At 45.7% G+C, this 72089-nt stretch overlaps 1 protein-coding gene across 1 annotated transcript; it reads left to right on the top strand.

The window, feature by feature from the left end:
* The first annotated feature begins 20709 nt into the window (after positions 1-20709).
* Positions 20710-63463, top strand: GYPC (glycophorin C (Gerbich blood group)). The gene is made up of 3 exons (XM_077861333.1): positions 20710-21270; positions 61743-61799; positions 62758-63463. The coding sequence occupies exons 1-3, from the start codon at positions 21234-21236 to the stop codon at positions 62952-62954; spliced, it is 291 nt and encodes a 96-aa protein (XP_077717459.1). The 5' UTR covers positions 20710-21233; the 3' UTR covers positions 62955-63463.
* Positions 63464-72089: the final 8626 nt, after the last annotated feature.

Below are 72089 nucleotides of genomic sequence, written 5' to 3'. Positions count from 1 at the left end.
GTTTAAGGAGAGATGTATATATAGAATTTGCTATACTATCAACTCAATTTTTTGGTTAATCTATAACTGCTTTAAAAAAAATAAAGTTTTTTAATCTTTAAAGTCACTTTTTTCATCTCACATTTTATAATATTTTTGTCTAGTAAGCATTTAAGCTTTTTTTTTTTTCCCCTTTAAAATAGTTGCCTTTGAAGCCTGGCACTTATTCTACTGTTCACATGAGCTGCTGTCAAACTTGACAGGTCTCCTTTCCCTAGAAAGCTCTGACTTGAGAGAGCAGCCAACTGGTTTTCTGAACCAAAACTAACAAATCACATAGGTGATTGAACATATTTTTGTTTGTTTTTAAAGCAAAATAGGCCTGATTAAATCTACAGACAATTTGCAAAGTTGAGATGAGGTGGAAAATAACTTCAAAGGGCCACATCCCTGAAATATAGCTATAACCTCTATATCTGGAGTTTCCCCTAAATGCAAATACCTTCATATTATTTTTCTGCGTATCATTTTAAATATGTACAAAAAGAAAATCTAGTTCAACCGCATTGCCAATAGAAAAGAGTAGTCAGTTTTCAATCTAAGCATTCCTCCTTTGAAGGTAACATGTCCTTTCTCTCTAGCTGCCTTTAGGACTCTCTCTGTCTTGTTTCTCACCACTTTTCCTGTGATGTGTTTAAACATAGGTTTATTTATTGCACTTATTTTGCTTGAAGTTTAAAGCGCTTATTGAAACTGTGACTTGATGTTTTTTGTCATTTGGGGAAAAATATTAACCATGATTTTTTTCAAGTATAGCTTCTACCCCATGTCATTCTCTTCACCTCTCCTGGCACTCCAGTAATTCTGTGTTATATATTTTCACCATGCTCCATCTGTCTCATATTCTTCTACTGTATTTTGCATGTTTTTTTCTCTCCATGCTTCAATCTATTTATTTTCTACTGACCAGATTTCCAATTTACTAATTCTGTTGTAAGTCTATCCAATCTGTTGTGAAACTCATCTATTGAGTTCTTAATTAATATAGGTTATTATTGCATTTTTATTTCTAGAATGTTCATATAGACATTTTTTATAGTTTCCTGATAAAATTCTTCATTTTGTTAGCTCTTTGTACATATTATAGTGTTTATGTGTAATAAATGCGATACCTGAGTTTTCTGTGGGTATGTTTGTATTGTCTCATTTCCTATCTTTAAAAATGTTTCACTGGATTATAACTAACATGCAGTAAAATGCACTAATCTTGAATGTACATTCTAATGGTGCTAACATATGTATATCTTCAGTAACCCCTACCAGATTGAGGTACCATAGTTATTAACAATATATAAAAAGTTCTACCAAATCAATGAGATTAGAGAGAATCCCACAAGGATCAAATGGACAAAAGTCCTAAACAGGCAGTTCACAAAGAGAACACAAATAGGCTATGCAAGAATAAATCTGAAAAAATGTGCAGTCTCACTTTCAATAAAAAATTCAAATTAAAAGAGCAATAAGATGCTATTTTTCAAACATTGCATTAAAAGTAACAAATTAATATATCATTAATCTATGATGGTAAAGCTGAGACTTTCATATCTTAGGGAATTGGAAATGACAATTCTCAGTTGAAAGATAGCTCTCTGTGTTTCAAATTTATTTAGTTTTTGATAAGTCATTCAGAAATTTTCATGGAAGCACAAAAAGATATATTAGCTAATAATAATATCAATAATAATATCAATACATTTTTGAGAGCTCACTATTTGCTAGATACTATTCTTAGTGCTTTATGTGTATTAACTCATATAATTGTCAAGATGACATAGAGGCAATAGATATTTCCCAGTCTGAATGGTAGTTGAAGTAGGACACTAAAGCTAAAAAGGGAATATAGTGCTTGTTTTTGCCTCAAACACTAGGTAGAAGAGACAAACATTTTAAAAGGAATAGCTGAGTGGAGGATATCAGGCATAGATTAGAGTGTTGCCCACATGGGTATTGGGCAAAGACATGGAGCCAGGTGAATAAAGCCACAAGGTTGGGCTAGCCAGATCCCCAAAATTTGGTAACTGTGGGAGAAGAGTCCACTACCTCCGCACCACATAATGTCAACCACCTGCTGTCTCTGTGTGCTCCACTGTGCCAACTGCTGTGGGACTTATGAAAGAATAACAAGACTTGTCTCGAAGAGTCTGGACGTGATGTGGGAACACTGCACTCTGCTGCAGCCTCCCAGAGAAGGAACCCTGCCTGGATATCCAGCAGCATCTACAGCACTCTCTGGGGATTTTCTATCAGGTGTCTTTCTCCAATGCTCTGCAACTGTATGCCTGACTCCTCTCAATATCTTCTACACCTAGCACAGTATCTGGCACACGCTGGGCCATCAGTTCAATAAATGAAAGATTGGGTCCATGGATGGGTAGACAAATAGCTGAGTAGATAGGTGGATGGGAGGGTAAGTGAATACCTCATACCAAGGATCAACCCTTTCCCTCATGACAAATAGATAAAAGGGTTATAAAACCAGACAATGTCTAAAGTCTACTGTTCAGAAAATAGTTCTATATTCTGATATAACTTTTTTCCATGCTTAAATATTCCAGTTTTGTGGAATTTATTTCCACCCTGTAAGTTTCATCAGCACAGAGAAAACTATAATTAAATTGATGCTGTTTCCTTTAGCTGTTTTTTTTCTCTTTTCAAAGCAGAAAGATCTTTGTTTTATTGTTTCGTGTTTCTGAGAAAACAAGCACTAACATCTTCAGGGATGAATATTAGATATCTGTCTACTGTCATATTAATTCCTCTCTGCAAAGAAAAATCTATTTCATGTTTATTATTTTTCATTGTTGCTATACACAATGAAATTCTGATATGTCTCAGACTGTCATCATTGCCAGCAATTCTCAACACAGGCATTCACAGCTGAATCAAGGCATCAAAATGGCATAGTACGAGCCAGTGAGGCTTCCAAAGCCTTACACAGCTGATGAAGCAGCAGCCACCAGGGGCATGCTCTTCCCAGGGTGGAGGGCTAGAGGACAAGAAGTCAGGCTAAACAATGCAAACACATTCCAAGCCTCCCCTGGGATGTGGCTTAGGTCATGTCCACTCAGCTTCCATTGGCCAAAATAAATCTCATGGCCAAGCCCAACATCCATACAGCAGGGCACTATACTGGCTTTTGCTTGGGAAGTGAAGCATAAATATTTATAATAATACAAACTATCACAGGGAGTCACTCAAAAGTTAACTCTCAGAACACCTGGGTGGCTTAGTTGGCTGAGGGGCAGACTCCTGGTTTTAGCTTAGGTCAAGATCTCAGGGCCATGGAATCAAAACCCACATAAGGCTCCATGCTCAGCCCAGAGTCTGCTTGTTCCTCTCCCTCTGTTCTTTCCCTCTGCTCATTCTCTCTCTCTCTCTCTCTTAAATAAATAAATAAATAAATAAATAATTTTTTTTTTTAAGTTGATGCCCAAGGCCCCTGCTGCTTCCTCGCAGTTTCCTGGAGCTCTGTCTGCTTCTTATGCTTTGGTGGCTTTTAATACCCAGTGAATAAAGATAATTAAAAGAGTATTTATGGAGTGCCCATTATGCTTCAGCCACATTATTTGTATCATTTGTAATTCTCACCACAGATCTACAAAGAAAGTTGTTGTTACACATATGTTAGGCATATCACATACAAGAAAGCTACAAATCTAAGAAAGAAAGTATCTTATCCATTGGCACTAAGTGCATGCCAGAGATAGACATGGGGATCATTCTAGCAGCCCACTCACTGCTCATGGTCTCTTTCTAATTTCTTGGAGTGCTCAACCTCACTGATCATCTTATCTGATGTATTTATTTGTGCCAATTAAGACCACAATGAAATACTCCTACACACTAAACTGAGAGCAGGTAAATTTCAAAGACTCAAAATACCAAGTGCTTGGAAGAGGTGGAATATTGACAGCTCCCTCCACTGCCAGTGGCAATGGAAATTGGCAATTTGGGGAACAGTTTGACATTATCTATTAGACTCAAATTCATACTATATTATTAATGCATCTATTCCTCCTAAGTACAGTTGTAATATTTAGATATATCAACACATACATAGATTTGTTGGTAGGAATGTGAGCATTGGAGTGCCTGTAGAAGGGGTTGGAGAGTCAGGGGAATGGGTGATGGGCTCCCACTGAGGATTTAAGAGTTGGGTGGGATGAAGAGCCTGTGAACCTTGAACTTCAGTAGTGACTTGAAATGGTAATGCATGATGGTACTGATCTGGATGGTATACTGGGAGAAAGTGGATTATTGTTTCTGCTTGGAGACTTAGCTGGAATTGATTGGAGTGTGGGGGTGGGGGCTTAGGGCCAGTCTTTTAAGGGTATGGTAGAGACTGAGACACCTCTCTTGCCACACAGACCCTAAATCATGCTGCAAGTGGAGTTGAGACTGGGGACTGAGCTAAGGTAATTAAATGAATTTGTTCCTCAATTTCATCTTGCCAGATCAAGCCCATTTTCTCAGGCAGCTGAAAGGTTTTTGTTGTTGTTGTTGTTTTGTTTTGTTTTGTTTTGTTTTGTTTTGTTTTGGGGGTTTTGTTGGTTGATTTGATATTTTAGGTTTTCCCTGTGGTTTACAAGTGTCCTTCAAAAATTAAAAAAGGGGGCAATTCGAATATCATAGGGGGCCTTTGTTTTAAAAGTAACCCTCTTCCACCCTATCCTCCCATCTACAGTCTGCTCTCCAAATGCCCTTTATACCATCGTGAACAGTAGATCTCCAGTTAGTTACATAATTTTTCTAGATAATGCTTTTTATCTAGTTTTTGACTTGCCAACTGCAAGCAATATGCCCTGACTTCTGTACTGGTGACTCTCCATTTGCCTGCCTCCCAGTCCCATTCTCCCCTACTTCTCCCTGGGGGAAGGACTTAGGGGGAAATGAATGATCTTTTCTCATACTCCATCAATGGTCCAAAATAATGCCATATTTTAGTAAGCCTCGAATTTGTCTTATTTTTACAGCTTTTTGTTTGTTTTTCTGGGTTTTTAGTCAGCATTTTTTCCTCTGTGGGGAAGCAATGTATGGATTCTTACCACATTTTCAGTTATATCCAGCTGCTCAATCATCTTGTCTCCTGTAGTATTATCCCTCCTGAAGTTCACCATCCTCCAGAACGCAATGAAAGCACTGGAACCTCTCTGTCCTGCCCTCCACACCCACTGTCGCCTGCATCTGGGGCTCCTCTGCCTAGCCATTTTCCTATGTTCTGACAGATTTTATTCTCCAACAGCTTTCTGCTGCATAAGAACTAAAACTGTTGAGTCCTTACATATCCAAAGATGTGTTTATTCTTCTCTCAAGACAACTGATCTTCGGCCAGGTATAAGAAGAAAAGGTGAAAGTCATGTTTACCCCTGAGCTTGACAGCATTGCTCTGTTGTCTTCTACATTCTGTATTATTGATATGAGTCCTGATGCCAGTCTGACTTGAGTCTTCCATAGAAAGCACCTGTTACCCTCACTAAACCACTTGTCTCTGAAAGCTTTTAAATTTCTTCTCCTTATTACTTTTGTTCTAAAATTAAATAACATGCATTTATATGTATTTTTTGATTCAATCCTTTCATGGCACCTGGGTGGCTCCATCAGTTAAGCATCTGCCTTCAATTCAAGTTATGACCCCAGGGTCCTGGGATCAAGCCCTGCATCTAGCTCCCTGCTCAGTAGAGAGCCTGCTTCTCCCTTTCTCTCTGCTGGTCCCCCTACTTGTGTGAGTGCTCTCTCTCTCTGTCAAATTAAATAAATAAAATCTTTAAAATAAATAAATCTGTTTCAAAATTTAGCTCTTAATAAATCCCTCCTCCTTGTCCACTTGTTCTTCTTGTCTTCCTCATATATATTTACGTGTAAATTCCTCTCATCCATTTTCTCTGCTCTTCTTTGAGAAATGTGTATTAATTGGGCTTCCTATCTCATCACTCATTTTTTTCTCTTATTTTCTCATTTTGCTTTTAGCCTGGGATTACAATTGCACCAAAAAGAATACAATATCCAGGAATAAATTTAAGCAAGGAGGTGGAAGACTTGTACTGTCAAAACTATAAAACACTGATGAAAGAAATTGAAGAGGACACAAATAACTAGAAAGATTCCATGTTCATGGATTGGAAGAACAAATATTGCTAAAATGTCCATACTACCCAAAGCAGTATACAGAGTCAATGTAATCCCTATCAAAATGCCAACAGTGCTTTCACAGAACAAGAATGATACAAAAATGTGTGTGTAATGAGAAAATAGCCAAAGCTATCTTGAAAAGGAAAAACAAACCTGGAGATAACACAATTTCAGATTCCAAACTATACTACAAAACTGTAGCAATTAAAACAGTCTGGTATCTGCACAAAAATAGATATATAGGTGAATGGAACAGAATAAAGAGCCCAGAAAAAAAAAAAAACATACTTACATGGCCAATTAATCTACAAAAGGAGGCAAGAATATAAAATCGGAAAAAAGACAGTATCTTCAACAAATGGTGTTGGGAAAACAGGATGGCTTCATGCAAAAGAATGAAACAGGACCACTTTATTACATCCTACAAAAAACTAAACTCAAAATGGATTAAAGACCTAAATGTGAGAACAGAAACCATAAAAAAAAAAAGCTCAGAAGAGAGCATAAGCAGTAATTTCTCTGACATAGGATATAGCAACATCTTTCTAGATACGTCTCCTGAGTCAAGGGAAATAAAAGCAAAAACAAATTATCATTCATTCCTTCAGCTTTGACTTTCACCTCTTTAACTGGATTTTCATTTTAACCAATACAGATGGTCTCAATTTAGGACTGCTCAATTTAGGATTTTTAGACTTTACAGTGGTATGAAAGCAATACATATTCAGTAGAAATTGTACTTGGAATTTTGAATTTTGATCTTTTCCATGGCTAGCAATATGTGGGATTCATCCTTTTTCATGATTCTGAGCAGTAGCACTTCCTGGTCCACATGATCACGGGGGCAAACAACCCACACAAATACAACCATTCTGTCCTCATACAACTATTCTATTTCTCGCATTCTGTACAGCATTGACAAATTCTATGAGATAATCAAAACTTTACGATAAAAATAGGCTTTGTGTTAGATGATTTTGCCTAGCTGTAGGCTAATATAAATGGTCTCAGCATACACTAAGTTATGATCTTTGGAAGGTTCGGTGGATTAAATGCATTGATGATGTATATTTTCATCTTACAATGGGTTTGTTAAATTGGGGAAGATCTATATACTGTTAATTGTCTGTATAATTCATTTGTATGTTGTTATTGTCATTGTCAAAAATAATTTTCTTGATATCCGGGGCAGGGAAAGATGGCAGAGGAGTAGGGTCCTCACCTCACCTGGTGGAGTAGGGTCCTCACCTCACCTGGTCCCACCAACTTACCTAGATAATATTCAAACCATCCTGAAAAACCTACGAATTCGACCTGAGATTTAAAGAGAGAACAGCTGGAACGCTACAAAGAGAAGGGGTTTCCTTCTAACAAGGTAGGAAGGCGGGAAAAATAAAAAATAAAAAAGAATCAAGTGGGGGAGGGGCCCCGCGAAGAGCCAGGCTGAGGCCGGGCAGCAAAACCCTCTGGGACAAGAAAGCCCAGCCCCAGAGAGGCAGGAGCTTTAAAAAATCCTGGGTTCTTCCGGGACAGAAACGCGCTTAGCAGGGAACTCGGGCAGGATCCCAGGAGGGGCGGTGGAGCCTCCAGTCTCCCGGGGTCACTAGCAGAGAAGTGAGCCCCGGGGCTGCGCCGCGCACCGCGGGCCAATCTCGGAACAGGCCTGGGGCGCCCGCGGGGCCTCGGGGAGGAGCCGGGGGTCAGGCGGCGGCTCCGGAGGAGGGGGCTGCACCTGCTGCCTTCGAGGCCGCCCCCCGGGAGCAGATTCCGGCAGCGCAGGCCCCGGAGCCCAGGGCGCCCAGCGGACGCAGCCAGGATCCTGCGCTGCCCCGGGACAGGCGGAGGCGGGAGGGCACAGGAGAGTGAGGATGCTCCTGCCCCGGGCGCCCCCGAGCTGTGCAGATCAGCGCCCCCGTCCCGGGAGCACCCAGGCCCCTGCGGACTGGGAGTCTGCGATGGTTACTATGGGAGCTGACTCCAGGGCCAGAGATCTGGCCACCGCCAGTGTCGCTCCTCCTGGTGTCACCGGGTGCCTGGGAGAGGCGGGGCCACCAGGGGACAGAGGCCTCATGGGGTCAACAGCACCTGGCAGGAGTCAGGGCAGCTCCCCCAGGTGCACACACTGAGAATCAGCACAGCAGGCCCCTCCCCCAGAAGACCAGCTGGAAGGACAGGGGAAGAGCAAGTTCTTGACCCACCAGCGCTGGAAGTCGAGGGATTACAGTATATAAAACCAGAAGGTAACCCTCCTATTTGTTTTTCTTCCTTTTTCCAGTACAACTCATTTATATATCAGACTGTAAATTTCCATTTTTTTTCTTTTCCCACCTTAACTAAAATATTTTACCACTTCTAAATTTTTAAGATTCTTCCTTTTTGACTTTCATATTTCTACAATTACAAGTCCTAGATATATTTTCCACTTCTAAATTCCCTTCAACATACTCAACGTAATTTTGGGAGATATACAGGATATGTTTTTTGTTTGTTTGTTTCTTTTGTGTTTTTTGTTTTATCTGCCTCATTTTGTTCTACAATGGCAGAAGTTAATACCTTATAAAACATGACCCGCATTCACCCAGAACCAAGTGCTATACTGTGCTGGTTCATTCTATGAGATTTCTCATTCCCATTCTGCCCCAGTCTTTTATCTCATTTCAGTTTTTGTGGTCAATGATGAGGCTCTCTACAAGTATTTCTGGTTTATATAAATTTGAGACTGAGCATCTTCTAAAATACAGAACTTAATAATCAGAAACAAGAGGGTAACCCTCTAAAACCCTTCAAGTAGACTACATTCTCCCTCCACTACAACGTCATCACACCACAAAATCCCAGTACCCCCCTTTTTTTTCTTCTCCTTTTCGTTCTTTTTTTTTTTTTCTCTTCTTTGGGATTCCTGGCCTTTTATTTTTTACTACTTTGTTTTTAAATTTGTTTTTCACTGTAGTAGTCCTTTTGTTTTATTTCATTCTGATATATGTTTTCAATTTCTGGTCTCTGACCGTGGCAGAATCATCTAAGGTGAAATTTACTTAGGTTGCAGTTGATATTCTTGATTCAGCCTGCCCATACAGCCACTATGCACTGAGCAAAATGACTAGAACGAAGAAATCACCACAAAAGAATCAGAAACAATACCCTCTGCCACAGAGTTACAGAATTTGGATTACAATATGATGTCAGAAAGCCCATTCAGAAGCACAATTATAAAGCTACTAGTGGCTCTGGAAAAAAGCATAAAGGATTCAAGAGACTTCATAACTGCATACTTTGCATCTAATCATACTGAAATTAAAAATCAATTAAATGAGATAGAATCCAAACTACAAGTCCTAAGGAAGAGTTAGTGAGGTAGAAGAATGAGTGAGTGACATAGAAGACAAGTTGATGGCAAGGAAGGATGCTGAGAAAAAAAGAGAAAAACAATTAAAAGACCCTGAGGAAAGGTTAAGGGAAATAAATTACAGCCTCAGAAGGAAAAATCTACGTATAATTGGGGTTCCAGAGGGTGCCGAGATGGCCAGAGGGCAGGAAAGGACATTTGAACAAATCATAGCTGAGAACTTCCTTAATTTGGGGAGGGAAACAGGCATTCAGATTCAGAAGATAGAGAGGTCCCCCCTAAAATCAATAAGAACCATTCTTCAACACCCCAAAATTTAATAGTGAAACTTGCAAATTCCAAAGATAAAGAGAAAATCCTTAAAGCAACAAAGAGACAAGAGATCCCTAACTTATTTGGGGAGAAATATGAGATTAACAGCAGACCTCTCCACAGAGGCATGGCAGGCCAGACAGCGCTGGCAGGATCTATTCAGGGTCCTAAATGAGAAGAACATGCAGCCAAGAATACTTTATCCAGCAAGGCTTTCATTCAGAATAGAAGGAGAGATAATGAGCTTCCAAAATAGGCAGAAACTGAAAGAATATGTGACCAACAAACCAGCTCTGCAAGAAATGTTAAGGGGGACTCTGTAAAAGAAAGAGGAAGTCCAAAGAAACAATCCACAAAAACAGGGACTGAATAGGTATTATGATGACACTAAATTCATATCTTTCAATAGTAACTCTGAACGTGAATGGGTTTAATGATCCCATCAAAAGGCGCAGGGTTTCAGACTGGATAAAAAAGCAAGACCCATATATTTGCTGTCTAGAAGAGACTCATTTTAGACCAAAGGACACCTACAGCCTGAAAATAGAAGGTTGAAGAACAATTTACCATTCAAATGGTCCTCAAAAGAAAGCAGGGGTAGCAATCCTCATATCAGATAAATTAAAGTTTATCCCAAAGACTGTAGTAAGAGATGAAGAGGGACACTATATCATACTTAAAGGGTCTATCCAACAAGAGGACCTAACAATCATGAATATTTATGCCCCTACTGTAGGAGCTGCCAAATATATCAATCAATTAAAAACCAAAGTAAAGACATACTTAGATAATAATACACTAATAGTAGGAGACTTTTACACAGCACTTTCTGCAAATGACAGATCTTCTAAGCACAACATCTCCAAAGAAACACAAGAGCTTTAAATGACACACTGGACCAGGTGGATTTCACAGATATTTACAGAACTTTGCATCCACATGCAACTGAATACACATTCTTCTCAAGTGCACATGGTACTTTCTCCAGGATAGACCAAATACTGGGTTACAAATCAGGTCTCAACTGCTACCAAATGACTGGGATTATCTTCTGCATATTTTCAGATCATACAATGCTTTGAAACTAGAACTCAGTCACAAGAAGAACTTTGGAAGAAACTCAAATACGTGGAGGTTAAAGGGCATCCTGCTAAAAGATGAGTGGGTCAACCAGGAAATTAGAGAAGAATTAAAAAGACCCATGGAAACTAATGAAAATCAAGATACAACTGTTCAAAATTTTTGGGATGCAGCATAAGCAGTCCTAATGGGGAAATACATAGCAATACAAGCATCCCTCAAAAAACGGAGGATATACACTCAAATATACAAGCTAACCTCACACCTAAAGGAACTGGAGAAAGAACAGCAAATAAAACCTATATCCAGAAGGAGAAAAGAAATAATAAAGATTCAGGCAGAACTCAATGAAATAGAGAAAGAACTGTAGAACATATCAACAAAATCAGTATCTGGCTCCTTGAAAAAATTAATAAGATAGATAAACCAATAGCCAGCCTTATTAAAAAGAAAAGAGAAAAGACTCAATAAAATCACAAATGAAAGAAAGGAGAGATCACAACCAATGCCGAGGAAATACAAACGATTTTATTATGAGCAGCTATACACCAATATATTAGGCAACTGGGAAGAAATGGATGCATTTCTGGAAAACCACAAAGTACCAAACTGGAACAGGAAGAAATAGAAAACCTGAACAGGTCAATTACCATGGAGAAAATTGAGGCAGTCATCAAAAACTTCCCAAGACACAAAAGTCCAGGGCCAGATGGCTTCCCAGGGGAATTCTATCAAATGTTTAAAGAAGAAACAATACCTATTCTACTAAAGCTGTTCCAAAAGATAGAAAGGGATGGAATACTTCCAAATCATTTTATGAGGCCAGGATCACCTTAATTCCAAAACCAGACAAAGACCCCACCAAAAAAGAGAATTATAGACCAATATCCCTGATGAACACAGATGCAAAAATTCTCAACAAGATACTAGCCAATAGGATCCAACAGTACATTAAGAAGATTATTCACCATGACCAAGTGGGATTTATCCCGGGGATGCAAGGCTGGTTCAACACTCATAAAACAATCAATGTGATTAATCATATCAGCAAGAGAAAAAAATAAGAACCATATGATCCTCTCAATAGATGCAGAGAAAGCATTTGACAAAATACAGCATCCATTCCTGATCAAAAGCCTCCAGAGTGTAGGGATAGAGGGAACATTCCTCAGCATCTTAAAAGCCATCTACGAAAAACCCACAGCAAATATGGGGAAGCACTGGGAGCCTTTCCCCTAAGATCAGGACCACGACAGGGATGTCCACTCTCACCACTGCTATTCAACATAGTACTGGAAGTCCTAGCCTCGGCAATCAGGCAACAAAAGAAATCAAAGCCATTCAAATTGGCAAAGAAGAAGTCAAACTCTCCCTCTTTGCAGATGACATGATACTGTACATAGAAAACCCAAAGACCTCCACCCCAAGATTGCTAGAACTCATACAGCAATTCAGCAATGTGGTAGGATACAAAATCAATGCCCAGAAATCAATGGCATTTCTATACACTAACAATGAGACTGAAGAAAGAGAAATTAAGGAGTCAATCCCATTTACAATTGCACCCAAAGGCAGAAGATACCTAGGAATAAACCTAACCAAAGAGGTAAAGGATCTATACCCTAAAAACTACAGAACACTTCTGAAAGAAGATGAGGAAGACACAAAGAGATGGAAATCCATGCTCATGGATTGGCAGAATTAATATTGTGAAAATGTCAATGTTACCCAGGGCAATGTACACGTTTAATGCAATCCCTATCAAAATACCATGGACTTTCTTCAGAGAGTTGGAGCACATCATCTTAAGTTTTGTGTGGAATCGGAAAAAACCCTGAATAGCCAGGGGAATATCAAAAAAGAAAACCAGAACCTGGGGCATCACAATGCCAAATTTCAAGCTGTACTACAAAGTTGTGATCATCAAGACAGTGTGGTACTGGCACAAAACCAGACACATAGATCAATGGAACAGAATAGAGAACCCAGAAATGGGCCCTCAATGGTCAACTAATATTCGACAAAGTAGGAAAAGCTATCCACTGGAAAAGACAGTCTCTTCAATAAATGGTGCTGGGAAATTGGACATCCACATGCAGAAGAATGAAACTAGACCACTCTCTTACACCAAACACAAAGATAAACTTAAAATGGATGAAATATCTAAATGTGAGACAAGAATCCATCAAAATCCTAGAGGAGATCACAGGCAACACTCTTTTTGAACTTGGCCACAGCGACTTCTTGCAAGATACATCCATGAAGGCAAGGGAAACAAAAGCAAAAATGAACTATTGGGACTTAATCAAGATAAAAAGCTTCTGCATGGCAAAGGATATAGTCAACAAAACTAAAAGACAACCTACAGAATGGGAGAAGATATTTGCAAATGACGTATCAGATAAAGGGCCAGTATCCAAAATCTATAAAGAACTTCTTAAACTCAACAGCAAAGAAACAAACAATCCAATCATGAAACGGGCAAAAGACATGAAGAGAAATCTCACAGAGGAAGACATAGACATGGCCAACACGCACATGAGGAAATGCTCCGCATCACTTGCCATCAGGGATATACAAATCAAAACCACAATGAGATAATACCTGACACCAGTGAGAATGGGGAAAATTTTTTTTTTTAATTTTTATTTATTTATGATAGTCAGAGAGAGAGAGAGAGAGAGAGGCAGAGACACAGGCAGAGGGAGAAGCAGGCTCCATGCACTGGGAGCCCGACGTGGGACTCGATCCCGGGTCTCCAGGATCGCGCCCTGGGCCAAAGGCAGGCGCCAAACCGCTGCGCCACCCAGGGATCCGAGAATGGGGAAAATTAATAAGACAGGAAACAACAAATGTTGGAGAGGATGTGGAGAAAGGGGAACCCTCCTGCACTGTTGGTGGGAATGTGAACTGGTGCAGCCACTCTGGAAAACTGTGTGGAGGGTCCTCAAAGAGTTAAAAATAGACCTGCCCTACGACCCAGTAATTGCACTACTGGTTATTTGCCCCAAAGATTCAGATGCAATGAAAGGCCGGGACACCTGCACCCCGATGTTTCTAGCAACAATATCCACAATAGCCAAACTGTGGAAGGAGCCTCGGTGTCCATCGAAAGATGAATGGATAAAGATGTGGTCTATGTATACAATGGAATATTCCTCAGCCATTAGAAACGACAAATACCCACCATTTGCTGTGACGTGGTTGGAACTGGATGGTATTATGCTGAGTGAATTAAATCAATCAGAGAATGACAAATATTAAATGGTTTCATTCATTTGGGGAATATAAAAAATAGTGAAAGGGAATAAAGGGAAAAGGAGAGAAAATGAGTGGGTAATATCAGTGAGGGAGACAGAACATGAGAGACTCCTAACTGGGAAATAAACAAGGGGTAGTGGAAAGGGAGGTGGGGGGTTTGGGGTGACTGGGTGATGGGAACTGAGGGGGGCACTTGATGGGATGAGCACTGGGTGTTATGTTGGCAAATCGAACTCCAATAAAAAAAATAACCAAAAACAAAAAAATAATTTTCTTATTATTTGCTTTTCCTTTTACATAGCACACCACTCTTATTTTATATTTTTATTATTTTCCCAAATTTATGTGCATATTAAAGTACTGCCTTGTCCCTTTGCTTTCTTGAAGTCAAGTGGAGGGTTTCACCAAAGAGGCTCCTTCTCATACCAGTAGCCTTGACCCACACAATTAATTTCCTTAGAAGACCTTCACACATTTTCATCTACAGGGGCAAACTTCTCTGACAGGCCTGACATTTTATAACCAAAGGTGAGGAACTGGGGAGAAGTTGCTTCTGCTCCAAATACAGCTTTAACCAATCTCCTTGTCTTCATTATTTCCAACCCCCGCATTCCAACCTGCCACCTACAAGCCAAGCCCCTGTAGCTCTGACAGGCTTCATCTAACTCCCATGCCCTCCCCACCCCCCCCCACCCCACCCCCCCACACACACACACTCCAGTCACCCTGCAGGCTCCCTGGACTGGAGTCTCCATCTCTCTATTTCCTCATCCAACACATTCCACACCTACCTATCTTCCTGGAATTCTTAAAATCTTACACAAGCTGAAGGATCCCCTTGAACCTCTTTACTTTGTGAGCTTATTTATTTTATTATTCCTTTAATGTAATTGTAATGAGCTGTCAAAATAGTACAAAATACACTATTTCTTGAGCCATGCACTTGAAGGAACTTATGAGATAAATAGATCTGCAATCACCCGTGTCCCTGTGGCCTTGGCATGACCGTTCCCATCTGTGGGTGGGCATAGTTATATCTATGTCTCTCTCTGTATTACACAAGATATTTTAACTTTGTAGTGCTATGAAATCTTTGTGTTTACCATCTTGTTAAATATGTAAGCCTTCAGAAGGAACCTATACCAACTCCTTCAGAGCACATAAGATGTAGGTGTCTTTTATTTTTATTTACTTATTCACAGAGAGAGAGAATTACACACAGAGAGAGAGAGAGAGGCAGAGACAAAGGCAGAGGGAGAAGCAGTCTCCATGCAGGAAGCCCGATGCAGGACTCCATCCTGGGTCTCCAGGATCACGCCCAGAGCTGAAGGAGGCACTGAGCCACCCGGGCTGCCCCAGATGTAGATGTTTTTAACCCTATTTGGCACATGAGAAAATTTGGAGGCAAAGTCACTTAGCAAAGTTGCAATTGGTGAGGCAGGAATGAGAAGCCATGTCTGCCACATTCCAAATCCTGTTGTTTCTTTGCTTCATGAGATTGTTCTGAAGATTAAATGAAATAAAATATGTAGAACTCAGCAAAAGTTTGGCAAATGTAATTAGCATTCTGTTCCCCCTTCTTAGTCACAGCTACATATTCCAAATCCCTCCCTCCTCTTGGGCAAAGACAACAAGGGGTCTAAGGAAGAAACTTAGAGGGCCCCAGACATCAACTGGGAGCAGCTGGAGTTGCAATTTTTTAGTTCAGGTTCACATCAACAACTTACACATGAAGGGAAAGGGCTGTGACCCAAACAGGGCTCTCTGAACATTAGTAATTCACTCTCCTCTTGCTGGGGGATACTAATCTCCTTATGTTCTGATGGGAACTATTGGAAACATGTTCAACAACTCCCTGCTTCCTTTTCTTGTGCCTCCGGGCCTCCAGCAAAAAGAGCCTCATCAAGTTGAGCAGTAACACTAAAGAGTCCACCAGAGACACTGGGATCCTCCAGGGACAATAGGCTGCAAAGGAGGGGTGCAAAGGAGACTGAACTGATAGCATTTCCCCCACAGCAGAGCTTTAGGGTTGGATAGTCCTCATTCCAATTTAGCTGTCACTGAGTAGCTATGTGAACATGAGGAGTTATCTCACCTCTCTGGTCCTCAGTTTCCATTTCTGTAAAATGAAGAAAAGGGAAAAGGGAAAAGAAGATAAAATCAAAGTACCACTTACCCTGTAAGGATGCTGTGACATAGCAGTAATCTCACATAGGAAAGCCCAACACAGTACCAGGCCTGGCACATTCTAGGTGTTCAGAATATGGTTACTATCTGTATATTCCTACGTCTGCTGGGATATGTTTCTCTGGAAAATCACTAAATCTACTAAAGTGTCAGAACCACCCAGGTTGATTTATGTGCTGTGTCTTTATCACCGACTCTTCTCTGCCTGAGATTCAAGCAGACCCCATCCTGACATCTCTGTAGGTTTTCTTTTTTTTCTTTTCTTTTCTTTTCTTTTTTCTTTTCTTTTCTTTCTTTCTTTTCTTTTCTTTTCTCTTTTCTTTTTTTTCTTTCTTTTCTTCTCTTTCTTTTCTTTTTCTCCTTCCTTCCTTCCTTCCTTCCTTCCTTCCTTCCTTCCTTCCTTCCTTCCTTCCTTCCTTTCTTCCCTCCTTCCTTTCTTCTCCCCCTCAATACCAATCTGAAGCTTTCTCACTTTTCTTAACTTTGGTCCATATAGGTGGAATTTCAGAGTTGTTACAAACACATGAGATTTTGCTTATGGTCACTTCAAACTATCCCAGACCACTTGGTGTTCCTGCTGGGGTTCTGTGTTGTCACATCTTCTCTTAAAGATACTTTTGGAAAGCTTCCAGAGGCAACTCATTCTGGATCTTTAAGATCTACCCCTGGATGAAGTGACACTATAAATTAGGGGCCAAGGCTGCAGCTCTGGGTCTGAAAAGAGTTCCACAGCCTCACTGACCTTGAATGCTCTTCTTTGCCTGGTATGCCAAGAGCCAGACTTTAGCAAATTCTAGACAGAAGAGGACCTAGCAGCTCTGTCTTAGCAGGCAGCACTGGGCCTCCTCTCTCTCAGCCTTCAAACCTCCTCATTTATAGATTCTTCTCAGAAACATCTGTGTGCTGCTGGGAAATGGGAGAGGCCCCTGGTCAAAGCTGCAGAGTCTGCTGTGCCACTGATCTCCCTGTGCTTCTCTGGACCCCATCTTCCCCACTCCCACCCCATGTTCCTCATTACTCACAGCTTGTGGCAGCCTTAACCAGTGGAACCTCAGCCTCCTCTCTCCTCTCCTCTTAAAATATGCAGAGCCACAGTTTGGTTTTCTTAAAAGCTGCCAACTTGCCAATCAGATAAGTGAAGCCATGTTATTTGTGTTAAAGAAGAAGAACCAGAAAAAGGCCCATGGAGAAATATTTGCAATACACATGAAAAGGTGTTTTTGTCTTTTGTGTATAAAGAGCTCAAACAAATCAATAAGAAAAACATTAACCACTCTTCTGAATGAAAAAGAAGATGAACAAAATATTCACCCAAAGAACATGCAATTTCTAAATAAACATGACAGTATATTCAACCCCACTAGTAATCAAGAAAATGCAAAGTCAAATAATTAGATATTTCTCATCTACAGAATTATCAGTATTTAAAATCTAATGCTTGATTCAGGCAAGAGGCTCTGAGATAAACACTTGATTGGGGAGAATATAAATTGTTTCAGCCACAATTTAGGAATGTATCAAAAGCCTAAAACATGGTCCTAAGCTCTGATCCTGTCGTTCCACTACTGAAATACAAACTAAGGAAAAAAATATGAGAGGCAGATATTTATGTTCATATGGTTTATCGCAGCAAAGAAAAGGAAACAACTTAGTAAGTAAAAAAAATTGAAGAGCTTTTGTACTTTTATAGAGGAAAATGGTCATCGCATAATGTTCGATATGAAAAGTCAGCACTTAAAATCACATATTCAGTAACATCTCAGTATTATAAAGCAAATGTCCACAAATGTGTAAAAGAGACAAGAAATAAATATACCCAAATGTGCGAGATAATATGAGCAGTTTTTAGAGTTTGGGATTTTTTTTTCTCCCCCTTACTTGTTTTTTTCTTTTTTTACACAAAGAGCATCTACTACTTTGATAAAGGGCACAACTTTTAATTAGAAGTTTTAAAGGACCCAGGTAAAATCTGCCTGCCTCTATCTGTAAGTGCTCACAGACAGGGACTGCAGTAGTGCTCCTCCAAGAAGGAACCAGCGCTGAGTGTGTTTTCATTTCGGTGGGGATAAAGCAGGCAGGGATCCCCCTCACATGGGCAACTCCTGTTCTATGTAGTTCTGGGAAGGAAGCAAAAAAATCCCCTCTGGAACTCCCTTACACCCTCTCCCTCTGTGGGGAGCTCAGCAGCTTATACCAGCCAGGTCCTGCACACATTATAGAGCTGCCAGGACTGAGTCCTGGTCCTGGCTGCAGATAAATTCTTGTCACTGCTCCTCACCTCTGTCTTCTCACTTTTAAAATGGACCCTTGTCAATATTCTCTTTAATGGTATTTATGGGAATTAAATGAGATAACAGTGTTATTGTCATAAGATAAAGCTGAGTTCTTGCTCCTCCATTAATAAATATCCATCAAAGAAAGACCCGTTGAACTTCTGTGACTTAATGTCACATCCTTACCCTATAATCTAATTTTTCATATAATTGTTTTACCTTCTTAAAGTATTCCTCATTTCTTTAAAATCAGACACACCCATGGTTAAATCTTCTAAAATATGTCAAGTATTTTCCTGCTAGCTAAAGAACTATCACCATTAAACACTATTTATCTTCTTTTTAGAATGGCTCGGGGTCTTTATTCTAAGTGTGCCTGTCAGGGAAGGGAACTCATGCCTTCAGTAACTTAAACTCATATCTTTAACCTTCTTTTTAGAATGGCTCGGGGTCTTTATTCTAAGTGTGCCTGTCAGGGAAGGGAACTCATGTCTTCAGTAACTTAAACTCAATATCTTTAACCTATTTGCTGAGTAAGACACTGTACTATCACATCATTATCTAATGTATCAGTAGCAGCAAGCTAACTTTGCAAATTGTTCCAATTTCACGGATGAGAAAATTGAGGCTCAGAAGAGTGAAGCAAAAGGCCAATGGTCAGCCACACAGAAGGCAGTGAAGACTCAAACCCAGACGGAGCCCCAAAGCCTTGGTTCCTTGACAGCCCAGGGTAGTCACATCCTCCACTTATGGCTGGATCCAAGAAGCATTAGTTATATAATAAATGCTACTCTGCTTTTGTACGGACCTTATAGTTTGTGGAGCTTTCAATCTTTTTGGGGGTAGTTTTTTGGCTTCCTCCTTGTAAGGAATTCTTGTTACATTCTAGTGCTTTTAACCTGTCCTCTTTGGAAATGACATAAGCAAACATATTGATTATGTCTAAAGGCCAGCTGGCTGTCAGTGAGCCTTGAGAAGTCTTCCTATAAGTGAAACGCAGTGACCTGGGGGCTCATTCTTTGGTTACCTATTGGCTCTTTTGACTTCTTTCCAGCTTTCCAGCTGAATTTCAGATAATTGAGGTTGTTTAATTTATGAACTCTGAATACGGGAATACTCTTAGCCAACATGAACCTATATGTATTACAAAACAAAATACTAAACTATTGCTGGTTTCTAGTAAATGCTTGTTTGTCCCACTGTTATTTTATAGACATGGCTTCTGCAAAATTCTGGAATGCAAGTATTCTTGTCCCCATTTTTTAGACGAAGAAATGGAGACTCAAAAGTTTCCACGTCTGGCCAAAAGCATTTTGTGAATAGTTCCCCTCACATCAACTTATATATGTCCAGCATAGGAGTTTCAGTAAAGATTTATAACCGGCGTGAGTTTCTTTATTAACTAACTGAAGAGAATTATGAACATTTGCTCACTGTGTCAAACAGTCCTAATAATAATCTCTGGAGTTGGTCCAGCCCAGAATTGGGAAAGATGTTTGCACCACACACCTCCAGGGGGCAGCCCTACATTGTGTTCCACCTGGGTGGCACTCCCAAGGACACAAGCACTGTATAGACAGACATTGGAATGGTGCCCAGGGGCTGCAGCAGAGCAATTTTAATGGCAGGAGCAGGAAGGGTGTCACAGCAGTGCACCGGAGGACTTTCTAGTAAACAATAATGAAAAGCCCCATAGGAAAGAGTGGCCATCAGACAGGAGGAGCACAAGATGTCTCTTGGATCCGAGATTTAAAACAAGGGTGACATGGTCTCAAGTTCCCTGCCCTTCTCTCTGGTGGGGAGAGGGGAGAGATAAAATGTCACACATAACATAACATTCTTTCTGGATGATGTAGGTAGACTTGATTTAACTAAGCAGAGTGTCAAAATCCGCGTCAAGTTTCTAATTGCTTAAGCAAAGCGAATCCATTGCAAACTCCACTATGTCTGGAAGCCTCAGACAAAAGTCATCCAAATCAGTCCCATGGCCTTTGTCCAGGCAATCCCTCTTCTAAGAGTCTCTTCCAAGCATAAGCCCTGGAACTGGGACAGCGCCCTTGAGGGCCCGGCCTTGCGCGGACAGTGCCCCTCCGCCCTGGAGGCCACGGGCTGTAAGTGGCGGCGGAGCAGCCACCGAGATTCAAACGCAGGTCTGTCCCTGTTCGGTCACCCGCCCTGACAGGGCCTGGCAGGCCGTCCTGTCACATCTGGGGGTTTCTCAGCCCATGCACTGGGGGCTCTGCAACAACCTCTGGGTATGGCAGCTGCAGGTGGAAACTCACACGTAGTTAGAAAAACGTGATTCTTGCGCAGAAAAGTTGGAGCAGAGAATTCAGACGTGGGCGGGTGTGTGTGTTTAAAAAAAAAGAAGGAAAGAAAGAGAAGCGTGGAAACCCCATCAGCCAAGTCTGCAGGAAAAAAAAAAAGAAAGAAAGAAATGCAGTCGGCCTGTCTGGGGCCGGAGCCCCTCCCCTCGGCCCGCGCCGGAGCAGCGTGACACAGGTGCCGCCCCCCCGGGCTGCGGGTCAGAGGCAGGTCCGGACCCTCCCGCGCTGCGCCCCGCTCCGCCGCCCGCTCCGCCCGCGCCCGCCCCGCTCCCGTCGGCGATGAGCGGCCTCAACGGCACGTCGCCGCCCCGCTTCGGTGAGTCCGCGCCGCTGCCCCCCGCGGGGTCGGGTCGGGTCGGGTCGGGTCGCGCCCGGGGCCGGGAAGGGCCGCCCGCGCTCGGCGTCTCGGTGCCGCGGCCGGGGAGGGCGGGGGCGCCCCGGAGCGAACTTCCCGGGGAGCCCGCCCTGCCCGACTGCTCCCGGCCCGGCCCGAGCCCCCCCCCCCCCCCAGGCCCGGGCCCGCCGCGACCCCGCGGGGACCTGGGGTTCTTCCTTGGTTTTGAGGCCGCGGCACACGCCTTCCTGCCGGGGGCACCGCCGACCCTGAGCGTCTCCGGCCGCGCCGGGAAACTTTGCCGCCCTCCCGCCCCGCCGCACCCCACCCCTTCGCTGCCAGGGGGCTTTCGCAATTTAAAGACAAACCGAAACGACGACAATTTCCATTTTAAAACCGTGAATGTTTATCCCTCTTATCCCCACCCTGGCTGGATCTGATCATTGGAAACTGCCAAGAGAGGGGACCTTCTGCGTCCATGGAGTAAGCCTGTTAAGTGATGAATGTGGTAATGATCTGAGAACTGGAGCCACCCACCCCTTTGCAGGGTTTCTTAAAATTTTTCTTTTCTTTTTTTTTTTTTTATGATAGTCACATAGAGGAGAGAGAGGCAGAGACACAGGCAGAGGGAGAAGCAGGCTCCATGCACCGGGAGCCTGACGTGGGATTCGATCCCGGGTCTCCAGGATTGCGCCCTGGGCCAGAGGCAGGCGCCAAACCGCTCCGCCCTGGGCCAGAGGCAGGCGCCAAACCGCTGCGCCACCCAGGGATCCCCCTTTGCAGGGTTTCTAAAACACAACTGGTTGTGTGGCCTCACCAGTGGAACTTGAGCACAGCGGACTGTGGCTAGGTGCGGGGCTGGGGCCCTCCGAGCCTGTGCGCGTGGCCACCGGCGGGCCTGTGAGCGTGCTCAGCTAGCCGGCGTGCACACGAGAGGCCCCCGGCGAAGGCCGCGCTGCCTGCTTTGGGATCAGGTGTGCCACTTACCAGCCGGCGGCTTACGGCAAGCCGCCCCCTCTCTTACTCAGCTCCAGCTTTACTATCCACAAAATGAGAGAAATGGGCTATTCCTCTGGGTTGTGAGAATTACGAGTCTGTAAACGGCTCAGCACAGACATTGGCACATACCCAGGCCTCAATAAATGTCAGGCATCTTTGTTTTCATTTTACACTAGACTGGATCTGGAAGCCTGTGTGCATTAGCGTTTGCATGTGTGTTTCTGTGAGTGTGTGGGAGTCAGACACTAGTGAACTTATATGTGTGTGTCCTGGCCAGGGTTGAAGGGCAAAGCCACTGTAATCACCTCAGTACAGGCACTGAGGAAGTGAAGGTCTGCTGTCATTTAGGGGCTGGAGAGGACAGGCTTGCTCACCAGGAGCCCTGCCCCTGCCCCTGCCCCCTCTCTTAAAAAGTTCTCTAGGATTCAAGTTTCAGACCTTGACCAATGGCCACACTGCCCTTCTGGAGCTCCTAGGGATGCAACCCTCGCTTGCATACCATTCTAGATTACCCTTAGGACTTGATTTACCACAGGCTCTCTGCTGTAAGAGAACCTTGGGGCCCTCTTTCTTGCTGCTAACTCAGGCAGGATGTGTCTATATCCGGTCTCGGTTTTTATCACTGCTTCTCAGAACCAGAGGTTAGAATAGAAAGGACCCTCTGCTCCTGCTTCACCAAGCCTGCCCTATCCCTCTGGCCTCAGCCAACTCCCATAAGCCTCAGTGCCACAGGTACTGCAAATGAGTCATGTGCAGAAATCCACTGCCTTGCCCTTGGATGGAAGGGGTCAATGTTCAGTAAGGAGATGGTCAGGTTTGTCAACTTTATATAGAATTCACTGCCTCTGGCAGAAGCCAAAAGGATTGCATTAAGTGCCAAATGAAATTCCATCTCAACCATTGCTCAACCTCTCCAGATATCCAGGGCGGTAGGAATCACATGGCATTGGCATAGTCAGCAGCTGGACCTTTCCAAGGGTGCCCGTGGTTGGGCAATTATTTCTGGGGACTTGCAGCACGCTCTGGGAAACAGAGGGGTGTGGGATGAGAGGCACTCTGTGTTTACAGTGGAAGCACACCAGCCCATCTTCAATGAGAAGGAAGAGGCAGCAGGGGGAGGTTGGCAAGCCAAATCGGTTTCCCTCTTTGGGTAGCAGATATACCTATATCCAACGGCCTTCTGCGGCCCCAACCCAAACGCCTTTCAGAGACTGTGTGAGTGCAATGGGCCCTACAAGCGTAAGCTAAAAACAAATTCAAGCAATGAATCAAGAGTTAATAATCGGAAAGAGATACCATCCCAACTCCAGAGCACTCTATGGACTTAGGAGAATCTTTCTAAAAGTATCATAGCTACATACAATTACTTTTTGCTTTACAAAATGAAACTTATTTATATATTTTATTTCATCTTGCTTTTTTTCATAAGAAGATATGCTGAAGACTATAGTTTATCATCACATAGACTAACTCATTCTTCTCAGGGCTGTATGCATAGTATGAATTGTGTGAATATACGAATGAATTGGTTATTTGACCAATTCCTTCACCAATGGACATTTAGATCGTGAAGTCTTTATTTGATTTTTTTTAAAACAAGACACAGTGCTGCCTTTACAAGCCTGTAAGTGGGGTTGATGCATTTACATGTATGTGTGTAAATATATGTGTTTGTATATGATTAGGATAAACCACACACACACACACACACACATTTAATTCTGGGAAACAGAGTATGAACATTTAAAATGCTGGTCAATACTAAAAAATTGCCTGCTTAGAGGTCATCTGGATTTCTAACATCCACCTAAGTATCCAGTGAAACTCTTTTTCCCCCACATCATCATTCACACTGTGCAGTTTACATCTTAGCAAATCTGATAAGTAAAACATGTTGTCACTTCTGAATGTGCCTCTGTAATTATAAGTGACGTTGTGCATGGTTTTTGTTTGTTTATTTTTTAAATATTTTATTTATCTATTTGTTTGAGAGAGAGAGAGAGAGTCTGTGCATAAGCAGGAAGAGGAATAAAGGGAGACGGACAAGTAGACTCGGTGTAGAGTACAGAGATCGATGCCGGGCTCGATCTCAGGACCTTAAGATCATGACCTGAGTTGAAATCAAGAGTCAGACACTTAACCCACAGAGCCACTCAGGTGTCCCCATTTTTAAAAAATATTTTATTTATTTATCTATTTGAGAGAGAGAGAAAGAGAGAGAGAGACTGAGAGAGAGAGGAGATTGTGTATGTTTTCATACCTCCACAACATATTGCATTTCTTTTTCTGAGAAGTACTTGTTCAGGGCATTTGCCCATTTCCAATGAGGTCCCCACCCCCCAGTGAAGAAGTTTATGACATGTCCTCTCTCTTATAGTGACCTGGAGGCAGAGCACAGCCTGAGCCCCACAGTCAGAGCTATGGAGTCACACCTGGGTTTGGTCCCACCTCCAACACTTCCAGGCTTTGAGGAGGTACACAATATGTCAGAGTCTCAGTTCTCTCATCTGCAAGTGGGAATCATAACAGCCACTTTCCAGGAGCCACGTCATGAACACGAGACTAAGGGCTTTGGCATCATGCCCAGGAATAGTGGTATCTGTGGCTGTTGTTGTTAACGGAATTTATCAAAGCAAACCTGGCCTGCGGGTGCTGCTAATCTCCAGAGTCTCCCTTACAGATGGGTGCTGTTTTTGTTCTTGATAATATAACAAGAATATCAGTAACTACATGCTGAGCCCTTTAATAGGGCCTTGTGTGGGTCACCTCTCCACAGCCTTAACTATTTTGCAGCAGAAACACTGGAGGCCCAGGTGATGGCTGATGGCTTACCCCAGGGCTCCCAGGCATGGAGGGCACAGCCAGGCTGTGGACATAGGCTGTCAGACTCCCCAGCCAGCAGGAGTCAGCTGGGAGGCCCTGAGGTGCATGTGAGCAGGGCAATCCACCCCCCAGCACCATGGGGGCTGTGCCTGGGAAACACAGCGGTAGCTCTGCACACAGAGGAACTGTGTTTGGCACAAATGCTCAGAACCTACCAACCAACCCACGATTCCTGAGCAGGGCCTGTGTTCCAACCTATCACTGCCCGCCGTTCTGTGGTTGAGCCTGCCAGGCCAGCTGCTGCCCTTCACCCTGCCTTCCACATCCTGCTAAGGCTGTCCCCTAGAGCATTCTCTTATGGCCTTTCCTGATGCCTGGACTGCTCAGTCTCTCCACCTTCACCTCCAGTGCTCTCTGGGTACCCCTGCACACACATATACATGTACATACATGTTCACACCCACATACACACACACACACACACACAGCCTGCCTGTTTCACTCCTGCTCATCCCATAAGGATGGGGTATTCCTCCTCCTAAGCTCCCTGGCCCCTCCCTGAATACTAGGAAACCACCCACCATGGCCCCAGGAACACTGCAGCCCCAACAAATTCCTGGATTTGTCCCTTTCCTGGAAATCCTGACCTCCCAAAGGACCCAACTGCCCTCTCCTTGGGATCTGACACAGAGAGGTGAATGCTTCCAGGCCTGTGTCCATTCCACACACTGGAAACAACTTTTAAACATACACTCAGCAGCTCATAGTCCAAAACTTGGTATATACATGAAGGTCAGTGAAGTTAAAATGGACAGAAAGTCAAAATGAAACAAACTCTAAGAACAGGGCTCCTGGCCCCAGCACTTACCACCTCACTCTTTGCCATTCCCGCCCTGTTTCTTATTTCATATTCTCCTCCAGCACCCCAACATCTTTGCCTGGGGTTTTCTTGAGCTCTCCATGTAATCTGAACTTCTGAGGAAGTGCTGGCTCCTGCCCTTAGTTATTAAGCATTTTCATTTTTGTACATTCTTCCGGAACAAATAATGTGCAAAATCTTAGCCAATGGCAGATGTTGACAAGAATGGGTTTCCTCTTGTGCCAGTAGGAGCCAAAGCCAAGACACTAGATTCCATCATAGTCTGGGTGGGCTCGGTCAGGCCCTTGCATGACTCTCCCGGATTAAAAAACGTGTGGGGTTGTCACTACCCCATAGACAGCCCCTGTTGCCTGGGTGACAGCAGCAGAGCAGGACTCAAGGCCCACTTACCTGGCAGTGCCACATGCCCTTCCTTACTCGTGGCCTGACATCTTAATCCCTCTCTCATTAGTGACTCTGAGACTGACTGAATTGCTGGAGGCTCAGCGTGGTGAACTCTGAGAATTAGAAGCTGGGAGGGTCATGGGTCCTCAATACTGTGAGGTTTACCTTCTAGAGTTCCACCTGGTTCCCACAGTATAGAGCAGAGGAAAATCCCCTCAAGCTTCCATCAGAGGAAGGAAGGGAAAAGGATGCATCTTGAAAAAGACCAGAGCACCTGTCCTTAATGAGGCCTGCCTCAGCGCAAGCTACAGTTGACCCTTGAACAACGGGGGTGAACCGAGTGGATCCACTTATACATAGATTTTTTTTTTAATAAATACAGTACAGTGCCATAAATTAATTTTCTCTTACCAATGATTTTCTTAATAACATTTTCTTTGCTCCACCTTACTTTATTGTAAGGAGATAGTATATAATACATATAATACACAAAATACGTTAATGGACTGTTTGTGTTACTGATAAGGCTTCCGGTCCACAGTAGGCTATTAGTTAAGTTCTGGGGGGAATCACAAGTTCTACATGGATTTTCAGCTGTTTGGGGGATCGGACCTCTAACCTCCTACTTTGTTCAAAGGTCAACTGTAGTCAACCAGACCCAAACCTGCTGGGGTATTATCAGAACCCATCTCACCTGAAGGAAGGGATCTACCCAACTCTAGCCCACTCTATCCATCCCATCCCACCTAAGGGATGAAAAAAGAACAGAAACTCATGAAGTTCACAGTCAAAAGGTACAGGCTCACCAGAGACAGAGACCTACTGTCACAGGGCTGCAGGATGCCTCCCTTTCCCCCACCCCACTGCCACGTCACTGCAGTACCTCTTACTTACTGCATCCTGTCTGGCTGTCAACAAAGCTACAAAGCACACTAAAAGCAAAAAATACAATTTGAAGAGTCAAAGCAAATATCAGAACCAGCCGTGGCAGAGATGTTGGAATTACCAGACTGGAAATTGAAAACAACTACAATTAATAACTCTTCATGACACTTTATTATATTCTCTCTTATTTCTGCTTTTCTAGCCAAGTCCTTCTGTAGTTAAAGCCACACCTTCTTTCTCTTATTGCCAAAACATTGTGGGCGGCACACTATGTGGGGCTCAGTGGACACACCCCAGAACCATTCTGGGTCCCTAAGAGGGAAGCTGGCACTCCAGGGTGCTCATGGGAGCAGGCCCTGGGCAAGGCTACCAAGTCACCTTACTGCACCCCTCATACCCTGATGGAGGCCTTTTGTCTCCACTTCAAATGTGATGCTCCCAACTAGCACATCACTTACGGAGAACACAGCCAGCCAGAGCCCCTTGCCCCCACTTCTACGTACAATGCACATTTTTAAGAGGTATTCAGGTGTGCTTATGCCAACTGTCCCCATGCCCCAGCATTCCCACTTCTCCCCCTTGGAAAAATGTTCTCCTGGAATGGAGAAACTTCACATTTTAGCTGTGGCCACATACATTCTCACCAGAGTCATAAAGTGAAGGACATTATATCTTGCCACATCAAAATCAGATACTGCAGTTATGCCTGCTTGCCTTTTATTTGGGGCCCCAGTCTGTGACTTCGGTCTTCAGCAGGCAGCAAAGTCCACTGGCTATGAAATGATACTTTTCCTTGAGGGGCTTGCCAAATGGTAGAACCATGCACACCACCTTCAGTGAGCAGAGGCTTCAGGTTCAGGTTCAGGTTCTCCTTCTGCACTTTTTAAAATCATTTAGTTCAAATTCACTTTGCACCAGTTTGCTAGTGATGAAGAGGTCAGACCACCAGCTTCACAATTCAAAGATTTGGGTGAGTCTGCAACTTTTCTGACCTGCCTGTGGCCTTAAACGTGTTGCTAGGCCTCCTACGATTCAGTTCATCCTCCAGGACAGGGCTGGCTTTGTCCGTGGAAATCATGCAGGGAAATGTCCCTCCCTCCCCCAGCCCGCAACCTCGGAGGGCCCCACATGCATTGCAATCCATGTCTTGAAATTCTTCATTTTTGTAAAGGAGCCCCTGTTTTCATTTTGCCCTGGGCCCCACAAATTCTATAGCTAGTCTTGATCCATTAAATGGGGATCATAATCATTTCTACCTCAGGGGTTTGTTCTGAGGATTAAATGTATTATCCTAGATAAAACTCCTAGTATAGTACTGGTACATGTTAATCTCTACCACTTACTGAGTACCCGACTGTGTTCTAAGTGATTTTGCTGGCTCACTCTCGCCCTGTCCAGCTCCCTCCTTGTTCCTCAGTCTCTGTCTTTGTTTGTTGAACACAGCACCTGAGGACAAGATGGCACAGTCTGCCTAGGTCTGTAGAGCCAGGGCAAGGCCCTCTGCAATAGCTGTCAAGCTGCTCCCTTCTGAGCTGTGGGTGCCACCCCTAATATGTGGGCTCCTTCATGCTTCTATCAGAGGGGGCTGCAGTGAGGGGGAAGGCAGCCCAGAGAACATATGTGGGCCATTGTGACCTCTCGTACCAGTTGTGGCTCCAGCAAACTTCTTACCCTCTGCAGTCAGTTTCCTTACATGGTACTTGGGGGGACCATCCATGTTCCCCTACCCTCATCTGAACACCAGCCCCTGCTGAACATGTGGGATTCAGCTGGCTGAACCCATGGAGAAGATAGGCTCTTTAAAAACACTGAATGAGTGAGTGAGTGAATGAATGATTGAATGAGTGCGTAAAAGTGAAGGTCCCACCAATGCAGCCCATGTCTGATTTACACAGAGTACTGTGGGTCCCCGTACTCACATCCTCTGCCTTCCCCCCACCCCTGGCCTCAGAGCCCCTCTTGGGTCAGCCCACTGGCCTCTGCCCCTAGTGCCCTGCGCTCCTTGTTCACTGTGACCTGTAGCACGTGGAACCCACTTCATGACTCACCCGCCACCTTTCAGTGCCTTCCCTCGCTGCTCATTTCTTTCTTTTCCTCAATCTGGCCATTCATCCAGGTCCACAGCCAGGACTCTGCCAAGGTGCTTCTTAAAGCCTGGGCTCTCCTCTCTCCTGGGAGGACTCCCTCCACCCCCTTTTCCAGCCTACACCCCACGCCTGAACTCCTACAAGGAACCTGGGCCTTGCTTCTCTGATTGGGCCCTGGGACTGACTCGTCATTTGAATTGCCCTCCATCAGCTTCTACCCAAATTCTCATTTTAGTGAATTAATTTCAGCTATGGCTGAAAATCCTGAGTAATCTTTTAATTTTTTTTTAATTTCACAATCTCTTTTTCCCTTTTGTACAAAATCTGTACATTATCCTGACCTACTCTCCTCTTATGGTGACTGTCTCCCTGACTCAAAGGATGAAAGTAGGCTTCACTTCCTATAAGTTATCTCATTTCACCCTCTAGCTGCGCCACGGGAGGTATTTTTATCTCTGTTTTGCATATGATGATACTGAAACCCAAGAGGCAACCAACGTGACTTGCAGAGAGCCACAGCCGACGCCTCACACTCCCGCTCACCGATAGCGGGTTTTTCTAGGAAGGGATCAGCCAGGGCTAACATGTACAGTAGGCAAGTGCTTAAGATCCATGCTGCTTTTCAAGATGCACAAAAATGAGTGCTTCTTTTAAAATCAAAAGGAAAAAAACAAACTTTTCATACTAAATATTACATTTGTCTTTAGACTGATGCTGATATAAAATACAACTTTTAATATTTTGGCGGAGAGGGGATCCATAAGGTAAAGCATTCAAGACCCAAATGGGTCACCCTGCATCATCTCTGCCTGGCTCAGGACACCTGAGGCCAAGGGGCTGGGTACCCACTGGCTCCTGTGCTGCCATTCTCCCTACTAGATTCTGTCCTGCTCCTGGCAGTCTGACCACTTTTGCATCGTTGCCTCCCTGGATTCCTCACACCCCTCCCCTGGCAGTCCTGCCTAACCCAGCAGGGCCCCTGGACTGCGCAGCTGCAGTGACTGCTTTGTGCCTGCCCTTTACCTCTGCTCTCGGGAGAATCTCTCAAAGCTAAATGCTTGAGGGGAGCCAGGACTCACTCTCTCTCCCTCCCCACCTCTCTCTCTCTCTCTCTCTCTCTCTCTTTTTCTCTTACTCTCTTGGCTTTTTAAGGTTGATCTTCACTTAAAGATTTTTTTAAAAAGTAAGTTTTCTTTACCCTGTTTCATTATTACAGAAACAATTCATGTTCACTGTAGAATTATATATGTAAGACCAAGAAGAAAGGTGTAGGAAGATTCTCTGTAGAGCTGAGGTAACTTTGAGATATTCATGGGGCAGCCAGGTGGCAGCTGGAAGGCAGTGGGGAGAGAGATCTGAGCAGAGATAAAGATGGAGTCAGGGCAGTAAGGGGCTGGTGGAAGGCAGAGTGGGGGCAAGAAGAGCCAGCTGGGGCCGCACCAATCATTCCAGATGGTGTGGATCTTCACGGCACTTGTGGTGTGTGGTGGGTGGGTGGTGAAGAGCACTTGCTGAGTGCCCGCTCTGTTCTACTCCATACCCAGCAAGGATATACATGGATACCTTGTTTTATCCTGAAGAAGTTGCACAGATGTAGATTCCAGGTTAAAAAGATGGAAACTGAGGGTCAGGAGATTGTGTGCCTGGGTCCTCACTGTGTACCACTGGCACTGTCCAGCCTTGAGTTAGGTGTATCTCCCTCCACCTCTGGGATGCAGGGAAGGGGTGGCCCAGGACCCCATGCCCTTGTGCTTGGCTCTGTGCAGCCCTGAGGTCACTCTCCTGCCTCAGAAGAAAAAGCCTTTCTTTATCCACCCACCCCAGGCCACTTGTGGTGAGCTCTACCCTCCTCCGCAAGCCCACACCTGCTGGCCCAGCAGCTGCTAGTGAAATGCCCATAGTGGCACACAAGGGCCAGGTTGTGACTGTGAGAGCCCTGCCTGCCCAGGCCAACCCACACACAGGTCTCACTTTCCCCTGAGAAGCAATGGGCAGCTGCCTCTCAGGTTCACTGCAAGGGCACTGGGAGAGAATAAAGAACCCACCAATTCCTAGCCAATTCCTGGAATGCCTCCACCACAGAACCACCCCTGGGCTGGCAATCTTATCATTTGTTAAAATATTTCAAACCACAGGACTATTACTGCATTGTGTATTACAGTTTGCCAGGCATGTTCATTCTCTTCCCCATCGCCATTCAAGAGAGACTACTCTCTCTCTCTCTTTGAAAGGAAATAAAGCTCAGAGAAGCTAAGCGACTAACAAGAATTCATACAGCCTAAATACATACATACATACATACACACATACAAAAACAAAAAGAATTCATACAGCCAGGGTAGTAGATGGAGTAAGACTGGGACACAGGTCTCTGATTCCTTTGGGAGTGTACTGTTTATTCCACAGAAACTCATTCCTCGGGTTCTTAAGTGGGGGACAGAATGGGGGTGATGCTGAGGAGCTGATGCTGGGACTGCAGGGCCACCAAAAGGAAGAAACTTTGACACTGGCCCTACATTCTCCTGTACCTTGACATACACGCATGTGCACACACACACATGCACATATACATGCACAGGTGCACACAGCATGCACACACATAAGCCCCTTACCACTTCCTTGCAGTCCTCAGCAATAGACTCATGTCACAGCAAGGTTCAAGGCAAGGAGAAGCTCTCCTGGGTGCTACCTCATTTGGCGTGAGGCAGGGTGAGTGGGCATTTAGTCTATGGGTCCTACTGATCTCACAGAGATAGCTGGAAACAGATGTGAGAAGTGCTGCCCTCAGCATCTTTGGCTTTGGGTATGCTTTTGAAACTTTCTTATGCCACCAGTTTTCAGACCCCGTTCCCATGTCTTTGCCTCAGTCTGGTATCTCTGCAGTACACCTGCATATCAGCAGTGTGTTCTGCTTCTCAAAGCCTCTTCTGTCTGTGATCTCATCTGAGGTCAGTGCAATGTTCAGGCCAGATCCCCTTAACCACCCCCCTCATGTGGCAGACAGGGCCACACAGGTCTGAAGAAGTCAACAAGTTTTGTTTTGGTTATTTGGGGTTTGGGCTCAGCATAGCCTCTCTCTTGCCTCCCCTGCCCCTTGAGCCCATCCAGAGTCTATCAACAAAGACAACAATCTATTAATAAGTCCATTAATAAAGGCAGGCTTCCCTCTGGCAGGTTATCCATGCAGCACATATATGTTCCAGTGGTTAAATTCAGGACCAGTTTCCAGATTTGACCCCTGTAAACCCCCTCTTCATTCCCAGCCTATCCCCTCATCTGGCATCTCTTTGTAAGTCCCAAGTCTTCAGGGATCCCTTGGGAAGCAGGTGACACAAGCCATGCACCTTGAGCTTTCTATCCATTGCTGGTGAATCCAGTCCAGAGCACCACCTTCAGATTACCATAATTCAATCTGATGCACTTTGATTTTGATCCACCAAGCACCACCTGTGTGCACAGGACCACACAGGAGATATAGGGGACACGGATCCTGTCTTCAAAAGATCTTTAGCCTAGTTGGGGAGCAAAACCCAAAAACATCAGAGGGCAAAGGAATTCAAAACACGCCTCAGGCTCTGGTCACACCTGGCTCAGGTGCATGCAACTTTGCAGGTCCCCTCTGGAATAAAGGTCGTGTATCCCTGAAATTCTAAAAGAAGTAATTTTCACCTGGGGTCTCCACCCCAAACATACAAACACCACAAAGTGGTGTCACAGCTATAAATCTCCATTGCACTTTCTTTCAGCAGAAATGACATTTCCATAAAACAAATTCTTGGATGAAGTCTGGAAATATAAAACATATGAAAGCCTATCTGATGTAGTCGAGTTGAGGATAAGATGCAGGTGACCACACTCTAAGGGCTCCTTGTGATGGTTCACTCTCAAGCTATCGCTGGACACTGAGGGCTTCATGTAACCAGTGTGCAAACTCCCTACTGCCCAGTACCTGGTGCCTAAGCCAGAGTGGTTTATTGACATCCAGTCACTGTTGGTTGTCAATGATGATACCTGAGAGCTTGGATCTCAGAGGACCTTTCCATCATAGATGTTCCCATTACATGAAGCCATAAAATATTCTCACTGTGGCTGTTTGCCTATAGCCAGACGGTAATGTATGCCCAGCTGTCAGTCACTTTACCAATGAATTCCATGAGGACAGTTCTTATCAAACTTCAGAACCCTTATTCTCAGACTCCATGAAGAAACTCTGAAAAGTGGGAAAGGAAACTGGACAGAAGAGTCCATTATGAAAGCAATTCATGCACAAATTTTTATTAACTACCATATACATTCCTGGTTCATCAGTAGAAACACACATCCTATCATCTGTCCTGGGAATTAAGGAGGAGACAAATAAAGCATAAGACAAGATCCCTGCCCTCAAAGCATTGTTGGGCTTCTTGGAGCTGCAAGACACACATTTTTAACAACAACAACAAAAGCAACCAATCCTCCTATGGAGAAACTTCTTATCACATGAATTCAGGTTGCAGATCAAATTGCCTATGTCTTGTGATTATTCACTGAAATAGCTAAATAGGTATCTGGATATCTAAAGAATAACTTAAAGTAATGCAGCTCCCCAAATGCAAATTATGACCTAATATTAGTTAATATTGGTAGGTAGTATTAAATTATGGTGAATTTCTACTTAACTAGAGATAATTTTATCTTGGATTAAGATTTTGTGCTTGAAAAAACAAGTTGCCAGCGATCAATGTTGATTGTTGAGAATGTCCCAACTATGGGGAATTACTTCGGTAAAGATGAATTGCAGAAGGTAAAAAGGAAAAATATCATGTAAATGTATGAGGTACCCTGCTATGCCAGGGTATCTGGCCTGTCTGAAGAGCTGAACAAATATTTGCTGGTCATACTCAGCATTAGGCACCATCTGTCACTGTGAGGGGGGTGCTGTAGGTAGCCCTCAGATCTTCAGGACACAGGACATTGCTATGAGTGGCAGGGCTGTGATTTTCGCCCAAGGCGTCCAACCCCTGGGTTGTCTTTTAACCCCTGCACACTACCAGTATTCCTATGTGCAGAAAATGGGGAGTTTCCTAGGAGAACAAAGTTTTCTTTCACAGGAAGAAGGGAAGAAAGTTGGTTCAAATGGACTGTTTAAGTACATTTCCTTATATTAGGCTCTGGTAATTACCCCTAGGACATTTCCTATTTAAGAATCATGGAGCTTCTGAAAAGACCTCTTGGAACATGCTATTTTTAAAGGACTCGTTTGAGTGAAAGATGTTTGTCATTCACTGAGAAAACAATGCTGGAAAAAGTCAAAATTCATCTCAGAAGACAGGGCAGTTAGTGGGGAACTGAATCCACAGTTTTCCTTCAAAGTTCAGACACCCTGAGGCTGTGTTTCCCATTCAAGAGCACTTCTGGGCCATTTATTTCCTGCTGCTTTGGTCTCTGCCTGCCCATCTTCACTGTTCTTTCTTCCCTCTGTTTCTAGGGTGGTGCTTTTGGGATAAGTGAACTGTGAGGTTGCACTGCCTTGGAGGCACAATTATCTGAGTTCCTGGCCTTATCTTGCCTTCCTTGTCCAGGGGCTGTGGGAACAGAAGTCTGACTGGGCAGATAAAAGGCTGACCTCTCACTGCCCTGCCTCCTGCCTCCAGGGTCCCTGATGGTTCTCCTTTGAGCTCCCGTGAGAGGGCTCTCCCCAAGGGGGAGGGAATGCAGGGTGGTATTCTCCTCTGTCTCAGTTTATGATTATCTCCTCCTGAGCCGACAACCCCTCTCTCTGGGACACTTGGACTGCGCCAGAACACTGCCCACCCCTCCTCTGGCCTCCCTGCACCAAACCCTTACCGTGTAGCCAGCTGTGGCCGTTTATCCTGCTCTGGGAACCCATGCCCCAGGGACTCAGGAGTCCCTGGAACGTCCCTCTGTGACAAAGGCCTGGACAATCAGTGCAATTGGCCAGAGAAGGTACCCAGAACCAAGTCAGAGAGGCCCAGTCCACTGTCCTCAGAGGCACAGAAGGCTTTGACCTGTGCAAGGTTTAACTCAAGAGACAGGACTGCACCCCATCCATGCAACCTTGCCAGCTACTGTTGGCTCCACCACTAAGCCATGAGAACCACCTTGGGATAGTGATCTCACCCCCTTTGGCCCCTGTGTCCCTGATGCTTGTGTACTCCCCCACCCACGGGATGTCCAGGATGCAGTGAGCCCCAGGTGCCACCAGATTCTGCAATCTGTAGAAAGTGGCCATGGCAGCAGACAGCGTGCCTGCATTCAAACAACGAAGCATTGCACAGGTGAAAGTTCCGTCCTCCAGTGTGACAGACCTTGTTCAAGATGCAACGTGGCTACTCAGTGGCTCCCTCCCTGTGGGCACCTTAAATGAGAAGATGTAGATAAAGGTCCAGGCCTAGCGTGGGGCAGATACTCAGTAAATATTAGCCTGAGCAGGAGGAGAGAGACTCAAGGATACAGAGTCTTAAACCAGGAGCCCACAAACTAAGGCCCATGGCTCAAATCCAGCCTGCCACCTGTTTTTATAAGTAAAGTTTTATTGGAATGCAGCTGTACCCATTCATTTATATAGCGTCCATACTGCTTTTTTTGTAACAGAGACCATAGAACCAGGCCTCCAAGCCTAAACTGTTTACCATGGAGCACTTTATCAAAAAAGTTTGCCAGCTCTAGAATTAAACCAACAGGAGAATCTCTAATGGCTCAAATTCCAGGCCTTGAGCCCACCTGGACCCCATTGCCCCTCTCTCTGGGGTTATAACCACCCCACTGATGGATAAGAGGCCATGGAAGAAAGACCTGCAGTCAAGGTCAGGGACTAGACATCAGAAATCAGCCCAGTGTGGGGGCCACACTGGGATCACACAAAGTGCCCTGGTCCCCATCACTTAATCTTCCAATGCCCACACCACCACCACCAAGGAGAGAGGCCCCTCATAGTCTTCACTGTCTCTTGTCCTCCAATCACCCCTCTGTCAGGCACTCAGGACTCTGCTGCCGCCCTGCGGAAAATCTTCACCTCACCTTGACAGGGTGAGAGGGAAGGCAGGACATGAGACAGGCTCCCCCTGGTATCTACAGCTAAGGGGCCAGCCAGCTCACCTCTTGAGTTCAGTACTTCTCACCCATAGCCGAGGCAAGGAAGAGGGATACCTCTCCACATGGCAAGTGTTGGGCCAGGTGCATTGCCCCAGACCTTACTGAAACCTCTTAATCCCTTGAGACATTGTCACCTCTCTTTTCAGATTAGAGCTGGATACTGAAAGGTATGACCACATTTGACCAGTTATAAAATGGTGGATCCAAGTTCAGGCATCCTGAGTCTATATCCATGTTCTTTGCCTGTGCCACTTATACCATAGTAGACCAGGAATCACATTGCATAACCACATATTGAGGACCAACTGTGTATCAGGCCCTGTTGGAAGTTCTGGGGATATGACAGTGAACAAAACAGCAGTAATAAAAAAAAAATCAGTAATCACAGAAGGAAGCTTATATTCTATGAAGCTTAGACAGACAGACAGTAGACACATGGGGATAATGCTCAGTAAATCAGATGGTGTTGAGTGTTAGAGAAAAAAATCAAGTCAAGAAAGGAGATAAGGAAGGCCAAGGGATGAGGGAGGCACCATTTTAAAGAGCATGGCTGGAGAAGTCTTCACTGGGAGAGATGATGTTTGAGAAAGACCCAAAGAAAGCCAGGGAGTCAAATGGGAATATCTGAGAGAAGACAAAATAGGCAGAGAGCACTGCAAGTAGAAAGGCCCTGAGGTAGGAGGAGGCCTGGCCCGATCAAGGAACAGCCAAGAGGCAGTGTGACTGGGGGAGGAGGGTTGGAAATGGTAAGAAGGAGATGAAGCCAGACAGGTGAGATAGACAATGGGACTATCTCCCAGCACCTGTTGTAGCAGCTGGAGTTCTACCATCCCTCCTGAGTCTTGGGGCCGCCAAACCTCCTCATACAATGCTCCTGACCCTGAGAGACGAGCCCCTGAGCATCCCAGCTAATGCTCCAGGAAAAGACTAAGAGGGAAGCCCTGGGTAAGCCATGGCATGTGGAGAGAACGAGTGGGAGGCGAGAAGAAGGTAGGTGATGCTTCAGTTGAGTGCACAGATGTGTGCACACGCAGAGGCCAGCTTCTGGAAGCCTCTCAGAAATTGCTAGTTGCATCTTCTGGGTCTGAAGGTTTTCTGAAAGGACTGTGTATGAGTGCAGGGCCCTGGAGCCCCAAGCATCTGCAGTTCACAGGGCACTCAGGCATTCAGTTGAAGCAACTCAGAGCAAAAGGATGTGGATCAGCCCGTCACCTGTGTCTCTGCATCCACGGAAGCCCTGAGGGTACCAACCCAACAGAGAGCACAGAGCAGCAACCTTGTCCCCTGAGGTGAAAGGTCTGGCCTAGAAGGAGGTGGAGAAGAGAACTGGGAAAGAGTGTGGACAAGGGTGGCTGTCCTGCTGCTCCCGGGGTCCACGCTGCCACCTTGCTGGGCAAGGAGGACTTCATACCATGTTCAGCCTTACCCAGTCTTTCATGGCAGAATGAAGGCACAGCCCAGAAACGCAGGCTCCTTCTCCTGGAAATCAGAGAACTGAAGGGACAGGCTCAGGTTCGAGCCCAGGATTCCACCTCCTCAGGCCCTCCGCACGCCATTCCCACCACCATGTGCAAGATAGCAATTAACAGGACTCCCCCTGCCCATGCAGGTCGCACTAGCAGCCAGGTTCATAAGAATGGGAAAGATGTTGAGAGGTTATTTGCCTCTGCTTTATATTTGCACACTTTGCTGTTAGTCTGATAAAGCAGTCCAGTCAGCAGGTCAGTTAAGTGACCAAAGCCACTTAAACACAGACACAGGAGTTCATCCTGTGTGCCTTCTCCCCTCAGGTAATATGATCCTGGCATGAGAATCCAGCTTCTAAGGAAATGACTGACTTCTCTCCACCTGAGGACCCTGTTGGAAGCCACCTGGGCAACTGTTTGTGCTTGGAATCACCGGCACACAGTGAAGCTCTTCACATTCCCTGTCTCACTCCGTCCTCTCGCAGCCTGGTACGGAGGAGAGCGGAGAGGGCATTGGCATTTATCGAGCTCTCTCTATGCCACGGTGCCAGGGTGGGCTGTTCATGTGCCCACCAGGAAGAACTGTGCTGTTAGCACATGCTTAGCAGAGGAGCCTAGGGTCCTCCTACAACTCAGTATCCTGAGTGTTCCTGGGAAAGATATAGTCTGTCTCAGAGGCACACAATAGCACATGGCAGAGCCCGCAGTACGATTCATGTGTTACTTGATCCCACAACCTCTGCAACTTGCCAGGCTCACGCACAGGCCGGCAGCTTGCTCCTCTTTATGGCACCATGCGCTTTATGTGCTACGGTTCTAAGGAGACCAATGCTTTATGCATAAGCCCTGCCTGCTCCCCCGAACACACACACACACACACACACACACACACACACACACACACACAAGTCAGGAGACCTGAGATGCAGCACACACCCTCACTGAGCTGTCTCTATAAGCTTCAGACCTAGTGGGCACGAGGGTCCCACCTTGCTCTTGCATAGGGGAGCCTGTGGTGCCTTGTCCTGCAGACTCAGGCAGGTAGCCGACTTGACTGTGTCTGAATGCAAGGACATTATATTTCTTCTGGGGGCCTGTTTCCCTCCCCTTTATTCACGCTGAGGGGAATGGAACTTTCACCCAGGCCCGCCTCTGATAAGGCTGTAAGCGGTAAGAAAGCAGAGCTGAACCTTTTATCAGACAGCTGCAGGGAGATCTGGTGCCTTGCCTGGTGGGCCTGGGGCTGATAAAGTGGGTCTGGGCCCAGCCACTCACCAGCTGCGTTCTCAGACCTATCCCCAGGACCCACCCCTCAGAAACAGGAGCAGTGAGACCCAGGAAGCTTCTTTCCATTCTTAAGCACCAAACAAATTTCCAGTGGCCACAGGCAACAGGAGCTAATGGGGAACAATTGGGGGAAAGGTTTGACAGGGAGGGTTGATGGAGAAGGGGTTGATAGGGAGTTTGGGGGACTTGGACATGGTGGTGGGAGCTGGCACCTCCCATGGACATATCAGGAGTACATCTGTGGTTTGAGACCACTCAGACTCCCCTGGGAGGCATACAGCTGTCCCCATTTTTTTGATCAGACACTGAGGAGAGGGAAGGTGTTAAGGTATTTTATTTCCTGTGGTGTGGTCAGGTTTGAAGTCAGGTTTGCTGCCCCCAAAATTCAGGCTGCCTTCTTCCTTCCATCCTGTGAGTTCCAATCTGAAGATCAAAGACTTATCCCACCACCTCTCTCTCTCTCTCTCTCTCTCTCTCTCTCTCTCACACACACACACACACACTCCTTTTGGAGGGCAGCCAATTTTACCTTCAAAAGTTAACTACTTTTCCTCTAAGCTGTTAAACTTCTCATCTTTAGGGTAGGAACGACTGGGTTAGCAGACTGATTTTGAGCAATTGTCTCTCTAGACTTAGTTGTTCTGTCTCTAAGGTAGGCTGGTCATTCCCACCTCACTGAGCCTCAGTGTCCAGTACCCTGCCAGGAGCACACGAGCTTCATGGATGGAGGGCATATCACCATCACTGGTCACTAGCGTTCCACCACCAGACTCAGCACTGCACTGGGGGACAAGGCCACAGGCTGGAGGGAGTGACCAGCACTAGGCCCTTGAGCTCAGGTCTGGGTTTGAACCCTGGCTCTGTCCTTGGCAACTGATCATGTCTCTGAGACTCAGTCTTTTCATATATATAAAACAGGATTGGAAATGGCTATTGGCAATGTTGTTTGGGGGATTTCAGCTAATGAGAAGTACTCATGATTTGTGTCTGTCCCATGACAGTGGGTTTTGAATGAGAGAAGCATCATGAGTAGACGATGATGCAAGTGAATTCCCAGTACGGAACACACCATAAAAAGCAGTGGCATGGGCCCCACTTACTTCCAGCTGCCCCCCGTCCCAGACTCTGAGGCACATGGATGCAAACAGAATCTGAAAGGCTCTCCAAGACAAGGCAGACACAGTAGCCTCTGGCAGGCGGGTCAGACAGGGCCTCCTAGCAAGCTGGCCTAAGGACTAGAGGCTTCTATAGAGGTAGTGGCCACCTAAAGTTGGCCAGGAGGATGAATGCCCAGGAGTGAGGCCTGAGCCTCCAGAAAATATTCCAGGGTGGCTCCATCAGAGCAGACCTGAGGGAAAGTTGCAGTTCCCGACTCAAATCCCCAGCTTGGGACTGTGCTGGTGGTGTGCCCTGACATGGAGACTGAGCTCAAAGCCTGTGATTATCACTGGAGTTATTGAGAAATGAACAACTCTCAGATCTCATGGCTGACAAAACCTGATGAGCTAGATAAAGGACAGTTCAAGGGAAGGGCAGGAGGGTACCCAGGGCTGGGAGGAAACAAAGGTGGACGCCTCCCATCTCCTTCCTGGAATCAGCCAAACCATCACTGATAATCATTCTGTAATGATTAGCCAAAGGATTAGTGTAAGCAAAAGTTCTATGCCTGGTGGAAAGATAAATGCAAAAGATAGTTTTACCACCTAGCACCTAATAGGTGCTCAGTTTAGTTGGGTTAGCAATCACTGCAAACTCCTGCTTTCATAACCTCTCTTCTGGATGATTTTTCCTTCTGCATTTCAATCTGGTCTGCTGAGAAGAACTTTCTCTCAGTAAGCTTTGATGGCCACTGACTTACTATGTGCAGGCCATCTTGCAAAAATGCTAGGATACTGAGGTGAAGATTCCATGGCCCTCCCTTCGCTCCCAGAATTGTTTTGACATACTTGGTGAGTTTGTACCTAGTAACAGGAGGTCCCTTCCGCAAGGAGGTCAGGACAGATACCCTCCTTGACATGTAGACATTGTTCACCAGGTAGGCCAGGTGAAGTGGATATCTCAGGGAACAGCATGAGCCAAAGCCTGGATGTGTGAAATAGAATCCTTGTGACATAAAATGGGCCCACATGGGACAAGCAGAAGACATGTGAACATGTGAGATAATAATATGAGAATTCATAGCTTGTGCATGGCTCTGGGCTTGGGCCCAGGAGATCCTAGAGCTCTCCTCCAGGTGTATCTCCCTTAGAACACTCCCAGTCTATCTGATGAGTTCACAAAGAACCAAACAGTCCATGGAGCTGATGTGCAAAATTTGGGACATACTTTTATACCAAGAAATTTGTTGTTGTTTGTCTAAAAATTCAAATGTAACTGGTTCCTAACTGGCAACCAGTTTTATCTGGCAACCCTAGGAAGACGGGACATGGACATGGGTGTTTTTTAAAGGGTTGCATGTGATTCTGATCTGCAACCAGAGTTGAGAACCACACACAAGAGGCTCCTGCTTTGAAGGAGCCCACATATTCAATGCCGTAACTCCCAGGCCAGGTGCCTGGGTGCAAAGCTCTCTGTATAGATGGAGGACTCCTAGTTTCAAAAAAACATCCTTATTTCAAGCATTTTCTTTTTTTCTTTTTTCTTTTTTTTAAAGATTTTTGTTTATTCATCAGAGACAGAAAGAGAGAGAGGGAGAGAGAGAGAGAGAGAGAGAAACAGGCAGAGGGAGAAGCAGGCTCCATGCAGGGAGCTTGATGTGGGATTCGATCCCGGGTCTCCAGGATCACGCTCTGGGCAGAAGGCAGCGCTAAACTGCTAAGCCACTGGGCCTGCCCTCAAGCATTTTCAAGATCACCTTCTTACTCCTTCATTCCATCCATACACGGATACCTCCCACAATAGCTAAAAAGCTATTTTTTTACATAAATTTGAAAATCTGAAACACATCTTACACTTTAAGTGATGTATTTATTTTATAATAATTTATTTTACATAATTATAACAATTGTATAATTATGGAAGTTATTCATTAACTATATATATTTTAATACAATATAATGAATCGTTTTTCATTACCTTCCTACCTTTTCTATCACACTATCTCATTCACTTCTAATCACACTCCTGTCAGAACCTGAAACTCTCTAACCCTCAACTTGTCAAGTATGACTTGCTGGACCCCCCCCCCCCCCCCCCCCCGCACACCCATACAACTCTGCTGTCTGTCTCTCATTGTGTCACTCTGATCTTTTCTCAGTGGCTTCCAGGTGCTCTTCTAAACTTAGAAAACACTCTCCTCTCCATCCCTATACTACTTGAGAATTTTTAGGAATCTCCTTTTCCCTAATCTCTCACCTGCTCATGGCCTACAGTAGAAGACACAGCCTGACCTTTAAGACTCTGCTTCCTGGAGGCAACTAGGTGGCTCAGGTGATTTTAAGCATCCAACTCTTGGTTTTGGCTCAGGTCCTGATCTCAGGATCATGAAGTGGAGCCAGTGTCAGGCTCCACCACTGTCTCTCTCTCCATCTCCTTCTGCCCCCCAACCCCCACTCATGCTCTCTGCTCTCTCTCTCTCTCTCTCTCTCAAAAAGGAGTCTCTACTTCCCATAATGAGATGAATAATTAAGTTTATTAATGATGTTGAATATGACAGTGATGGTGGAAGAAGTAATAAGACATGGAAAAGGAAGAGAGGAAAATAAACTCAAGATATGTACTGGATTTAGCCATTCGTATCTCTCCTTCCTTCTCCTAAAAACATAGCTTTTATATTTCCCAAAAAATATTAAAAACATCTATTTAGTAGACATAGAATTAAAAATTGCATTTTTAAAAATATGAAGCCATCTGTACTAAAAAGGATAAAATTATTTGAAATCTACACTTAGACTATCTGGCATATGTGGGAGCCCTAATCCTAACTCCTTAAACAGATCCAACTCTATAACAGGTTGATGTCTCTTTTGGTAACTCTGTTTTCATTCTGTTATTTGGTTTGCTTAAGAAAGTAGTATATCAGTCTGATAGAATAGTAGATTTTGTCTGTACTTACCCTTTTCCCTTAAGATTATGTGTTAGATTTCAACCCTGCATTTGAAATGCTAAAATCCCCGATGAGGAAAGATACACAAAGTTCCCTGTCCATATCAGTTGTACTAAAACATCCAATTCACCTTTTCTGCTGGTCATGAGATATAACCCTTTATTGGACTTTAACCACACTACCTGCAAAATTCCAAAGTGAAACAAAGTCTAAGTTTGTTGGCTTTCTTGATTGGTCTCCAGGGCATTTATCACTTTCTGTGAAAGAAACATTTAATTTAGATGGCAGTTGATTTGTGTCATGGGATTTCAACTGACAGGAGGAAGAGTTATGTATGTGTTTATAGCTTCTTTGCTTTTAAAAGATTAATGTTGGGGAAATATAAATCACAAGACCTGAACGGGGGTCTGGGAAGACAGACCAGGAGTGTGCCAAGGTGATGGATTGAGATGTATTATAGAGTGTCTTCATCAGCCAGAAACACAGTGGGAAGATGGGGTGAAGGGGTGGTGGGGTGGGAGCAGTGAAGAAAAATGGCTTTTCCTCCCCAAGCACAAAGACAGCACAAGGGCTTGATTCTGGGCAGCCAGCTTCCTGGTTCTGGTGCTGGATGCAAAATGAGGTAAATTGGTGACTTCCTAAAGCCCCTTTCCTGCCCTGATACCCAGACGACAAAGGAGGGCTAACAGGGAGTGAGAGGTGTCTGGACGCCCAACTATCCCAGGAGATAAACAAGTACTCCTTACCTCTCAAGTCACTGGAACTGTCTCCCTCTGCTTCCCCCATAGGGGCCCTGGATCCAGGGGCCATATATGTGTGCACACATGTGTGCAGGAGCTATGCTCGCATAAATAAATGGGAATGGTAAGAAGAGCTTGCATGTGTTCACACTGCCTTTCTTGGATCTATGCAGGTGCATCCTTCTATATTGGCGAGTTAGCTGAGGGTTAGAGAGGGTTATTTGCATGTGGGACTCAGGGGCCAAGACCTATGGCCATACCTCTCTGGTACCACAATCCATACTCCCTGTGCTGTGCATCACAATGCCTTCCTCAATCACTTTAAGATTATTTCTTAGAAGAGTGTGTTGATGTGCATTTGCCCTTCTCTTCATCATTGCCCCAAACAATACACTCCCAATATGTAGGTCAAAATGTACCCTCCCTTTCAAATGCTGATCCAGCTTAAAAAACCACAGAAGTATCTTTCACAATACTAGCTAACAGGTATTGCATATAAAATCATACCATGCCATCTATATGCATCAGCTCATGTCATCCTTACAACTGCCCTCCAAGGTTCTCTCATAATCCCATTGCATGTGTAAGAACAGTGAGCCTCAGCATGCCTTTACCCGGTGGAGAGAAAGCAGCATCCCTCAGTGTGGGGGTGCTCTCACTGGCTTGGGAGGAAGAGAAACATTCCAGGAAATGGAAGAGGAGCCACACATGCCTCCTACTCCTGTGACCTTCCAGGATACTCACCACATCTCTACCCTTCTGGTCCATTACCTAGAGGTTCAGCTGTCTCAGGGCCACTTTGGCCTCCCTTAGCACATCCTGGGGAGGAAGTGATCTTGTCTGTCTTTAGGACCTGGGCACTCATGCCTTCATCTGACAGGCTCTACTTGAGGCTTTCAATCAAGGTCCCCAGGCAATAGGAGTCCCCTCCACCTCCTGTTCTCCTCCCCACTCTGCTCTTCTCCCAACAGGAAAGGGCTCTGCCACTCCTTCCTGTCAAATTCAGTGAAGGAAGGAGAAAAACATTTTCTGCATCCTGTTCACCAACTGATAAGCCTTCTGGAAAGCCAATAACAAAGCATGGCTAACTAAATCATTATTATTTACACATGCAGCCTGATCGAGGACATTTAGTCAGTAATTAGGTACCTAATTATGCTGAAAATGCAATTATATGATTTTTTAAGTGAATTAAGTCCTCCAGAGAAGTGGTAAGGATTAGCACATGTGATCCAGCTGAAGAGCAGGAACTGTAGAGGGCATGTCAGTGTGACCCTGGGCTGCACAGAAACCGAGTGACCTGGACTTGAGTCACATGTGTGAGCACATACGCACATGGGCTATTGGCTTTAATTCTGTGTCCCCAGGACCCTACATTGGCCTGCTGCATACCAGAAGCTTAATAAATGACATCCATTAATATCATTGAAAGCTTAGTGCGCATCTGTGAAAGGGATGTTTCGTGGCTGGCGTGGAGACTCTTAAGGAGGTTATTTATTTAACTTGTGAAAGGCAGGTGTGCAGAAAAATGATAAAAGAGTCAACTGTGACATGCATGTCAGAGGATATTTTATACAACATCACTTATTCGTTCACATAGCATTGTGTCAGATTTGAGGTATGTAAAATACAGTCCTTGCCCTCCAGTATTAAAAATCAGCACAGGAGACAGACAACTGCAAAGCCTTTTAATGGTGATTTGAACAAGTTGTTCAGCAAACTGCAGCTTTCTGGCCAAACTCAGCCTCTGGCCTGTTTTGGTAGAGTCATGATTTTTACATTTTTAAAGTATTGTTAAAAAAAAAAAAAAGAAGAAGGAGAAGAAGAAAAGAAGAAGGAGAAGAAGAAAAGAAGAAGGAGAAGAAGGAAGAAGGAAGAAGATAGGGCAGCCCAGGTGGCTCAGCAGTTTAGCGCTACCTTCAGCCCAGGATGTGATCCTGGAGACCCAGGATCGAGTCTCACGTCAGGCTTCTGCATGGAGCCTGCTTCTCCTTCTGCCTGTGTCTCTGCCTTTCTCTCTGTTTCTCGAATAAATAAATAAAATCTAAAAAAAAAGATAAAACAAAGAAGAGACTTTGTTTTATGCATATAAAATCATACCATGTCATCTATATGGCAGAGTCTCTGTTTTATGCAACAGAAACTGTATGTGGTCTATAAAGCCTAAAATATTTGTGAGAAAGCTTGCTTCTGGGCAGCCCGGGTGGCTCAGCAGTTTGGTGCCACCTTCAGCCCAGGGCGTGATCCTGGAGGCCCGGATCATATCCCATGTCAGGCTCCCTACATGGAACCTGCTTCTCCCTCTGCCCGTGTCTTTGCCTCTCTCTCTCTCTCTCTCTGTCTCTCATGAATGAATGAATGAATGAATGAGTAAAATCCTTAAAAAAAAGGAATATTAGAAAGCTTGCTGCCTTCTGCTGGGATAGAGGGAGCACACAGGCCCTTTGCAGAAGTCAGGGAAGGCTTCCCAGAGGAGGTGACATGATCTAAACTTGTTGGCAGAACAGGAGTTTGCAAAGGCCCAGAGTCATGATGGCACAATGCAGCACAGGCCTTCCAGGAGCTTCTTTCCAGCCAGGCGGCCTGAACATGAAAAGCAAGGATAAAGGCAAACTTAGAGGATTTATTTGTACCTGAAATAAGGGCTGTAGGCATTCAGAAGTTCTGAAATGTCAGGCAGTGGCACTTGGAGTAGATCTTCAGCAGGAGAACCAACAGGAATCTGGCCAGAGACACCAGCCTGGCCCCCATCATCAATCAAAGGGAAGGGACAGATGACTCAGCTTCTCAGAGCCCTTATGGCCTAGATGCCACTGACTGTAGCCCTTGAATCATCAGAGAGTCCCTCTGGGGATTGAATGACCAGGGAGAGAAGAGACAGGCACACGCAGACAACTCCAAGAGTGCTCCAGGCCTCCCACACAGACGCCAAGGACATGGGATGCCCCAGCCCTCCCCCCTATGGCTCAGTACTTCCCTTGCTGACCAGACCCTCAGCGCTGCCTGGCGTCTCTATCCCTAGGCCCCCAGATTGCATCACCCCCTTCCCTCAGCCTCTTCTCCCATGGGAGAGGAAGCCTGGCTCTCAGAAGACACTGCATTTCTCTCCCATGCCCTTGTGCCATTGGGCGCTGTGTAAGACAGAGGTTACTTCCCAGGCACTATTACTCCTTCCTCCCTAAGAGCCCCTTCCTTCTAAAAAGCACACATCCTGTTCCCTAGGGTAAGGCCCTTCCCTCTGCTGCCTCTCTCACACACTGCCACCATCATTCTTCGTGCTGTGCATATGTACAGGTGACTTCCTTCAACTCCTGCAATTGGCATCAGCCACTAGCTCCTATAGTCACTCCTGGCATGGGACACTACTAGTGACCCCAGTCTCCATTTCAGTCATCTTGCCCTCCAGTGGACCCCAGCACTCCTAGCTCGTGCCAATGTCCATTCCATATCCACTCAGTTCATCAGCCCAGGGCACTCCGCCCTCCGCAGCCTGGCCACCTCCCTTCCTTTCTCACCTCTTCCCTTATGGTGCTCAGATTCTGTAGCCCGTTGTTGTGGTCCTTTGTTGGAAGTCCTCAACTCCTGCCAGTAATCCCTAGAAAATATATTCAAGGCCACGATTTCTCACCTCTTCCACCAGAGTCCAAGCTACCATCCTCTCCACCCTGGATTTTACCACAGCGCCCTCATTGTCCCCTTCCCTTGCAGAGTGTCATCCTGTCAGTGTCTCAGTTTATGTCACTCTTCTGCTCAGAATCCTCCCATGGCTCCTGTCTACCTCAGAGTGAGAGCTGATGCCCATACAGAGCTCTCAAGGCCCTACATAGTCTCCCCCCCGACCCCATCCCCCCAGTTCATACTCCAACACTGTCTTCTACAACTCATTTTATTATGGCCACACTGGCCTTCTGGGTGTTCCTGAATCACGCAGAGCTGTTCCCACTTCATTGCCTTTGCACTTGTTGTTCCTCTGTGTGCTACACTGTTTCCCAGATGCCTCCATCCTCCCCCATTGCCTGGTTCAGGCCTTACTCAGCTGCCACCTTCCTGAGCCCTCTCAGCTGCACTGTTTAAACTTGTAGCTCCCACCCGGAGCCCCACCTTCCTTTCTGCTCCATTTTTTTTCTCTTATCACCATTAGCACACTAATTTATCTCCCCTTTGCATTATCTATATCTCTTCCCTAGGATATGAACTTCAGGAGGATGAAACCTCTGGGCTTTGTCTACTTCTATAACCCAACTGGTTTAGGTTGAATGCTCTCTTCGTCTTTTCTCATTCTCACCTGTTCACTCAGTCTAGATATATCCAACTCCTCCCTGCTGCATGCCTGCACCTAAACATGGCCATGGCTGCAAGTACACCCCACTCACTCACATACAAATACATGTTGTACGGTCTCACACTCATGCACACTCACATGGACCAGCCCTACCTCAGCACCATGACCACAGCCCCAATGCGTTGTCCAGCAAACCACCATGTTTCCCTGCCTCCACTCTCTCCAAGCCTCCCATATACTGTAGAATCTCCATTTCAGTTTACCTCTCTGGGAAAGAAATAAAAAGAAGCACTTCAAATACTAAAAACATGTATAGAAATCTTTTGGGGAACTTTGCTGCTCCTCCAGGAGCAGGAGGGAGGCAGGGTATCAGGGGAGGTTTTCCTTTTCTTAAGTTTGGGGATGGTCATGCTGCCAGAGCTAATCCAATGGAGGAAGGCAATTCAGTGAGGGAGGGGAGAGGGGAGGATCTCAACAGAGTCTAGGTGATGTGCAAGATGGATCTAATATACACTCAGAGGTTAGGCACAGACACTGTGGACAGCAGCAAAGGGAAAGCCGAGAACTTGACACAGCATTCCCTGCTTTCCTCCTGGTCCTTTGCCTGCGCCCTGTTGGGATGCCCTGTGGAAGACCCCTGGCTCAACCCTCGCTCCTCTTCTCCTACCCTTGACTGTTAATGCCATTGAAACACTGGAGGCCCTAGCTGGGACTGCAGCCTGCACCTCTCCCCTGAGCCCCGAGACCCTACGCACAGTGGCCTACACTGAAACTGTGCTTCACATCTGGAGGCTCTCTGGGCATAGCAGGTCTTCACCTCCCCTTGAACAGATTGCCCACCCCTCCTAGTAAACATAGCCCCAGCCTTCCCACTCAGTCCAAAATCTTGACTCTTTCCTGTCTCTATTTTCTTTTTTCTTATTTTTTAAAATTTGCTCACCCTAATCCAATAGCACTCCTATCAGCCCCTATTCCAGACATGTCCAAAATACCTCTGTTCTTCATCACCAGCACCACCACTGTGCAGGCCTAAGCACTTGCACGGACCATGGCTGTAGTGGCTCCCATCCTCACCCTTGAGTCTGTCCTCAGCATGGCAGCCACAGTGATGCTGCTTAGATAGAAACAACATGAACAGCTCCCGTGGGAGACCCTCCCTGGCCTTCCATCCCTCTCAGATGGAAGCCATACTTCTTTCCTGTTGAGTGCTGCACCTTCTAGCCCCACGATCTCTGCCTCACTCCAGAGCTCATCAAGCATTCCTGCTCTGGCCTTCATACTGGCCAGTGTCCATCTGGAACACTCCTCTTTTGGATTCAGAATGATCAGGGCTCTTTCTCCCTCTGCTTCACCCTATACGAAGCAGCTTAGGCTGCTACCCAGGGTACTGTACTGTGGCCTGGAAGACTTCAACAGCAGACATTTATGTGTGTTTCTGGAGGCTAGTAGCCCCAGATCAAAGCACTGAGATATCCTGTATCTTGTGAGAGCCTGTTTTCTGCTTCATAGATGACCATCTTCTGTCTGGGTCCTTACATGGCAGAAGAGGTAAAGGAGCTCTCAGGGTCTTTATATAAAGGTACTAACTCCATTCATGAGAGCTCCACCTCCCAATACCATCACAGTGAGGCATTTCAACATATGAATTTTGAAATTTTGGTAGGACACAAACAGCACAGCTGTAGCACAGCCCAAAAGCACCTCTTCTGAGAGCCTCCCTGATCACTCGCTCTTCTCCTTTCTTTGTCTTATAGTGTCTACAACCACCTGGCCTTATAGCATGGATCCACATTTTTTGTGAGCTAATGGCTACTTTCCTCCCCTAGAATGGAAGACCCTGAGGACAGGGCTTTGTGCTGTGCACTATGAGATCCTCAGTCTCTAAAACAGGAACACAGTAGCCATTCAGAGACTTTTGTTGGATGGATGATTCTGGAATTAGCTTTGAGATTAGACAGACTTAGATTCCAATCCCACTCTTATCCATTATGTGACCTCAGGCAAGTTACTCAATCTCTCTGAGTGTCAGTTTCTTCAGCTGTAAAGTGATAGACGTTATAATATTCACCTCAGTGATTCTTGTGAAAAATTGGAACAATACATGCAATTATAAAATGAGCTCCCAAAATGGTGGCAATGGCATCATTATACACATCAGGAAAGGAAGGTTTCAAGTAGGAAAAGACAGCCTCAGGCAACCTGGATCTGTGGGGAAGTGGAGGCCAGTGGGCAGCCCAGGCCTCAGGGTGTGAAAGGGAGAGCAAACAAAGGCCACATAGGCCTATGGGGGCTTGGGTAAGTCTGAGAAGATGACGTCTTCAGAAAAGCTTCAGAGGCAGGCACTACAGGGGCTACAGGGAGGACTGTAGGGTCACTACAGGGAGAGGCTTTATAATCCCAGCCTCTGTTCTTTCCTAAGCTGAAGAGATCAAGCCCTCCCTAGGTCCATGCCTGATTGGCCAGAGTACCACTGGCCCACTTCCTGGGTGAGCACTGGTGTGCTGAGCCTCACACCTCATTGAGAGGCACACTGGCTCCTTAGAGAATTATCTTCCCCATTGTGGATCTCATTCACCATCCATGTGTTTGACCTTGGGCAGGAATAGTCACATAGCTGGGAAGCTGACAGCCTGGCAACCAGTGATAGGGACCTTGTCTCAGAGAAGCAGTTGCATCAGCCCAAGGAAGGGCGCTACAGGGCCACAGGTCCTAGAACACCATGTGTGTGTGCATGTGTGTGTGCCTGTGCACTTGTGTGTGTGTGATATAATATGGGAATTCCCATGAAGACCCAAAGCTGAGGAAACAATAAGCACACTCACATTCTAAACAGACACTGGACACATCCTAAATGGAGTCCACACTGGGGCAGGCACAGTCACCCATAAGTTATAGTCTCAGAAAGGCTAGATAGCTGCCCAGAGGGCATCCCTGAGGGCAGTTTTGGGAGACTACAATACCACGTTGTCCTTGTCTCTCTAAGTGGCCTTCAGCCTCTCTACCTCTGGCCAAATGAGAAGGCCTGAGAGAGCCCCCAGAGCATGCAGGGCCAGTGCCACTGGGTTGCTGGCTCTCCATCCCTCTGTGCAGTAGAAGCAGCAGCAGCAGATCCTAAACCTTCCTTGGTCTGCAGGGTCAGGCTCAGAGGGCCTGGGTATGAACCACCTTCAAGCAGCCCACTCAGAAGAGCATCATCCAGGCTAAATAGGGAGCCACTGAGGGGGTCAGTCAGCTCAAGGCCCACTGGGGTCAGGGGCAGGGCAAGGTGGGCACACCTGCCTCAGCTCTTCCCAGAGGCCATCACCCTGCCCACAGAAAGAGACTGCCCAGTCGAGGACTACCACCCCCATCAAGACCAAACAACCATGTCACCCATTAGGTAAAAAGACAGTTCCCCCTGGTCTCGAATCTCCTTTCCACTGCAACTCTGGAGAGGCCAGAATCAGAATTGATGGAGAGAGAAGAATTAAGGAGAGTGAGCGACCAGGCCCTCTTTCCCCTGCTGACCCGGCTGAGCACAAGTGGGAGTTTTTTAAAAAACATTTTATCTCATTGTGGTATGAACACTTACCATGAGATCTACCCTCTTAACCAGTGTTCCAGGGTACCATACAGTTGACTGTGGACACCTCTCTAGGGCTTTCCACCTTCATTTTATGAAACTGCTCATTGATTAGCTAGTCCCCACTTACCCCCAGCCCCTAGCAACCACTATTCCACCCGTGGATTCTATGAATTTGACTATTTTAGATTCTTCATATAAATGGAATCATGCAGCATTTGTGCTTCTGTGACTAGCTTATTTCACTTAGGACCTTTAAAATGGATATAAGACCAAAGCTTTTGTTGTGGACTAGACTTTTCCCAGAAGGGACTAAAAAGTTATAGAATTGGCCCACAATGCAGTCCCAGGTCAAGAGGAGATACACAAAGTACATTCTGACAATGCAAAGGGAGGGCAGAAGCTGTGTCCCCATTGCAGGGCCCCATCATCTTCCCTGCCTGTCTCTCCTACACCAAAGGCCCTCCTCCCATGCCTGCTCAACTCAGGGCCTCCTGGCTGCAGGCATTACCTGTAGGAGACCAGAATTAAAATTATATTGTGAATGAGTAATTGCTTTGAATACCAATTTGCTTAACTGGGTGAGAGAATGTGTAAACTTGCTAACAAACATTGCCATACTCCATATGTGTTTTCCCCACAAAACATGAAGTAGGGGTGGCAGCCCCTTGCCAGCTCGAGGAGCTCTCCTGAACTGATCAGGTAGCAAGACAAGGGCCAGATGGACAGCTGTGTCCTGGGGCCCTGGAGCCACCCAGCTCAGGTGGAAAGAAAAGGAATCCATGGCTGGGTTGATAACCCTGGGAAGCTGTGGATGCAGTGTAGGCATCGTGGTCAGGGAGGCTGTAGAGTAACGGAAGAACCAGAGAACAATGACCAGGATGAACAGTCAAGGTCATTTCCAACCCAGAGCTGCTGTGACCCCAGCAACTGATAAGTACATGCTTACTACAATGTGTACAATAGATCATAGTAACTCCTCCAACACCCTTCCCACAGACATTTTGAAAGATGAGACATTCTGTGACCTTGAGGTGCAATCACACTCTCTTAAAGTTACAATGGTTGGATTTCAGGGAATACAAGGATCTTCCCCGATTGAGGTCTGCGGCACCCGCACAGCTAGCACTTTTCAAAGCAAACTATAGTCATTGCCTCCAGACCTAAACCCCATCACTCCTTTATAAATACAAGAACAGATACAGACTCTGAAAGTGTGGGGGTGGGGGGGCAGAAATCATTGATGGAAAAATCACTATACTTGAAAAAAAGAAGCAAGAGATATGGATGAGCATGAAGTGACTGAAGATGGCGACAGAGATAAGGAAGAAAGGAAGAGATGGAGAGAAGAGGAGGCCAAGAGGGGAAACTGAGTCTGTGCATTTCCATTATAAGGTCCCTTCCCCTGAGACTGAAATTAGAGGGACAATTGAGCCTCCTTTCAAAGAATCCTGCCTAGAGGGCTCTCCACCAGTCTAGGAAGTGAGAGGGATCCTTCCAGTGTCTTTAGGAAGATGCTCAAATCCAGGGATCCCTAAGTGGCCAGCTGAGTAGAACACCCACAATGACTTAAGGAGCAAAACCTGTCATCTAGCAGCTGCAGGATTTCTAATATCCAGGCTCTGACTCATCCCCTGTGATGGCCAGAGCTCGCCTTTGTTCCCACCTGCAGAAACAAGGGTGTCTGTGAGGACTTTGGACTCAAGCCACATCTGGAACTCCTCCATCCACATCTGCAGCCCAGGGAAAAGGCAAGATGAGCTAGGGGCATTGAATGCACTTGCGGTTTTCCCCTGTGAGGGCTTCTTTATTGGAAGGGAGAATGTCTACTGGGTCAGACAAAAGGTATGTGAACACAAGACTCAGTCATTGAGAAAGTGCATCCATAGTCCCACTGTCCAGTGACGGCCCATGGTGGCTTTTATGGGAAACACTGCAGAAGGGATGCAAACACCCCACAGAGGGTGGGCCAGTGCAAGCAGGGGTCGGGGAGCTAGGAGGGAACTTTGTAGACCTTTTAGTCAGCTTCGAAGATTCTTTGATGATAGCCCTTTCTGGAGATCCACTCCCATTTCTTGACTTTAAGAAAACATGTTTATCATAGATAATTTGGAAAGTGCAGAAAAATAAATGTATGTTTGGAGAAAATAATACCACCTCTAACCACTACCCAGCCACCACTCAAAAGCTACTACCTCAACATGCTATTTCCTTTTATTCCTTTCTCATAGGTATTTTTTTGAATACTTAACATAATTTATATTTATAGGGTCCTGTTTTTTCTTCTTAAATCATACTGTAAGCATTTCCTCCTGTCACTAAGAATTTCCATGCATCACTTCAATAGCTGCATAATATTCTATTATATAAGCGTATCAGAATTTACATAACCAACTCCCTAATGTGGAATGTTTAGATTGTTCTCTTTCTTTTATTTCCCATTTTAAACCAAATTGCAGTATACTTTCCTGAGCATGAATTTTTGTTTCCTTTTCAGATTATTTCTCTAGGATCAATTACTAGAAGTGGAATTTTTGATTCTTAGGGTGACACATTTGCCAAATACTGTATGAGAGAATTAAAGGTGGCCATTTTTGAAAAATCTCACTTTGAGGCTATTTTGATATTGTTGACAATGGCGATAATGGTGACAATGATGATAATGAAACAGCCAACTTGTGCTGGCCACTGTGCTAGGTGCTCACCACACACTAACTCACAAGGAGCCTATGCAGCTGTGCCATCACATTTCAAATGTGAGGAAGCTGAGGCTAGAAAGGCCACAGCAGGGGACACCTGGGTGGCTCAGCGGTTGAGCATCTGCCTTCAGCCCAGGGTGTGATCCTGGAGTCCCAGGATCAAGCCCCATGCCCTGCATACAGCCTGCTTCTTGCTCTGCCTGTGTCTCTGCCTCTCTCTCTCTCTCTCTCGAATGAATGAATGAATGAATGAATAAATAAATAAATAAATAAATAAATAAATAAATAAATAAATAAATCTAAAAAAAGAGAGAGAAAAGAAAGGACACAGCACTTCCCAGGATGGTCCAGGTGTGGTCTAGGCAGGAGCTCAGTCGTACTGTGGGACTGCCTTTTGCTGTGGACCTCACTCCTTCACCTGTTCACCCCTGAGCCTGGTTGACACAGCCAGTGTGCACACCTCATAGGTATGCAGGCACTCAGCCCTGAGCCTGGCAGGTGGAGGCTTCCTGCACCCTCACTCTATTCTAGTCTAGATGGAGCTGTGTATCCAGGGCCATCTGTACTCCAGTCACTTCTGCTGGAGCTCAGAGCTAGAAGCCAAGAAAATGTTGATTAGGATACTATTGTCCCCTCCTAGCTCCTCAAAATATCCCTAAGCATCCATTCCCTTTGCCATTTTGGTGCCCCAGACACCTTTCTTTGGAGAACCACTTCCCTGCTGCATCATCAGAGCCCAGGAATACTGAAATAAATCAGCAACGGTTGTTTGCCCTTCCAGAGGTCTCACTGCAGACACTCAGCATGCAGATGGACATCCAGGGGGCAGCTGAGACTTTCAGAGTTTCCAAAGAACAAGGCAAAGGAGACTACAGTCTCCATGATCAGACATTGATCAGAGACCAAGTGTACCTGCGAGATGCTGGCACAGGGCCCTCAGTCCTCTCACTCAGCTCCAGTCACGGGGGCAGGCAAGGGAGCCAACACAGGTGACAGATTCTCACAGTTACCACCATGCCAAGTCTGAAACTAAATCAGCTGGCTCCTTAAAGGAAGGACACTAAGCTCAGGTTGTGATGAGGACAGCTGGGACTGTGACTTCTTATTTTCATTGCTAAGAGAGTACCATCCCCCACGACTTCCATTTACCAAAGCTTTATATCACCTCCTTGCAGAGAGGAGGTGTGTGATAGCATTGTAACTGAGCACGTGGTCTATAAGCCACTCTGTCAGGAGCTCAGTGGTTTTCAAAGACAGGCTCCTGGACCAGCACATCAGCAGCCCCTGGGAACATATTTAGCAATGTAAATTTTCCGGCCCATTCTAAGCATGCTGCGTCAGAATCGGAGGTGGGTGCAGAGATCTGTGGAATCACAAATCCACCAGGAAATCCTGATGCACACTCAGATTGAGAACCCATGCCTATCAGCCCCCACTAATCCTATCAGAAAGAGGTTTTACTCTCTACTTTACAGAAATGGAAAGGAGGCTCCTAGAGGTGAGCTAACTTGCCTGAGAAGTTCTGCGCTCCAGCATAGGTGTAGTCCTACCTCATGGGGCTTTGTACCTGACATAATGATGATGTGGTACCACAACAGGCCCACACAGAGGTCCTCTGGCCCCACCCAGAAATTGTGACTTCTCCACTATGAACTTGCCCCCCCATGCCCTCTCACCACTGCACCCAGTTCCCCCTGCCTGCATCGCCTACCCTGCCATCTCCATAGGTCAGCCGTGGGGGGCCTCTTCTTCCTCCAGAAAGCCCTTCCTGAGAAAGTCAGACAGCTACCCTTCCTAAACTTACCCACAGGCATTTGTCTCTGTCTGTTACACAGTAGGCTCCTTAAAGGTAAGGCCCTTGCTTCGCTAGAGATGACATCATGCAAAATAGTAGGTGCTAAAGAAATGTTGCTGAGGAAAGGAAGAAGAAACAAAATCATGAGCGTCTGCACTATCATGTCAAAGACACTGGGAGTCCTGGGGCTGAGTCTGATGGGTGAGTCCCCTCTGCAAAACCCCCAGGCATATCTTTATTGCTCATTTTGACACTCTACCAAACAGTGTTGGCAGTCTCTTTTCACATAAATATGTTGAATCTCCTCAATCAAGTCATAAGCTCCCTGGGGGTACACCCCATCCTCTCCACATCCCTGGGGCTGGGCAAATGCTACCTGCTTAGCCAACATTTCTGGCTTGCAAGAGAGATGGACAGACAGCAAATAATAAGCTGTTCGTTTATTACTTTGTAGCACTACTATCCTGAGATCAACTCTTCCCCAGTTGTAGCTTAACTGTTATATCCTTTCAGGGTATGATAACAACAAACCATCAAAGAATAGGAAATGTGGTCGACATTTTTCCTACCAAAATATAAAAGTCAGATAATAAACTTCAGTTGTCAACTGCTTTCTGCTTAACTGGCATAAGAAATTGCCAGATTTCTTATGCCAATAGGCAAGAATCTAGCACAGGAAGAAGAAACTCCAGTGGGAGTGAAGAACTTTCTAGGGCCACAAAGTTTCCTGTCCCTTCCCCAATAGCTGCCCTCCTCCTGAACCCAAATCATATTCATGCAAAGTCATTGCTGTGGGAGAGTTGACTTTTCTAACCAGATCTGTAGTCCCCTTGAAATAGAATGCTCTGGGTAAGTGGCACAGAGCTCGGCAAATTGCCAGGCAGTGGTGTGGTTGCCTCTGCATTGCTGTCATAGACAGGGTTGTCATGGCAGGAATTCTCCCAAGGACTCCATGACAAACCTGTGTTCCCCTTCATGGTTTTAAAACTGAAATAATCTTCCTCTTCCCAGAACACTTAGGTTTCCTTTTCCAAAGGCATTCTCCCTCTTGACTAAAAGGAACTCAATCCCCAGAGGCCTCAGCCCTGGCCGAAATTCTTGCCCCTTTGCTGGGCCAGGTGGACATGGGAAGCAGGGAGCAGGCACTTCCGACATAACTTGTGAGGCACAAGGAAAATCTGTTAGAGATGGGCAGGAGGTGTGAAGACAACACCTCGCAGGAAAGAAGAGAACTCCTGGCACAGCTTCATCAGACAGACAACACAAAAGATGGGAGGTCCTTAGTGGCAACAAGGGGTTGACCTATGTCCCCGGAGCCAGCGCCTAACCACTGCTCTCTGTCAACATCGGAAAATACCCTCACCTCCCAACCCCCAGGGCCCAGCTGCTGCTAAAGTCCTGCATCCTGTTGGCTATGTCCAAGCTGCCAGCTGGAACTGGGAATGTCACCTTAAATGAGAGAGCTTCCATAGAAATCTTGCCCAGTGCCTAAGCCTAGTCAATACACAGAGAACCTATGCAGTGCTCCTCCTCCTCCAGAGCCTCAGAAGCCTGAACCCCCAGGATACATGGCCTCATCTCCACGATCAGGGGTCATTCTTCCCACTTGCCATCGCACCCCTACCCCTGTTACAGGGCAGCTTCCCTAAAGAGAGTTTCGGGTAGTAACAGCCCTCCCCCTTCCTCTCCTTCTGGAAACTCATCAGTTCAGCTCACAGGAAGCATCTGTTATCCCTGTCCTTGGCACATGGCCCAGGCCCTGGCCTTGTGGCGATGCCTGTGGCTAGCCACACTGGGGATTTGGAAGCCCAGAGCTGTCACACAACATGGCCACCTTGCCGCCATGACCCATACTAGCTTTTGTTTGGAGTGAGGCCATGCTTTCTTCACCATCTGCCTGCTCATAGTTGCGCTCCCTTGAACCCAACACTGAAGGACTAGGCATTCTCTCTTACAGTGCTGTGGTTTGAGCCAGGCCCTCCAAACAGCTTGGTGAATGCTACTGGTGTGTGCACAAATGAAATCTAAGCCCCACCAAACAGTATTTACTCTGGCTGCCTATGATGGGGCCTGATGATTTCTGAATACCTCTCTCTGTGTGTCTCTCTCTCCCCTCCCCTCTCTTCTTCTTCTTCTTTTGCTTCTCTCCCTCTCCCTTCCTCTCTCTCTCTAGTTGGGTCCCACCAGTGGTTGGGATTTACCATTTGACAAACACTGCCCTAAATAAGTTGTATGTCATAATCACATCTCCCAGTGAAACCATAAGCCCCCTGAGGTTAGAGACTCATTCTCTATTTCCTGAAAGCTCCTCTGTCCCTATGGTAATGCTGGGAACACAGAGACACTCAGCATCCAGATGTTGATTCACTGTCAGCCAAGACTGTGGTGGGAATCCATGACGAGCATCCATCCTCTGCAAGGACTCCCAACATCTGTTAGTGGGTCACTTAGGTGACTGACATTGAATTATGTGCAAACCAGAGTGACAATAAGAGTGAAATCAAACTAGTGGTGACAGGATGTGAGGATGGTCTGGCTATGATATCTGTCACCCCACTGATCACCAGGGTTGATTCAGCAGATCTGGCTATCTAGGGGGTATCCTTCCTTCCTTCCTCACCACTCCATGTGTGTCCCTCCCAAAGCCGCTCCCTCAGTCAGAGGACGACCTTCCCTGATAGAGAAGGATGGTTCTTTGGACAAGGATATTTGAGTAACAGAGCTCTCCTGCTAAAATCTCCAAATAAGTTCTTAAGTCCATCTGTAGGAGAATGTAGGGTGGTCAAGCTTCCAAGACTCCAGACACATCCAAATGAGGCTCTGTATGTGGCAGTCTGCCTTTCTTTAAAAAAAAAAAAAAAAAAAAAAAAAATGGTGACAACTCAGTAAACACCTATTCTGAGCTATGTGCCATTAGGTATTGTCTCCATAATATATAGAAAATATTTATCATGTGTGGTCATGTCACTTCTAATCCCTACCACGGGGCGGGGGGGGTTGTTCATCTTGTTTTACATACACAGAAACTAAAGTCAGTCAACATTAAATATTTTGCTGATACACCACTGTGAAATTCTGTGCCAAGACTTGAACCAAAAGCTGTCCACAACAATGTGGACAATGCAAAGTACAGTTTGATTCTCAGTTCTCCCAAAGGGACCAGGCTTTCAAATAACATTCAACAACTGTTCTTGGGTGCCAGGCACATAGCCCGATTCTGGGCATAGAGCTATGAGTGGGCTAACATGTTCCGGGATTTGTAGAGCTTTCTCTCTGGTGGGGGCATTGCAATCTTGAGGGGAGCCAAGAAGGGAAATCACAGAATACCTTGGATCTCTATGAAAGAGTTGAGGCCTCCCATCCCTGTCCATGAAGGCTACACAGTGGCTTATTTCTGACCTCAGACCTACACCCAGCTGTAAATAACACCTTGTTCTGCCATAAATGTACCCTCTAGGATTGTCCATCAATCCCTCTACCCCAATTCTTGAGCTCAGAACGATGCTGATTCCAATCACATACCCACCCTTCAACCCCACTAGGGGTGGGCTTTCATTCCAGGGTCCCAATCTGCTTGCACACTAACCCATCAACTTCCTGGGCAGATGGAGCTCACTCCAGCCAGCCTTTCCAAATATCTCCTATCATTACTGCTGGCTAAAGGGAAGCAGGGCAAGGGAGGATAGCTGAAGACAGTGCTCACCCCACCATCTCCAGAGGTGAGAGCTGAAAGCACAGGCTTCGAGCAGTTGTTTTTAAAAGAAAAGGAAACAGCAGTCCTTTCTAACCCTGACTGGGTTGGACAAACTGGCATAAGAAATGCTAGCCTTTACCTGGACCATTCTAAGTGGCAATTCTGGATATTTGAACTTCTGTGACCATCCATGCAGACTTAAGGAAGGGGCCACTCTTTTTTCTTACTGAATCGTGCGATCACTTAATGATTGAGGAAGGTCTACAATGCCAGTGTCTGAATACACTCACCAATGTATACACGTATACATGCCTACATGCATTTCTTTATGAAGTATTATTCAGCAAATATTTATTGAGCACCTACTGTGTACTAGGTGGCTAAATTCCAGGTTGCTCTCATTCACCCTGGATCTCAAAGCAGATGCCACTTGAACTTCCTGCCCTTCCGGCCTCAGGTGGAGGCTATGAAGCACTTAGAAGCTGATCTGACTGCTCCCCCTGCCTCCCCTTCTCTCCCTGTGCTGACTCCTGCTGTGTGCCTGCTTTGTCTCTTTACTGACTTGAGGACCTCTTTTAACCTCTTCCTCACCTCCAGGCTCTAGGCTGGTTCTTCTCCTCCTCTGCCTCCAACCTTTCCTCGGCTCCCTGCACTGTCCTTCCTGGCACCACAGCTGGTTTCTTATCAGAAAAAGGCATCTGAAAGCTGCGCTGGGGAGAATGACCTCATCCCACTATAATTAAAGTGATTATCTGAGCAGAAAGGGCTATTATGAAGAAGTCTTCTCTGTTTTAATATGCATAGCCATTGTAACGGGAACATGGGATTTCCATGTTAACACTGATATTTCTGTGGTCTAATAAATCCTTCCTCTCACTTATCTCCCAGAGGAGAGAGAAGACACTGTGCTGGAAGTGATGTGCAGGTTCCTGCTCTCCTTGAGATGCTAGCCCTGTGGCCAGACCATAGCACCTTGGAAAAACACTCAGTAATTTGGTAGTGCCCCAGGGTGGCCCTTCCCACAGGAGAGCCATTCAGAGATCACAGAGGGGCCTGGGGGAGGAGCCTCCAGACAGGAGCCATCCTGGGAAGGACATCTTCAAGAGAGAAAAGAGAAAGTACTCCACAGAAGTGAGTGTGAGCAAAATCAGGGCCCACCATTGGGCAAGCTGTGTGACCTTGGGCAGGTCACTCTCTGATGCTCAGTGTCACACCTATAAAATGGACTGGTAATACCACACGCCTCATCAAACTGTGGCAAAGACCACCTGATATGACGGGAGAAAGGTAACTAAACCAATACGTGGCATGTACAGACCCTCCACGTGTGGGGACACCTCACAAATAGTCTGTTTTTACCATTCTCGTGAGAAATGCTGAGGTCCAAAGGCAGGTGGTGCTGGCAACAGGTGCATTACTGCCCACCTTCATGCTCACCACCAAGCATGTCTCCCCAATGTCTGCCCAGTGCTGGAGCCTGTCCCTCACCCCACTTGCACTGTTTCAGAGATGCCAGACCTGAGTCTGCCTCCACTGTGGTTCACATGTTCTCGCCAGACTGGCCAGTGGCCAGGCAGAGCCAGAAGCCTGTCCATGCTCACACTGCCTCCTGTCCACTCAGTGTGTTTGTAGAGCCGTGCACCTGTGAGCAGGGGGTGCAGGCACAGCTGGGGTGCTGCTAAATATGGGAAACTTTTTCTCCCCACTTAGGCTCTTCTCTTCTGTTCACAGAACTCGACACTGGCACATTTTTCATGTCATTGGGGGCAAACATTGCCATCATTGCAGGTAAGCTATCCTGGGCCTCCAAGCCAGGAGGGTCAGATGGAATGCCCAGGGTAGAACCCGCCTTCAAAGCAAATGCCTGAATGAGAATGAGGCTGCATGGGGGCCTATATGTAAGCCCCTCTAAAACTCATAAGTATTCCCTTCCCCCATTACTCCCAGGCTCCAAGTGACCCACCCCCTATTGCCCAGACTTCAGACCTCTTCTAACTGCTCATGAGTCCAAACAGAAATGAAAGGCTGACGTCTGCCCATATCCCATGCATTTGCACAGCATCCTCCAGAATCCTCTCCCTCTTCAACTCTTTTTTGGTTGATCCCTGCTTCCCTGCCAGATTCATGCAGCCCTCACCTTCAGAAAGTGTGCTGGAACTAAGGTAGGATGATGAGCAGTGAATCACACTCCACCCAACTTGTCTTAAGTGCTTCCCATGGCCCTGTCTTGTTTCCCCAATAGTGCAAAGAGGGCAGTCACCAGGGCCTAGCCTTCTGGGCACTTTCAGGGCTTTAGCACCAAATCTTGTGTCCCAGGAAACTTCTCAGTTGGGATTACTCTGGTTTTAAAACTGAAAGTCCCAAGGAAGGGCCCATGAACCCCTTAGTTTTAGGTAAATGCATGCAGCTCATTCTGCAAGTTTTGCATAGAGACATGTCTTCCTCAGTAGACCAAGTGCCCCTGAGCAAAGTTCCCTTCTGGGATCCTATTCCAGCCTCAGCCTGCACCAGGCTGAGTGGAGGTAGGGGGAGCAGAAGGAGAGAGAGGGGCAACTCAGATGGGCACAAATAAGGGTGAGCACACTCGGGCAGGAGGAAGAAGGGCAAGAACAAACCAGTCTGTCTGGGGTTGGTGTTTATTATAGCAAAGTATCTGTCCTGCCCCAAGCCCTGTGCATCCTGACCCCCTGTCCCTAGTTCCAGATACCTTCTCCAGACAGAGCCATGCATTGCTTCCCTCCTGCAGGTGTGATCGCCGCTATAGCCTTTGTCCTGATCTGCCTCCTGATCTTCATGCTACGCTACATGTACCGGCACAAGGGCACATACTACACGAACGAGGCCAAGGGCACAGAATTTGCCGAAAGTGCAGACACAGCCCTGCAGGACGATCCTTCCCTCCAGGACACAGGTGACAACAGCAGAAAGGAGTACTTTATCTGAAGGGCACCAGGCCTCACCTCCCCCAATGCCTCCTTCAACTCCATGAGAGAAGATGCACCCCACAACCCCACCCTTCTCTGTACTACCAGGAGGACAATAAGAGCACCCACCTCATCCCCAAGATATGCACCTGGTCGGGAACACTAGGTGTCATCCTGGGTAGAGAGAGGAAAGAAGGAGGAACTGAGCCACAAGAGGACTGTCCCAGGCACCCAGAGCTGCAGTGGCTACCCAGGAGGCCTGCCTTTGTTCTGCCAGAGGGAGAAAGTCTTGGTCCTCCTGGGCAGTACAATTTGTCATCAGCATGATGTGAAAGTCCTTACTAGGTGGGTGGGTCTGAGGGCTGGGGCAGCAAGGAAGTGAGTCATCTGTAAGCTGACTGGGGATAATGGCATCAAATGTCAGTCCTTGACATTTGGGGGGAACAGCAGGTGCCAAAGCTAAAAGGCACCTTAGTCTCCCATTGATCCAGCTCTAAATGATTAGAAATAAATTTGAAATGTAACCAAGCATTCAGAGTCAAACAGCATTACTGTAATTGTCTAGAGAAAGATAACTACCACTCAGGCCTTGCTTTTCACCAGTGTGACTTTGTGTTCTCTGGTACAGTCTGCATGAGTGGGACTGGGATCATCTACTTCCATCCCCATTGGCTTGTCTCAGCATAGACTGCACAGAGGGGTCCTGAGCCCCCGGGGGAAGGAGGGCCTAGTGACCAGATTTCTTTTTTCCCTATGTAGGCACAAACTTCATGAAACAAATATAAGAGTGGAATGTTCTTCTAAAAATAGGCTGTCCTAGCTGCCAGGGCACTGGCTGAAGCACTGATTATCTAAGCATGGTATTAGAAAAACTACACATGTTAAATAACTATGAGTGAACCCATCCTTCCTGCAATAACAATGACTACAGCACAGACTGCAGAGTGCCATTGCTCTGGGTTTGGGCCTTGGATTCCCATTTCCTGGTCCTGGGACCTTGGGCAACTCACTTGACCTTTCTGGCATCAGTCTTCTCATCCCTAGAGTGGACATGACTCCAGGTAGTGTTGAGGAGGAAAATTTTCCTCTACTCTCCAAGATCCTTCTGGCTGGTCTAAGAATCAAGTTGACATGAAACAGATTGGCAGGAAAAATCAAATTTAATATCCTAAGTACTAAACATGGAATTCCAAAAACAGGCAAAATGAGGTATATATGCCATCCTGACTAAGTAGAAAAGGGTAGGGGTCTGGGACTTCGAAGGAAAGGAAAGCTCATTCCCAGGATGGTGAAAAAGAGTAAATGTTTAGTAAACAAATGTTTGTTGGGCCCTTTAGGAACAATGGGACATAGAAAGGAATCTTAACACAGACTTTCCTGAACCCCTCCCTGTCTACCTCCTCTGGTTATATTATAATGTAGTTATCTATGGTGATAGTTCCTTTTCTGAAGCAGGTCCTTTGTGTAAATTCTTTTCCGCAGTTAAGGGGAAGGTCAGAGTTTCTTCCTAAGCCTTTGGGGCCTTGATTGTTTCCAGCTCAAAATAATCTACATGCCAAAGTGGGCCCATCCTGAGGGACTCATTCTGAATCCCTACAGTACAAAGTCTCAGGGTTGATGGCAGGAACAAATGTGGCAGGTGCTCAGTGCTGTCTTCTAGTGTCAATAATTGGCACTAGAAATGCGGCACATATGGATTAGTTAATGAAAGTTGCTCATTGCACCATTTCTCAGCACTTTCTGAGGAGGAGTGATTGTCATTTAAAATGAATAATAGGGAGAGAAGATGAACTTACTGAATAACTTCCTTTGTAAGAGTCTTTCTAAGATTCCCAGCAGCTCAGCAATCACTCAGAGACCAGCAGGCCCAGGTTTAAGACTGCAGCCCAGGCAGCCAGGAACTCCCTATGACTCAGGTGTCTTGAGGCTACACCATCTACACCTGGGAGTCATAAAGGTGTCCCATCATTCTCCCTAGGGGAATAATGGGATCCAAGCTCTGCCAGGAATGGCCACTGTGCAAAAGAGCTGGAAGTTATAGGGTTGTCATGGGTGTGGGGAGAGAAATAGAAGAAAAGAAGCTGGTGATAGTCAAAAGGTGAGACTTTTCCCTGAGTAACCCGAGTTCTCTGGCCTACTACCTTTTCATCTATCAAATCAAGGGTTTGGCTACATCCGTATGTCCCAAACTGTGACCTAAATAATACCAGCCTGGCAAAATAGTGATAAACAGCCCAATCAAAAAGGGTGTTCCATGTGCAAATAAATGTGTAAAATGATGTGTTAAGCAAAGTTAAAGCCGTGCGAGGCTTCCAGGCATCTTTAGGGTTCCAATGTGTACGATAACTCTTGGAGAGTGGGGGGTATAAGGGGATGAATGCTGCATCTCTCAAATACATTTTTCCAGAGACTCTATTTCTTCCCAGAATACTTTTTATAAACCTGAATGCCAAGAGTCCCCAAAACATGTTTGGGAAACACTGAACTAACCAATTAGCCAACATCCCTACCTGTTATAACATCACTTCAGGGTTTTGAGAATCTGGGGGCATATGGCCTCGTCTTCAAGGATTGTGAGCACAGATCACTGTCCAGTGGGCACAGAGGAAGCACCCAGAACCCCCACACAGGCATGCCTTGCTATAAAAAAAAAGTCTCCAGGGAAAGGATAAGCCCAGGATATCCCCCCACCCATGCCTCCACAGGTGTCTGTGCTAGAAAAAGATGCCCCTCCACACTCCCCCTGCCCCAGCCCCACAGCAACCTGTACTGACTGATCTCTGAGAACTGGCCCCTTCCTCCCCTGGCCTTTGCCCTCTGTGCTCATCCAATGTCCTAGCAAAGTGTAATAAAGCACAGTCTACTCCCAGCCCTCAGGCCCAGCCAGAATCAGACATGGATGCTGCCAGGTTGGGTCATCCAAAGTGGCCTATCCAGATGCCCCCAGGAGGGAGTTGTCACAGGCTAACTGTAGAAGCAAGAGAGCCACAACAGTGAGCACATATCCCCACAGGCACCTAGTACATGCTGGTGTGCAAATAAATAGTGCTCTGTCTGGTACCTTACCACACTTAGCACACTTCATCTTTGATCCCTCCCCCAATGATACATAGAGTCACTATGTAGCATGTGTGCCATGAATGTGGATGGGAGCAAATGTGCACAAATATGTACACACTAGTTCTCCAAAAGCTTTTAAGAAGGAAAAAAAGAAGTGGCGAGGAAAAGCAGAAAGGAGAGAGAAATAGGAGAGGTGAAGAGGATGGCTGGAAGAAAAGGGAAGGGGAGCTAGCACACTCTGTATGCAATGCCAGCTGCTTTGCACGTGTTCCTCTTATCCTCACCAGAATCCTCACAGGCCAGTGGCCTCATCCACCCTTTAGCCCTGTAGAAACTGAGGCTCAGAAAGTTTGGAAGAATTGCTGGAGGTCACATAGCTTTTAAAGGCTATGGGGGCATTTGAACCCAGGCCTGTCTGACCAGTGGTCTGGAAAGAGGAGGCGCCTTCTTTCTGCAGGCTGAGGTGAATCAGTGAAAGCTCTTCATGGGAGCAGAACAGGTGGCATCAAGACCTAGGGACCCCAAAATGACCCAGTGCTGGGGTCAGAGGACCCCAGGCCCCATCTCCGCCAGCAATGCCCTGGGCTGTTACACCAACATTTCCATCCCTGGCGAGGGCTAGCCTGGGATAGAGGCAGCTCTGCATGGGAGTCAATGACCAAATGGAGTCCTGAACTGTCAGCCCTCTGCAGGATGATCAACAAGATACAGACAGCAAGTGCTTTCAGGTTGATTACACCTGATTCACATGCAAGCATCCAAGAATCTTGCCACCCAGGTCTTATGGAAGAGGACAATGATGAGGCAGCTTCCATCATGTCAAAACATCCATATAACATCTGTACTAATCCTGCTTGGATGATTTGTGGTTTTAAAAGGTGTTTAACCCCAAAAGAAGAGTATTTAATGATGAAATTTCAGACCCCGAGATAGACAGTATGCATGTGTGTGTCTGTGTGTCTAAGTGTGGTGTCTGAGGATATAGCTACAATCCACAAACATGGGTGGGGTAGCTGGATATAGCAGGCCTCGCCTCAAGGGCTCATGGCTTGGTGGAGAAGATGAACATGTCAATGTATACAGCCCTAAAGTGTTAAAGATGCTGTGAGAGAAGGGATACAGATAAACGTGGAAGACCAATGAAGACACCAGTTCCACCTAAGGACAAGATGGATTAGGAAGCCTTCAGGCAAGAAGGAAAGCTTGGTTTGGCCACACAGTAGACTAGGACTGGACCACAGAGGGTTTTGGGCCCCAGGCTAAGAAATGAGGCTTTGCGCCACAGACCATATGGAGGCACTAGAGAAACAGGTCATTCTTTATCATAATGATAAGGCGATGATCAAATTAAATAGGACACAGATGAAAATGTACTGTGGAAATGTACAAGGGGGCTTCTACAGGCCTGTCAAGGGCCTGGAGACCTCTGTCATCTTGGAGCAAACCCATTACTCCAGCAACATTTTATTTTGTCTGAAATTCACATGACTCAGCCCATCCTGCCTGTGGGGAAATGGATCTCTTCTTCTCTACTTCAGTCCTAATCCACAAAATGAAGATAAAGATGTTTTAATTTTAGAGTATTTTGAATATGAAATTCAATGAGGATATAAGCTGGTCAGAAACTATAAAGGTGCTGAGATTTTACCCGCTTATGAGGTAAGTCAAGCCTTACAGTTCCATGGATACTGACAGAAGACACAGGATAGAGAGCTCAGTTCCTCACAGCTAGGGTATGAACATCAGCATACTTACGTCAGCACTTCTTTTCCCCTAGCCCCATGTGGACAATGTGGATGGTCCCCAATGGATGCTTGTCCACAGGTAGGTTGAGTTCCAAAAGAAGAGCCCTAAGCTAAGAAAACCAAAGTCTCTTTCGATGGGCAGTAAGCAAGCCTGCCCTCTGCTCTGGAGAAAGGCACTATCTCCATCTTCCAAACCTGCTTGCTAAACAAACATCCTTGCAAAGATAGCCTAGAATAACCAGTTCACTCCTCACAAGATATGAGAAGTTTGAGACACGTGCAGAGCATTGTCCCCTCAACATGGTAAGCACTGCCTCACTGCCTGGTGCTCATGAGTGCTCAGCACTTGTTGAATAAGTGTGTACATACATTAAACCTTAGCAATGTGCTAAGTAGCTGGGCTCAGAGCCTATTAAAGTATCCCTACCTTGTCACCAGCCAACCAAAAAGCATATTCTGCTTCCTAAGGTACATGGGGGAGTTTAAAGGAGAAAACTTTTCCCCATTCTTTTCCTGATCTCAAGAGATATGGCTGCAGATTCTCTGGTGTTTTGGTTCACAAAGACAGGAACAAATAGAGGTATACACTATGGGAATCTCTCAGTTCATGAGTGAACTCATAAATCTAGAGCCCTGACAACAAGGCTAGATGGAATTCTCCAGCCCCTATTTCTAAGGTCATCCAGTGATCAAGAGGTCTCTCTTACCAACATTATAGATCTCAGAGGATGCTTAAAATAGGCAGACCCTTCCCCCCCCCCCCATCCTGTCTTTAACTTTAAACCAAACATTTTGGCCACCTTTTTTTTTTTTTCAAATAGCTGAAATTCTTATTTTTCTCTCCAAGTCAAAAAGTGAGAAAGAGTTCTACATTCAGTTCTCTGAAGATAAAGTACTCTGTGAGCCTCCTAAGATGGCTCAGGGGCAGACCACCCTTTCCTCTTCCTCCAGGGGAGAACTATTTAGTTCACAGTTGTTGTTCATCAGACTGTTCTCTAACAGTCACAGGTGGAGACATTAGAACAAAATGATGGTGAGCATCCAGACCTCAGCATCTAGGCAGTAATACACCTTCATTCAGTACACAAATGTTCTCTGAGCTTATCCCACATGGTAGGCACAATGCCAGAGACAGGATGAGCAAGGCCCTGCCACTACTCTGGGGACACTCACCATAATAGGAAATGTGTTAAAACAGCTCAAGTTGCACAGAGCCCACAGTGGAGAAATACTGAAGAGCCTAAAGGAGGCCAGGGAAGGATTCTTGGAAAAAGAACTCTGAGCCTGGTTCTTGAAGGACTCAGCCAGTCACAAGGGTAAGAAATGCAGAGAAGTAAAAGTGAGTCTGGAAACTTCCAGGGTTCTGTCATTCCTGGGGCATGTGGTCTGTGCAGAAGTGAAGAAGGATGAGGCTAGTTCCATGGACTACAAAGAACCAGGTAATGAAGGGCCTGGCTGTCATGCTGTGGGGGGTGGTGGAGAGCTCTTGGGGGAGGGGAACATACAGGTGGGAATGGGGCACAGATGCAGTCCAGTTTGCAAGTCACATTGACAGGCAGTGTTGAAGATGAATTAGAGGTGTACTCTGGAAAGAAAGATAGCCTAGAAATTTGTGAGGCCTGAATAGGGAAAAGCCCCTTGTAACAGATCCTTTGTCAAAATCCTCTTTTGACACAATTGTGAATTCACCTGACTCTGCACTGGTGATGGGATGCCATGCATGCAGAGCACTCCAGCCCCTGGAGCAGAAGTTCATACTAGATTTGTTGAGTTTGTGGAGGTAGACTCTTCATCAGCCTTTATCACTAAAATCTGCACAGAATGAACCAAAGTCTTCAGCACCCTTTAGTCACATTTGTAGCTCCCCTGGGACTAAAAATACCTGACTACAACCCCAGAAGAGACAACAAGGGACTCAGAAGGGGCTACCTCTTAAAACCTGACTATATGGCATTTGAGATGCCCAGGAAAGGCATTCTAACCAAACTTCTAACCCCAAGTAAGTCAGAAATTCCACCATGCAAGGCAGGAAAAGAAGACATTTCTAACTTCATTACTTTACAAAGGCTCAGCTCTGAAACGTTACTCAGGTCAGAACCCCATTCTGGCCCACATAGGACCATGATACAGAAAAGAGTCTATTCTTGAAGTCAGGCACAATAACTACACATATGCCAAGGTCACAGACGCAAATGTGTATACTTATGTTCAACCTTCTAATTTCCTTGGAAGAGGAAAAATGGGGTCTTGGAGACTCCAAAGAGGATAGGCTCCACATGTTTTGTAAAATATGCCATACTAGCAACTACACAATAGCAGCACCTGGGTAATACTGATATCTGGGCAGTAGTGGACACCTGAGCAGTAGTGGGCACATGTGAAGTCCTCCCATTCCCTGTGTTCCTGGCATGTATTACTAATTGATTATACTGCTCTCCCACTGGAGCCAGGCTGGGCTTCACCTTTTCCCCCAAACTTAACTCCCGGCAGCCTAAGCCAGATCCAGATGTGGTCTGACAATTGAAGTGAATCATTGGCATCTTGTAGTTGCTTTTCACTAGCTGAGGGAGATGAGTTGATTCCTGGGAATTGACATTGACAGAGTCAGGAAGCTCTCCTCTTTGAGCTTTCATTTCCTCATTAGTAAAAAGGAGAGAAAAGTCCTAACGTCCCTTCTTCATGGAGCTGTCAGAATTGGCTGATGTTGAGACATAGGTGCTAATGTGTGATGGCTGGAAAGCCTCCACCATGAGTTTTCCCATCCCTTTCAATATCTTGTTGAAATGTACCGTGTCAAAAATGTGTTTGTGTTGCTTATATGGAGGGTCTCTCTCTCTCTCTCTCTCTCTCACACACACACACACACACACACAGGCATTTCGATTTTCAAAATAAAAAAGCTAGAGAGTTTCAACAGACAAGCTGAATTGGAATTCTTGGCAGCTAACAGCAGCTTCCCCCCAGGGAGGTAGAAGGAAGTTCTCTAGCTTGTTTATCCCACTTATTATTAATTACCTGCCATTGAAAAATGATTCTAAGAGGAAAAAATGCACTGCTGAATTACTAATCAAAGAAATATGTATATCCATTTTATTTTACTAATTAAGCAGAGGTTATCTAAAAGGAACTTACCCAAAGCCACTAAGTGTGCAATGGCCACATGCTGGCAGGAGCAGGCTTGGCAGTCCGTTTGGCAGTGTGCCAAGAATCTCGTAAATGTTCACATTCCTCGACCCTGAAATTCTACCTCTAGAAGTCTATGCTGAGAAGATAACCTGAAATGCAGACCAGGACTTCAGTTAAAAAGCATCCATAATAGCTCTATTTACAGTAAGAAAAATATAAAACTGCTTAAGTGTTTATCATTAAGAGAATGTTAAGAAAATTATGATGTGGGCTTGCAATTAGATGTTCTCAGCAATAAAATGATGTTTCAGAGAATTGTTAATAAGTTCAGGAAATGCTTGTGATATAATGTTAAGTGACAGCATTAAAATACACAATATATCCAGTGCAAACTCAGGCATGCTAAAAAGGCACAGAAAAGATTGGAAACCCCACCTGCACATTAACAGTAACCACTCAGGGTGCTAAGACCATTGAGAGAAGTTTCCATGGGAATCAAGGAAGCTTTTCTGAGACTCCTCACCCTTTAGAGACTGATACCAGAGCTTCACTGTGGCCTGTTCCCTCTTTACCCTCAGCACTTTCATGGGCTCCTTTGCCCTACTGTATATCTCTTGTCAAGGGGTCTACACTGTGGCATTGTGAGTCCACACTGAGAGACTACAAACCAGAAGTCTCTCTCTCTGTCCCAGCAATTGCAAGGGAGCTTAGCTCCTCTGGAGAAGCAGAGGTATGAGTCATCATTTTCTGCTATTTCCTTCAGGTCTTCTACAAAAAAATATATGGCCAGAAAAAAAGCAGTGGAAATTAAACAAACCTCACCCAAAAATTGGCTCTGCTGTAAAACTCAGAATATTCTGCATCCCACTCCTCCTCCCCAAGGCTGCAAATCCTGGTGTGAATTCCCCTAGTGAAGGTTACCTATCCAGAAGGGATGGTCTCTACAGCCAAACAGAGAAACAGTGCAAGAGTATTGTTTAAACCACAAATAAGGCCATCCATGTAAAAAGTGATTTAGACCTATGCCCAGCCACACTACTCCATGGACATACATCCATGTTCGGAAGCACAGGGCATGGAGCTGACAAGATGGAATATGATTAGGGGCTCCTGCTGCTAGAAGGCACAGATGAGGTTATATAGCCCAGCTCTCTCACTGAACAGATGGAGACACCAAGCAGAGATGGGGTAAGGGCTTGTTGGATATAATACAATGCATTGGA

This window comes from Canis aureus, chromosome 20, assembly GCF_053574225.1.
Source record: "Canis aureus isolate CA01 chromosome 20, VMU_Caureus_v.1.0, whole genome shotgun sequence".
NCBI lineage: Eukaryota > Metazoa > Chordata > Mammalia > Carnivora > Canidae > Canis > Canis aureus.
Note: the sequence above shows the minus strand (reverse complement) of the source record. Positions and strands in the feature narration are given on the sequence as shown.

What these genes read in the sequence shown, in the direction of transcription:
- GYPC (XM_077861333.1), top strand. Translation starts at nt 21,234, where the DNA reads ATGAGCGGCCTCAACGGCACGTCGCCGCCCCGCTTCG. An exon ending in CACGTCGCCGCCCCGCTTCG is followed by an intron (nt 21,271 to 61,742) that starts GTGAGTCCGCGC and finishes TTCTGTTCACAG; the next exon opens with AACTCGACACTGGCACATTT. An exon ending in AAACATTGCCATCATTGCAG is followed by an intron (nt 61,800 to 62,757) that starts GTAAGCTATCCT and finishes TCCCTCCTGCAG; the next exon opens with GTGTGATCGCCGCTATAGCC.